This window comes from Bombina bombina, chromosome 7 (genome assembly GCF_027579735.1).
Source record: "Bombina bombina isolate aBomBom1 chromosome 7, aBomBom1.pri, whole genome shotgun sequence".
Classification (NCBI taxonomy): Eukaryota; Metazoa; Chordata; class Amphibia; order Anura; family Bombinatoridae; genus Bombina; species Bombina bombina.
The window spans coordinates 365,558,592-365,630,680 of NC_069505.1; positions in this window are offsets into that span (position 1 = coordinate 365,558,592).

A 72,089-nucleotide genomic window follows, 5' to 3' on the forward strand; every position below is an offset into this window, starting at 1 on the left:
GCGGGCAGAGGAATCTGCATTGAGGTATGTAGCAGTTTTTATTTTCTGAATGGAATTGATGAGAAAATCCTGCCATACCGTTAAAATGACATGTATGTATACACTTCAGTATTCTGGGGATGGTATTTCACCGGAACTACTCTGTTAAAGGTCACTAATCCTTTTTAATAACTATTTATCATGTTAAACGTTTTTGCTGGAATGTAGAATCGTTTACATTGCTGAGGTACTGTGTGAATAAATATTTGGGCATTATTTTCCACTTGGCAGTTTTTTTTTTTTTTTTTTTTTTGCTTTATTTGTGACAGTTTCGTTTCTCTTCACTGCTGTGTGGGAGAGGGAGGGGCCGTTTTGGCGCTCTTTGCTACGCATCAAAAAATACCAGTCAGTTACTTTTATTTTTCCTGCATGATCCGGTTCATCTCTGATAGATCTCAGGGGTCTTCAAACTTCTTTGAAGGGAGGTAAATTCTCTCAGCAGAGCTGTGAGAATTCTTATAGTGACTGTGAATAAAAACGTTGCTTTGTATTTTTTATGTCAAATTTAATTATTGTTATTTTACTAATGGGAACAAACCTTTGCTAAAAGTTTTGTTGTTTTAAAGTTTGATGCTATAACTGTTTTTCAGTTCACTATTTCAACTGTCATTTAATCGTTAACCTCTTTGAGGCACAGTACGTTTTTTTGCTAAAAAAGATTATAACCAAGTTGTAAGTTTTTTGCTAGTGTGTTAAACATGTCTGACTCAGAGGAAGATATCTGTGTCATTTGTTCCAATGCCAAGGTGGAGCCCAATAGAAATTTATGTACTAACTGTATTGATGCTACTTTAAATAAAAGTCAATCTGTACAATGTGAACAAATTTCACCAAACAGCGAGGGGAGAGTTATGCCGACTAACTCGCCTCACGCGGCAGTACCTGCATCTCCCGCCCGGGAGGTGCGTGATATTTTGGCGCCTAGTACATCTGGGCGGCCATTACAGATAACATTACAAGATATGGCTACTGTTATGACTGAAGTTTTGTCTAAATTACCAGAACTAAGAGGCAAGCGTGATCACTCTGGGGTGAGAACAGAGTGCGCTGACAATGCTAGGGCCATGTCTGATACTGCGTCACAGCTCGCAGAGCATGAGGACGGAGAGCTTCATTCTGTGGGTGACGGTTCTGATCCAAACAGATTGGACTCAGATATTTCAAATTTTAAATTTAAATTGGAGAACCTCCGTGTATTACTAGGGGAGGTCTTAGCAGCTCTCAACGATTGTAACACCGTTGCAATACCAGAGAAACTGTGTAGGTTGGATAAATACTTTGCGGTACCGGCGAGTACTGACGTTTTTCCTATACCTAAGAGACTAACTGAAATTGTTACTAAGGAGTGGGATAGACCCGGTGTGCCGTTCTCACCCCCTCCAATATTTAGAAAGATGTTTCCAATAGACGCCACCACTCGGGACTTATGGCAAACGGTCCCCAAGGTGGAGGGAGCAGTTTCTACTTTAGCTAAGCGTACCACTATCCCGGTGGAGGATAGCTGTGCTTTCTCAGATCCAATGGATAAAAAATTAGAGGGTTACCTTAAGAAAATGTTTGTTCAACAAGGTTTTATATTACAACCCCTTGCATGTATCGCGCCGATTACGGCTGCGGCAGCATTTTGGATTGAGTCGCTTGAAGAGAACCTTAGTTCATCTACGCTAGACGACATTACGGACAGGCTTAGAGTCCTTAAACTAGCTAATTCCTTCATTTCGGAGGCCGTAGTACATTTAACCAAACTTACGGCTAAGAACTCAGGATTCGCCATACAGGCACGTAGGGCGCTGTGGCTAAAATCCTGGTCAGCTGATGTTACTTCTAAGTCCAAATTACTTAATATACCTTTCAAGGGGCAGTCTTTATTTGGGCCCGGTTTGAAAGAGATTATCGCTGACATTACAGGAGGTAAGGGCCACGCCCTACCTCAAGACAAAGCCAAAGCTAAGGCTAGACAGTCTAATTTTCGTCCCTTTCGGAACTTTAAAACAGGAGCAGCATCAACCTCCACTGCACCAAAACAGGAAGGAACTGTTGCTCGTTACAGGCAAGGCTGGAAGCCTAACCAGTCCTGGAACAAGAGCAAGCAGGCCAGGAAACCTGCTGCTGCCCCAAAGACAGCATGAACCGAGAGCCCCCGATCCGGGACCGGATCTAGTGGGGGGCAGACTCTCTCTCTTCGCCCAGGCCTGGGCAAGAGATGTTCAGGATCCCTGGGCTCTAGAGATCATATCACAGGGATACCTTCTAGACTTCAAATTATCTCCCCCAAGAGGGAGATTTCATCTGTCAAGGTTGTCAACAAACCAGATAAAGAAAGAAGCGTTTCTACGCTGCGTACAAGATCTGTTATTAATGGGAGTGATCCATCCGGTTCCGCGGTCGGAACAAGGACAAGGGTTCTACTCAAACCTGTTTGTGGTTCCCAAAAAAGAGGGAACTTTCAGGCCAATCTTAGATTTAAAGACTCTAAACAAATTCCTAAGAGTTCCATCGTTCAAAATGGAAACTATTCGGACAATCTTACCCATGATCCAAGAGGGTCAGTACATGACCACAGTGGATTTAAAGGATGCTTACCTTCACATTCCGATCCACAAAGATCATCACCGGTATCTAAGGTTTGCCTTCTTAGACAGGCACTACCAGTTTGTAGCTCTTCCATTCGGGTTGGCTACGGCTCCAAGAATCTTCACAAAGGTTCTGGGTGCCCTTCTAGCGGTACTAAGACCGCGAGGGATTTCGGTAGCTCCGTACCTAGACGACATTCTAATTCAAGCTTCAAGCTTTCAAACTGCCAAGTCTCATACAGAGTTAGTTCTGGCATTTCTAAGGTCGCATGGATGGAAAGTGAACGAAAAGAAGAGTTCTCTCTTTCCTCTCACAAGAGTTCCATTCTTGGGGACTCTTATAGATTCTGTAGAAATGAAGATTTACCTGACAGAAGACAGGTTAACAAGGCTTCAAAATGCATGCCGCGTCCTTCATTCCATTCAACACCCGTCAGTAGCTCAATGCATGGAGGTGATCGGCTTAATGGTAGCGGCAATGGACATAGTACCTTTTGCACGCCTACACCTCAGACCGCTGCAATTATGCATGCTAAGTCAGTGGAATGGGGATTACTCAGATTTGTCCCCTACTCTGAATCTGGATCAAGAGACCAGAAATTCTCTTCTATGGTGGCTTTCTCGGCCACATCTGTCCAGGGGGATGCCATTCAGCAGGCCGGACTGGACAATTGTAACAACAGACGCCAGCCTACTAGGTTGGGGCGCTGTCTGGAATTCTCTGAAGGCTCAGGGACAATGGAATCAGGAGGAGAGTCTCCTACCAATAAACATTCTGGAATTGAGAGCAGTTCTCAATGCCCTTCTGGCTTGGCCCCAGTTAACAACTCGGGGGTTCATCAGGTTTCAGTCGGACAACATCACGACTGTAGCTTACATCAACCATCAGGGAGGGACAAGAAGCTCCCTAGCAATGATGGAAGTATCAAAGATAATTCGCTGGGCAGAGTCTCACTCTTGCCACCTGTCAGCAATCCACATCCCGGGAGTGGAGAACTGGGAGGCGGATTTCTTGAGTCGCCAGACTTTTCATCCGGGGGAGTGGGAACTTCATCCGGAGGTCTTTGCCCAAATACTTCGACGTTGGGGCAAACCAGAGATAGATCTCATGGCGTCTCGCCAGAACGCCAAACTTCCTCGCTACGGGTCCAGATCCAGGGATCCGGGAGCAGTTCTGATAGATGCTTTGACAGCACCTTGGAACTTCAGGATGGCTTATGTGTTTCCACCCTTCCCGCTGCTTCCTCGATTGATTGCCAAAATCAAACAGGAGAGAGCATCAGTAATTCTAATAGCACCTGCATGGCCACGCAGGACTTGGTATGCAGATCTAGTGGACATGTCATCCTGTCCGCCTTGGTCTCTACCTCTAAGACAGGACCTTCTGATACAGGGTCCATTCAAACATCAAAATCTAACTTCTCTGAAGCTGACTGCTTGGAAATTGAACGCTTGATTTTATCAAAACGTGGTTTTTCTGAGTCGGTTATTGATACCCTAATTCAGGCTAGGAAGCCTGTTACCAGAAGGATTTACCATAAAATATGGCGGAAATACCTATACTGGTGCGAATCCAAAGGTTACTCCTGGAGTAAGGTTAGGATCGCTAGGATACTGTCTTTTCTACAAGAAGGTTTAGAAAAGGGTTTATCAGCTAGTTCATTAAAGGGACAGATTTCAGCTCTGTCCATCTTGTTACACAGACGTCTGTCAGAAAACCCAGACGTCCAGTCCTTTTGTCAGGCTTTAGCTAGGATCAAGCCTGTGTTTAAAGCTGTTGCTCCACCATGGAGTTTAAACTTAGTTCTTAACGTTTTACAGGGTGTTCCGTTTGAACCCCTTCATTCCATTGATATAAAAATGTTATCTTGGAAAGTTCTGTTTTTAATGGCTATTTCCTCGGCTCGAAGAGTCTCTGAGTTATCAGCCTTACATTGTGATTCCCCTTATCTGATTTTTCACTCAGACAAGGTAGTTCTGCGTACTAAACCTGGGTTCTTACCTAAGGTAGTCACTAACAGGAACATCAATCAAGAGATTGTTGTCCCATCCTTGTGTCCAAATCCTTCTTCAAAGAAGGAACGTCTTTTACACAATCTGGATGTAGTTCGTGCCCTCAAGTTCTACTTGCAGGCAACTAAAGATTTTCGCCAAACTTCTTCCTTGTTTGTCGTTTACTCTGGACAGAGGAGAGGTCAAAAAGCTTCTGCTACCTCTCTCTCCTTTTGGCTTCGTAGCATAATACGTTTAGCCTATGAGACTGCTGGACAGCAGCCTCCTGAAAGAATTACAGCTCACTCCACTAGAGCTGTGGCTTCCACTTGGGCCTTTAAGAATGAGGCCTCTGTTGAACAGATTTGCAAGGCTGCAACTTGGTCTTCACTTCATACTTTTTCCAAATTTTACAAATTTGACACTTTTGCTTCTTCGGAGGCTATTTTTGGGAGAAAGGTTCTTCAGGCAGTGGTTCCTTCTGTATAATGAGCCTGCCTTTCCCTCCCGTCATCCGTGTACTTTTGCTTTGGTATTGGTATCCCAGAAGTAATGATGACCCGTGGACTGATCACACATAACAGAAGAAAACATAATTTATGCTTACCTGATAAATTCCTTTCTTCTGTTGTGTGATCAGTCCACGGCCCGCCCTGTTTTTAAGGCAGGTAAATATCTTTTAAATTATACTCCAGTCACCACTTCACCCTTGGTTACTCCTTTCTCGTTGATTCTTGGTCGAATGACTGGGACTGACGTAGAGGGGAGGAGCTATATGCAGCTCTGCTGGGTGAATCCTCTTGCATTTCCTGTTGGGGAGGAGTTATATCCCAGAAGTAATGATGACCCGTGGACTGATCACACAACAGAAGAAAGGAATTTATCAGGTAAGCATAAATTATGTTATTTAATAAATAAGTTATGCATTTGTTACATGAAAATGGTCAAAATATTCAGGTTAAGGCTGTTCAATTCTTGGATTGGAAAAGCAATACTGATTCATCCCTAGGGGTAGGTATAGGGGTGTTACCATGCTAAAAATACATTTAACAATCTTGTGATAAGTGGGTTATTGTGGGTGTTTCTAATGGATTGGAATGTATTCAAATTTGAAAACCCTGCAAAAAGCCACAAAAGCCACATATCACAGGATACCTAATGGATTGGAATGGGGCTGGTACTTCAAATGTGCTAAAATAACACTTTTATGTCTCATTTGCTTTTGGAATTTTATGTCCTAATTGATCATTTCCCTATATCAACAAATTGCTCATATACAAAACACACTGACTATGATTAGAAAATAATATTTCTAGATTAATTAAATTAGTTTAACTAAAAAATGTATTATTTGTATCAGGTATTTGTAGAGCGCCAACAGATTCTGCAGCGCTACACTACACAAGAACCCACTCTGGATATGGTCAACCTTTTTTATGATATGATAAGTTATTTAGGGCCAAACTTTTGGTAACTTACTGTTCAATATTAGCTTTATTATATATTGTTAGACTCCCTATTTTTGTTGTTGTTTTACAGATAGAGGCAAATAGTACTGTCACGGATACCAAGCTGCCAAGGCAACCCCCTCATTATTGGATTACTGTGTTTTCACCGACCCCCTTTTATTTGTTGCTACACTGCTTGAACTTATGCCTTGAAAGAGCTGTTCGCTACCCCGCTTACCCCCCCCCCCCCGCCTCATTGAGGTCCGGCCAGAATATCATGGAATTACTCGCTGGCTGGACTCAATTGGGATCCCCGCTGAACTTAAACCTAGGTCTCTCCAGAGGCCCTTTGCCCCAGAGCTCCGCTCTTTTGGGGATTGGTACTTCCTATGAAGGGCAAGGATTGGGGTGATTGCCAGGAGGGAACTCACTTCGGAAAAACACAGGGTTTCTGACCCCCATCTACTACTACTACCACTGGCTGACCCGGTGTACCTTTGATCAGCTACCGTTCCGGCCCCCAGGGATGGATCATGTCGCTTTTTGGACTGAGACTAGCCTATCAGACCCAGACCCCCTCATCTATGTCAATGACACACCCTGACTTCATCTCATCCTTGACTCCATCCTGGTCTGCTGAAGCTTCGCCCCCCAGCCTCCCATTCCCAGATACTGAACAGGAACTGTTGAAAGGTATATAATTGACATCAATTAGTGGTGTATGTATTGTGATTCACTATTTAAATGGATTTAAAACAGTCTGTTTCATTGTTGTAATAAACATTCATTTTTCTATTTATGTATGTTAACATAATTTGTTCAGAGTCCATTACTTTATATCACAGCCCTAGAAGGGGATGTGGTCTAGAACTTAAAGGGACATGATACCCAAATATTGAAGCAATTACAAGTAATGCAGCATAGCTGTAAAAAGCTGCCTATAAAATATCACTTGAACATCTCTATGTAAAATAGAAAGATGTTTTACCTCAAAATTTCCTCAGTAGCCACATCCCATTGTAAAGTGACTTTAAACAGCCAATCAGGATGCTTTCCCTGGGACTTGCAAGGGAGTGTGTGTATGGCATGCAGAGACAGTTATGTTACTTTCCTATTCAGTTTAAGGAAGATTACTATGAAATCTCACAAGATTCAAGTGAAATTCCATGAGACCACAGTAAAGGAAAGCACAATATCAGCACTGATGAAACTGATTGACTGCTGTTTTTTTGCAACATGCAGATGACAGTAGCTGAAGGATAACTGCTCAAAGAGCACTTGATATTTGATAATTTGAGGTAAAATATCTTCCTTTTTTTACAAAGATATATTCAGGCAATGTTTTCGTGTCAGCTTTTTACAGTTTTGCTGCATCCCTTTCAAGTGATGTAACATATGGCTATTGTGTTTTTATTGCTCTTCTTTTGTTGAGGAAACAAAACAGTTTGAAGGGACAGTCAACTCCAAAATTGTTATAGTTTAAAAAGGTAGATACCACCTTTACTACCCAATCCACAGCTTTGCACAACCAACATTGTTATACTTTATAATATTTAAATCTCTAAATTTCTGCCTGTTTGCAAGCCACTACAGAGAGCCTCTTATTACATGCTTTTTTATTAGATTTTCACAACAGGAGACTGCTAGTTCATGTGGGCCATATAGATAACATTGTGCTCACACCCGTGAGTTGTGGATGACACTGCACTTATTGGCTAAAATGCAAGTCAATAGATAATTAAATAAATAGCCATGTGATCAGGGGCTGTCAAAAGAGGCTTAGATACAAGGTAATCACAGAGGTTAAAAGTATGTTAATTTAACCATGTTGGCTGTGCAAAACTGGGGAATGGGTAATAAAGAAATTATCTATCTTTTTAAAGAATAAAAATGTAGGAGTTGACTATCCCTTTAAGGACCAATAACCTAGGCACAGTAAAAACATCTCTAACATAAAAAAATGAATAAGAAGATAAACTTGTTGTAGTCTGAAAGGAAGATGCATTTTGTAAAACATGCAGCTCCTTTCATTACAAAATCCCAGTTCTATAGTATTAGTGCAGGAAATATTTGACTTGACTGCCAGTTATTTATCTTACATCAACTCATTTCTAATGTGAATATTGTCACAAAAGCCACTGTAACTGAGAACAGAACAGGGAAATCACATAATTAGAGAAACAAGATTCAAAGATGACACTTTTGGCATCCTTTCTAATTAAAATGGCTATTGTTCCTGAAACAGTTATGGCTGGGAATACAGATTACGCTAAATCAGACACTGAAAGAAGAACCTGACAAATGCTATACCTACTTCTAGATATGGTACAAGATAATAATACAAATACTATATCTAGCAAGATGTAAGACATATTTTGCGTTAGAAAAACACACAAAAAAAAACCCCAGATAAATCACTAAAACAGGAAAACTAGTTTACAAAAATAAAAAAGTAAGTAAAGGAAAAGCTAAAATAAATTTCCCTAGATGTGAGTCAATTAAAGTAATAGACATAACACAACAGCACATTTTTAAAGTCTGACTTTATAACAGCATAGAGCAGCACCGAGCAATAAAGTGTAACAGTTTAATACTGTGTTAAGTGTGTAAACTCAGAAATAAAGCTGAATTGTTAGCTTTTTTATTTTTGATCATGCTGAAACGACAATGATGAAATGCCTGCTAGGGGCAAGATTACATATACGGCATTGCCTGCAAAAGCCAGCGATGCCGGTTTTTACACGGTTTTGGTATCACATATATGGCGCCGCATATAAATGCTGAGCGTATCTTTCACCTGTTGCCTGCAATTTTTACTCCCATAGGCTAACATAGAACCACGTTGCAAATCGGTATCACATATTCAGTGCAAGGACATTTTACACCATTTTCACTTTGCCACATATAGGCAGGGGCAGCAAGCCTTGCACTGAAAATGTGAGCACCATAACTCCCGTAACTGCCTGAAAATATAAACTAACACCTAATGCATGCGCAATAACTATCTACCTGTCAACCGCCAACCCCCACTGCAATAACTAATAAAGTATATTAACCCCTAATCCTCCATTAACCCACATTGCAATAAAACTATTAACCCCTAATCCGCCATTAACCTACATTGCAATAAACCTAATAAAACTATTAACCCCTAATCCGCCAAACCCACACAACGTAATAATCCTAATAATTCTATTAACCCCTAATCTGCCAAACCCCCACAACGCAAATAACTGATTAAATTACTAAGGATTGGCTTATCCTACCCATATGACACCCGAAACCCGGAAGTATGACGATCACAGAAAAAAACGCTACTCACAAGGAGGATGCCTCTATAGCAGTCCATAGAAGTCACGGAGGGAAACCAAAGCGAACATACAGCCCAAGGAAGTACACCATTGTGTGGTAAGATTACCTATAACCCCTAAAGGACTTCCAGAAAGGAACTAAAAGGCAAGTACCTGCACATCTATACATATATTTTGAAGAAAACGGGGGTATGAACACACACTGAACACGTATTGGGTGGCCCACCTAAAATGTATCTACAAGGATCAATAAGAATACACTGCACTAGTATTACTGCACCTTTACTTGGACTGATCGCATGAGTATATAGCTTGCTTATAGATCAAGGAATCCCATTCTTATGAACATTTAGAACATAACCTGTGCATATCTTAGGGAATTTTATTTTATTTTATTTTGAATACCACCGGTGATTACGTATTTTCATACTTTTGTTTTAATTAAATTTGTACGTTGTATCCTACTGATTGATGTATTACTGCTTTTTAGCGCATCTTTTTGTTTTATTTAAATTAAATTGCTAAGCCCCCTAACCTAACACCCCCTAAATTAACCCCAATTACCTAAATTAAAAAAAATACTAAGTTACAATTAAAATAAAAAAGCTAACATTACTTAAAAATAAAAATCCTAAAATTAAATTAATCTAAGATTACAAAAAATAAAAAAGTCTAACACAGCATAAAATAATTAACCAAATTAGCAAAAATTAAAAAAATAAAACTAATCCCTATGAAAATAAAAAAGCCCTCCAAAATAAACCCCCCATAATCTAATACTAAACTACCAATAGCCCTTAAAAGGGCCATTTGTAGGGCATTGCCCTAAGTTAAACAGCTATTTTACCTTAAAAAATATTAAGCCCCCCTCTAACAGTAAAACCTCCCACCCACCAAACCACCCAAACTAAAAAAAAATAAACTACTCATTGCCCCTAAAGGGGCATTTGTATGGGCATTGCCCTTAAAAGGGCATTCAGCTCTTTTAAGAGTGCCCAATAAATCCCTGATCTAAAAAAAAAATCCTAAATCTAACCCCCAAATAGGTACTCACTGTTCCTGAAGTCCGGCGGAGATGGTCCTGTTCCAGGCGGCGGTGAAGTCTTCTTCCAAGCGTCCGACATCTTCTTCCAAACGGGGACCGTTTCTTCTTCATCCAGGACCAAGCCGGCGCGGAGCAGAGATGAGCATGGAGCAGGACCAGCAACGGTGGAACCATGGAGCATGGTGGATCCTCTTTGTACGATCACCGCTGTACACTGAATAGTGAATTCAAGGTATGTGTTTAAATATGGCGTCCCTTGCATTCCTATTGGCTGATTCGATTCTTCAAATTTAAATCAGCCAATAGGATGAGAGCTACTGAAATCCTATTGGCTGTTCAAAACACTTTCATCTGTTACTTCCCTAATGTAAATTGTTAAGGACTATGGTCACTTGACCAATTTTTCTATTAATTATAATAAGCCAGAAATTCTTAACATATCCATCTCTTCATCTGTGTTAAGTGAGATTACCGTATTTTTGGCTCCATAAGACGCACCTGACCATAAGATGCACCTAGTTTTTAGAGGAGGAAAACAAGAAAAAAAATATTCCGAAGAGAGCTTGTGTGTGATTGAGAGTGTGTGATAAAAATGTGTGTGAGTGTGTTAGAGTGTGTTAGAGTGTGTGTGTGTGAGAGAGAGCTTGTGTGTGATTGAGAGTGTGTGATAAGAGTATGTGTGTGTGAGAGTGTGTTAGTGTATGTGTGAGTGTGTGTGTGAGAGAGAGCTTGTGTGTGATTGAGAGTGTGTGATAAGAGTATGTGTGTGTGAGAGTGTGAGAGAGCTTGTGCGTGATCGAGAGTGTGTGATAAGAGTATGTGTGTGTGAGAGTGTGTTAGTGTATGTGTGAGAGAGAGCTTGTGTGTCTTTGAGAGTGTGTGATATGCCCCATGTAAAAACTAACATTTATGGCACCCTCATCCTTTCCAACTTGGGATTCAGTTGATTACATTATATATTAAAAAAACACAGAAGAAAAATACCAAAGCCTGGTTTTTCTTTTTTTAAACATTTATATAGATGGTAATTCTTGTCAAATTGATACACATAGGAAACACTAAATCAGTACCACAATATATTCAGACATAGCCAGTATATCCTACTAATGTGTACTGAATATTTTGATAAGCACTTTCAAAATGTTTGAACAAACTGAGCTACTAACACAGCCATACATAAAAGACAAACTAAGCACTAAAATGTTATTGATGCTATAAAATAGTGTCATTCTTCAAGACCCCTAAAATAGACACAGTTTCCAAATATCCAGCGCCAAGCTAAAAAAAAACTTGTGTAATAAGACAAGCTAATTCCCCCAGGGACATGACCTGCGTCTATATTGTCCAACAGCTTCTCAACACTCCCCAATCTATATTCCTTTTTCAGACATGACTCGTAGAATTTTTATCCAAAAGGCCCCCAAGATTTATATATTTCTCACCCAGTTTTTTAGCATACCCCCTGACTGGAACCCCAGCCAAGCGGCCACCGTTCACCGCAGCTCCGAGCCTCTCAACACCGACCTCCAGGTCATGTCACCAACACATGTGCGTGCCAGAACTTCCAGGACACTGACGTTATAACTAGTATCCCCACTGAGTTATGGGAAGTGTAGTCCTAGTTTGAGTGACTACTAAGTTGGAGGCGGAGCGTGACATGAGCTCAGCTGAGGAGCACTGACTCTGAGCGGCCTGCAGGCATTATAGCAAATAGGCTATGCATCCGGCTGCCCAATCCGGCCCTGCATTCGCTCCATAAGACGCACAGACATTTCCCCTTACTTTTGAGGGGGGGGAAAGTGCGTCTTATGGAGCGAAAAATACGGTATTTTACTTTCACTTGGGAATAACCATAGCACACTCCTTAACTGACATTCATTTCAACTATATTCTCCTCAGAAATTAGTTACAGTCTGCAGTCTCATCCTGGCTGTCCCATCTTTTTGTGGTTAGGCAGAATTGTTGAAACTAGAATAAATATCCTACTTAAAATGCTATATATTTTTAAGGTGCATCTTTACTTTTACTTAAATTCTTTCTTTTCTCCTTACAAAATATTGTAAATCAAAATATCTGGGAAATTTAAAAAAACAAAAGAGGATTAAAAAGCATTATTTATCTTCATAGGGAAAGAGGAGGGTTGGTGTACCTAATTTGCTCCACTATTATAATGTGGCTAATTTATCTAAAATATTACATTGGAGTTTCCAGTGGAGAGATACGGTATAGTTTAGCCTTGAGGAAGGTATTAGGTATCAATAATCAATAACCCTTTAATGGACAATCTACTCTTCCAGTATCTTCAACAAATTTGTCCCCATTGACTCCACTGTTAGGTAATAAAGCTTTAATTTATCATAATCTTAAAAAGGACTATGTATAGATAGTAAAGTTACCCATGATCACTTCTTTCAAGTAATTACTCCCAAGTCTCTAAACATTCACTGACAAGATTCTTTTTCTCAACCCTTTAACACGTGGTTATCTTATTTTCAATTATGTTGTTTCCTTTTTACTCACCTTAACGAGGGAATATGATTAGACCACAAACTTTCTTTAAAAAGAGTATGGTCTATACCCTGGTTTCTCAACAGCTAGGCCACAGCCCAGTACCGGGCCTTGACAGACCTCCTGGTGGGCCACAATCTGAAATGCCTCAACTGCAAGCTGTGAAAGGCCTGTCACTCCACACATACATACCTGGCAGGCCTGTCAGAGTGCCAGTGCACATGTGCATGTGCACATATAGCATCAGTTTATCGGGAGGACAGTGTGGGAAAAGGAACAGATAGGACTGGACCTGGGCACCACAGTTAAGCTGACACCAATGAATGTATATATTCTCTTCCCCCATTTACACCAATGCATTATAATACAGTATGTATATATATATATATATATATATATATATATATATATATAATACACACAAACACATACACACACACACACACACACAAATAGTCTACTTATATCGCAAGAACAATGGGGTTAAATGTTTCTTTCCACTAAAAATCCTTTATCTCAGTTTATTTAATAGAAACAAGTTGTAAAGCATTTATGAGGTGGTATGTAACTGCCTGGCTGCAATCAAGTTCTTTCTCCATATTGGGGAGTTACTCGAGGAAATGTGAGGAGGAGGGGTCTTTTGATCTTATTTGGTGGGAGTGAGAAGTAAATCAGGCCAGGTGATCACTATTATAGAACTTACCTTAGGGTTCTCTATAGAGTTCATCTCTTTATTATTTCTTTTAAACAACCCACCCTCTAAATCTTGTAAAATATAAGCTAGCCTTATTTAAAATTATGATAAATTGTATTAAGATATGAAACCCAAATTTTTTCTTTCATAATTTCAGCATGAAATTTTAAGCAACTTTCTAATTTACTCCAATTATCAATTTTTCTTTGTTCCCTTGGTATCTTTATTTGAAAGGCAGGAATGTAAGATTAGGAGCCAGCCCATATTTTGTTCAGCACCTGGGTAGCGCTTGCTGATTGGTGACTAAATATAGCTACCAATCAGCAATGCCTACCTAGGGTGCTGAACTAAAAATAATAGAAGTAAATCTAAAATCTGAAAAATGTTATCTGAAACCCAAAAGTATTCTTTTTTATTATGTCCCTTTACGGTCTATTTCTCAACTCTTGTATGCTTATTCTATAACATTTTTGCTGTGAAGAAAAAGCATGTTGTTTCTGCAGACACAATTTCACAGTTTTGAGAACTACAAAAGCAATGATATGTGCTAATACCTTCTAGATAGAAAACAAAGGCCCACAATTATCTGACAAAAACCTTTGGGAAAGCATGATGTGAATGGATCAATAAAATTAATTTACCAAAAAATTAAACATTACAGTCATGAATATACAGCACCTTGCTATATAATTAAATACAAATCTATATTTCAGGATGAATAACCTTTAGATTATAATGTATGTTAAATAGAAACTGTCTTTAGATAAATCTTTCCTCAAAACACATTTTATTTTAAAAAAAATATCCTATTTATCTAAAATTCTGATTTAAATTATAAACAAAAAAACAGATTTAAATAAAACAAATCATTTTTTTAATATTTTTTTTTTATCCACCCTGCATTACAGAAACTAGCTAGTCTTTGTATTCCAATATTTATTGTCCTTCTTGCTGGTTGGTCTGATTCTATTCTATATATCATTGACTATAAATCAGGCTATAATTAATATAATTTCACTAAAAAATGTACAATATTTACAGATCAGATTTTTCATAGGCACATATTAGAGTGGAAATGCAAACATGTTTCTATTAAAAACTAAAATGTGCTCATATGCAATGCACTTGTATTAGCAAAATGCTTCTAGTAAAACTTCTAACCTATAACTATTTAAGTGACCCTACACGGCAAAGGTACAGGTTGAGCATATGTACATATGCTCCATTCTCATCACTGAAACTCTTCACCTGATCAGACAGCTGGCAGTAGCTATAGTTGTGGCTGGTAAAGTTGGTAGGGCAGACACAGAACTAGAAGCATTAGGCGGGAACTTCTTAACAATTTATTCACATTTTATTTTTCACACACACACACACTTATAGAATCTTAGAAATCTCCAAGATCATTCCCTAGATAGTCATATCTCTACCCCTTACATAATTCATCCTATTAAAAGTAAAAGAATAAATAATGGACATAAAGGCATTCCTTCCAAATGTCCCAGATATTGCAGGATTCATCACTAGCGATGCTGTAAAGCTATGTGTTTATTAGAAACGATTAAACATACTGTGAAATATTCTAAATAATCCATAGAATATATCTAAATTTTATACAGTATTTATAATCATTTTTATTCATATTTTTCAATATTTTATATGTAATATTTCAAAAACATGCATTGAAGTTAGCAATTCTTCATGTGCGCTAACCCGACCACGTTAGTCCTAAATAGCGATCCCTAATGCGTGTTACGCATATTTTCATTCCTTTGTTCTTTACTTGCACCTAGATTACGAGTTTTGCGATACGGTTTTAATGCTGACAAAATGGCCATTTCAGCGTTAAAACAGTAACGCAACCATTGCGAGTCTTGTCGGTATATCTATACCGCAAGTATTTTAGCTTGTAACTCAACGTCAATCCCGCACTCAAAAAATGACGTTTTTGCTTTGGATTTCCATAGCGCCGGTATTACAGGTTGTGCGGTGAGGCTAAAATGCTTGCGTTCCAACCTTTACCGACACGATCCATTCCGCTATCTGAAAGCAGTAGTTAGGAGTTTTGCACCACAAAAATGTTTCACAAAACTCATAACTAAACTGTTAAAAAGTACACTAACACCCATAAACTACCTATTAACCCCTATTCCGCCGCCCTCCCGCATCGCAAACACTATTTAAAATGTATTAACCCCTAATCTGCCGCTCCTGACATCACTGCTACTAAATAAAGTTATTAACCGCTAAACCTCTGGCCTCTCACATCACCGCCACTAAATAAACCTATTAACCCCTAAACCGCCATCCATTACATCGCAAAAAAATAAATTAAACTATTAACCCCTAAACCTAACTTTAAATTAAAATTACAATATCCCTATCTTAAAATAAATAAAAATTTACCTGTGAAATTAAAAAAAACTAAGTTTAAACTAACAACTAAAGGGACACTGAACCCAATTTTTTTCTTTTGTGATTCAGATAGAGCATGCAATTTTAAGCAACTTTCTAATTTACTCCTATTATATTTTCTTCATTCTCTTGGTATCTTTATTTGAAATGCAAGAATGTAAGTTTAGATGCCAGCCCATTGTTGGTGAACAACCTTGGTTGTCCTTGCTGATTGGTGGATAAATTCATGCACCAATAAAAAAAAGTGCTGTCAAGAGTTTTAAACCCCCAAAAAAAAGATGCCTTCTTTTTCAAATAAAGATAGCAAGAAAATGAAGACAAATTGATAATAGGAGTAAAGTAGAAAGTTGATTAAAATTGCATCTATCTGAATCACGAAAGAAAAAATTTGGGTTCAGTGTCTCTTTAACTTAACATAACTATTATACTAAAATTAAAATAACTACCAATTAAATAAACTAAATTACACATTGAAAAAACCTAACACTATTAAAAAAAATTAAGTCTAAAATTACAATAAATAAAAAATACTAAATTAGAAAAAATAGTAAACACTAAATTACAAAAAATAACAAATTAAATTATCCAAAATAAAAACAATTACACCTAAACTAATACCCCTATACCCCCCCCCAATAAAAAAAACCCTACAATAAACTCCCAACATCCCTTAAAAGGGACTTTTGTAGGGCATTGCCCTAAAGAAATCAACTCTTTTACCTGTAAAAAAATACAAAGACCCCCCAACAGTAAAAACCCACCACCAAAACCAACCCCCAAAATAAAAAACCTAACTCTAACAAAAGCCTAAGATACCCATTGCCCTAAAAAGGGCATTTGTATGGGCATTGCCCTTAAAAGGGCATTCAGCTCTTTTAAAAAAAAGCCCAAACCCTAATCTAAAAAACAAAACCCACCCAAAAAAAGGTTAAAGTGCCATAAAACAGGTTGAGATCTGTGCATATACTAAAACGGCTAATTAAGTAAAAATAGTTTGCATAAAAAATTGTTTAAAAATTGTTGGGAAGTATTTTTAAATAATTTTCAAAAATAAGCAAAAATACTTAAAATATTCATGCTGTCTGTACACTGTGCTCAACCCCTCTTATCTGTGTTTAGACACAGGCATTGTATTTCAACTGAGTTCAGCTTCTAGGCATGCTCCAGCAGATAATCCCTATTCATTTGTGTATTTTATCAAAACAACAATAAATATAGCTACAGTCATAAAAGGAATTGTGTGGGGGGAGAGCTGTACAATTCAGAAAATTAAAAGAAAGGGTTAATGGTGAGGCACTGCAGTACAAATTTGCAGGTAAAGTAATTAATGTACATATTATATTTTGTCTCTATCTCAGCTTGTTTTATGTCCCTTTAAAAAAAAAAAAACTAACACTAACCCCCGAAGATCCACTTACAGTTCCTTAAGTCCAGACATTTTTGAAATTCAAATCAGCCAATAGGATAAGAGCTACTGAAATCCTATTGGCTGTTCAATAATCAATAGGATGAGAACTACTTAAATTATATTGGCTGATAGCCAATAGAATTTCAGTCTGGACTTCAGATCTTCAGATCTTCGGGGGTTAGTGTTAGGTTTTTTTTTTAACTTTTTTTGGGTGTATTTTTTTTAGATTAGGGTTTGGCCTTTATGTAAAAGAGCTGAATGCCCTGGCCTTTATGTAAAAGAGCTGAATGCCCTTTTAAGGGCAATGTCCTACAAAAGGCTCTTTTAAGGGCTATTGGTAATTTATAGTAGGCTATGGCTTTTTTTTATTTGTGGGGGGGGGGCTTTTTTATTTTTTATATATCTATTAGATTAGGTGTAATTGTTTTTATTTTGGGTAATTTAGTTTGTTATTTTTCGTTGTTTAGTGTTTGTTATGTTTTGTCATTTGGTATTTTTTATTTTTTGTAATTTTAGACTTAAATTTTTTTAATAGTGTTAGGTTTTTTCAATGTGTAATTTAGTTTATTTAATTGGTAGTTATTTTAATTTTTTTTTATTTTTTATTATTTTTTATTGAGGTTATGCAGTGAAAAAACAACATACAGTGACAAGTATGTAACAATTAATGCTCTTAAATAGTTTGTCAAACATTTTCGAATACATAAAAGCAATAAGAATCAAAAACATCAATAAATACAACAATGCATGAGAGCAACTTAGCTTCTTAAACCTCAAATTTTTATGTATATATTAGCAAGACTGGCTGACTAGATAGAAGGCCTCTCATGGACCTATCAGCTATAAGGGAATGGAATAACATATGATAGTCAGATCTGTGGCCTCTGAAGGGCCTAAGAGTAGCATATGGTGCAAATGTAATATGGGGGGAAGGGATTTCAGAGGCGAGAGACGCTTATTAAATGGGGGGGAAGATGGAGGACGGAGCCAAATAGGAGCAACACTTGTGAACAATGGTTAGGTATAAAATCTTATTGTTGTCTGGGGGGCAGATATAGGGCAAGATATCGGTAAGAGTCCCATGGCATTGGTATGCTTAAGATTTATAAACCCTTAAAGGGAGATGAAACCCAAATTTTTTTCTTTCATGATTTAGAAAGAGGATACAATTATAAACAACTTTCTAATTTACTTCTATTATCTATTTTGCTTCATTCTCTTGATATTCTTTGCTGAAATGCATATCTAGATATGCTTAGTAACTGCTGATTGGTAGCTGCATATAGATGCCTCCTGTGATTGGTTCACCGTGTGCATTGCTATTTCTTCATTAAAGAAGTAATAAAATTAAATAGAAGTAAATTGGAATGTTGTTTAAAATTGTGTTCTCTACTGTAATCATGAAAGAAAATGTTTGGGTATAGTGTCCCTTTAAGTAATAGTGCACTATGGGGAAGTTTGGGGCTGACATGTAAATTGATATAAGACTAGGGATATATACTGGAGCTATCTATAGTAGTTTCAACCAAGACCTATCAGTCTATATAGTAAATAGTGTGTTGTACTTAGGCCGTTAGATTAGGTAGACAGTTAATAAACATATATACAGGTAGTAATATCCACATCTCATAGCTAGGGAGAAAGACATCATTGGCATGATAACAGAAAATATGTACACGTGGATGTCTGACTTTGCCCCAATATGACTAGTATTGTCGACATGGGCTAAATGACTAGCTAAATATAAGAATAAAAAAATGAGATATAGGGGGCTTCTAGATGAACCCCTCTCCTGGGGAGATGCCAGCTATAGGTGATGTGGGAAAAAGGAGTAGGGATATGACCCGCAGGCAACAAGTACCGGCGGGAAAGGGAGGAGAGGGGCCCATCAGGAATAAAAAATTTGTTCTATTAGTAAAAACAACATCATAGGGAGCACCACTATCTAGAAAATTTCTAACAATGTATTCTTCATACAAAGTTATGGTGTATAAAATGGGAAACATAAATAGAAATATCATAATAATTGAAGAGTAATACAAACTTTCTCTGTAAGGTCTCAGATGGCCTGATATCGACTAGTCTAAGCTATATATCCCAACTATACCCGTAGCACAACAATAATGGGCTAATTAATAATTATGAGCAGTGCAGTGCTTAGGCCTTAAATTAATGGTGCTTTAGATAGCCAAAGATATAGGCATCATATAAGGTACTGGTGTCATAAACTTAAAATAGTATATCATAGCATGTCGAGAGCAGTGCATCTGGGCACAGAATAAAGATGACAAATATGTGGATGCTATCCTGGTAATGTAGAAGTCTGATAGCCTATGAAATATGTGTATGAAAGTAGCATAGGCAGTCTCTGTAAGGCCCTGGCTGGTAAGATACAAACTAGTCTATGTAGTATATATCACCCATATCCATACAGTAATAATAATGGAGGAATTAATATCTAGGAACAAAACAGTATTTGAACCTTAGGAGCAAGTAGTTTTAGATAGCTAAAGATATAGGCACCATCTAAGATACTAATATAATAATGGGTGCATGTTTCTTCTCCTAATGCCAAAAATGATACAAATATCTTACCCCAACTAGCTAGGGGCAATAGATCTAAGTTAGGGAAGTTAACTATATACAAAAATCCTGTAATAGAACTCCAAGCGAAACAGAGAGCGCCAATGAGCGACAAGTAGCTGTGATACAACAATTTATATAGCTAGTCTAGTAAGAGTGTAGGCTATGAGGAGCTTTTAAGTAGGTTATGAGGCTGCTCCTTTTATAAGATTAATGTAGTTATGTATATACAGGTGGAGCGCATATAATATATAAACATTGCAAAAACACATTATTTCTATGTTAGGAGTCTAGGTATTAAACCACCATAGATAACTTAAACATATAGCATACCCCTGTTCCCATTCAATAATAGTATGTAGTATAAGCTTGATACTGGAACAGGGTAATATGGCTGCAATGTCGGTAATACATATATTCAAATTACTCTTACCCACAGCATTTTATACAGTTGTACGTGTGAAGAGATATTATCCAAGTAGTATGCACTCATGTATATATAATTTATGACTAGCAATGTGTGGTCAACAAAATCCTATCTACAGTCTGCAACAGTAGCCCTCGCTATAGGCTTGGCAGCTGTGTACTTCTCTTTATCTCAAGTAGCTCCCACCAGGCCAGCCATATATCAACAGTGAGTAAGGTGGGTTACAATGAGCCTTGTCCCTATATATCTATGGGGTTGGCATAACCATATCTAATATAAAGTGCAAACAAGTATGTAATAATCATAAACATTGAGCATATATAGGTTAGTATATGATAAACAATAAGCTGGGGTGAATGTCTGTTTGTGTGATGCCTGTCTACATAGAAATACTTTTCTCCAACATAGGTGTGTCCGGTCCACGGCGTCATCCTTACTTGTGGGATATTCTCTTCCCCAACAGGAAATGGCAAAGAGCCCAGCAAAGCTGGTCACATGATCCCTCCTAGGCTCCGCCTTCCCCAGTCATTCTCTTTGCCGTTGTACAGGCAACATCTCCACGGAGATGGCTTAGAGTTTTTTGGTGTTTAAATGTAGTTTTTATTCTTCAATCAAGAGTTTGTTATTTTAAAATAGTGCTGGTATGTACTATTTACTCTGAAACAGAAAAGAGATGAAGATTTCTGTTTGTAAGAGTAAAATGATTTTAGCAACCGTTACTAAAATTGATGGCTGTTTCCACACAGGACTGTTGAGAGGAATTAACTTCAGTTGGGGGAAACAGTGAGCAGACTTTTGCTGCTTGAGGTATGACACATTTCTAACAAGACTTGGTAATGCTGGAAGCTGTCATTTTCCCTATGGGATCCGGTAAGCCATTTTTATTAAATAAGAATAAAGGGCTTCACAAGGGCTTTAAAGACTGGTAGACATTTTTCTGGGCTAAAACGATTGATATATAAGCATTTTTAATACTTCATAGTTTTGAGGAGTTATTTTATTCTTGGGAATTATGTAAAATAACCGGCAGGCACTGTATTGGACACCTTTTTCACTGGGGGCCTTCTCTAATCATAGGCAGAGCCTCATTTTCGCGCCTCTATTGCGCAGTTGTTTTTGGGAAGCAAGACATGCAGATGCATGTGTGAGGAGCTCAGATACATAGAAAAAGCTTACTGAAGGCGTCATTTGGTATCGTATTCCCCTTTGGGCTTGGTTGGGTCTCAGCAAAGCAGATACCGGGGACTGTATAGGGGTTAAATATAAAAACGGCTCCGGTTCCGTTATTTTAAGAGTTAAAGCTTTCAAATTTGGTGTGCAATACTTTTAAGGCTTTAAGACACTGTGGTGAAATTTTGGTGAATTTTGAACAATTCCTTCATACTTTTTCACATTTTCAGTAATAAAGTGTGTTCAGTTTAAAATTTAAAGTGACAGTAACGGTTTTATTTTAAAACGTTTTTTGTACTTTGTTATCAAGTTTATGCCTGTTTAACATGTCTGAACTATCAGATAGACTATGTTCTGTATGTGGGGAAGCCAAGGTTCCTTCTCATTTAAATAGATGTGATTTATGTGACACAAAATTTAGAGAAAATGGGGGCGGGGCTGACTCCTGAAGCGGCAGGACGCATCTGTATTAAGCTCTCAAATATAACATAATTATTTTTGTAATTTACCTATAAAAATAATTGAAGTGGAAACAAATACGCTTGATACACTACTGGCAGATTGAGAGTGGATGTTTAGAACTGCGAACCTGACCTATGCTCTTTGGGAAGCCATTTGCAGCTACCGCTAACTTTAGTGGAGTTCCACGTGGCTAAGGCTACCGCATATATCCCCCCCCAGACTCTGGGTTACAAGGCACAGTGACATCTGTGCAAATCTTATCACTTAACCACTAATTAACTACTCAGCCTGTGCAATGAATCCCCGGACAGCTAGTGGATACGGAATATTGGCAGCTGTGGATGTCTGGGAGCAGAACCTGCAGGGGCTGATAACTCAATACTTCCAAGATCTTGAGAGGGAACTCAAAACGATGCTGCCTCTACTCTACTCCGATCCTAAGCAATCAGCCGATAGTGACCAAGGTGCTATGAAGTTACCCACTGAAGCCGCCATGACGCTCAGAGATAGCCCGAATGTGAAAAACATACCCTTGAGCGCTGATCCACTGCACACCGTAAGCCTGACTGATCCTACAAAAACTACGAGCACTAACCTGCTTGAAGAGGAGTCCTCGCACGTTAAGAAAAGATTACACCCGGATAGAAGAAAACGATCGTCTGTTAGAGGACAGCTGCAGTTCAGAAATGACCACTTTGCTCCCAGAACAGACTTTCCGCAGCGAAACGGAAAACCTGGGCTTCATAGTGAGGACGATGCAAAAGTCCGGCAAATCCAATCCAAGCTGCATAGAGATAACACCGACAGCGGCAGGCATATGGGATCTATGCCGAAAGTTCTCTGCACCAAGATTAAGATGGCCTGTATTACTCTACAAGGCCCAAAATGTGAACTGCACCTGATGGCTGCCTTTGCGAGACCAGGGACGATCCGGGGTAGGCTGAGGTTCAAAACATATAATGCCTCCATTAGACTGCATAGCCTTACAAGACATTTGCTATATATGTGGTTTCTAGTTAATTTTATTGTCTTTGTTCAATCACTTTGTTCTACAGCTGAATGTTTGTTAATTCATCAAAGGATATTACCATATACTAGTAGCTAAGCTATATATTTTTAGTGAAGAGACTAGTGGCAAGAAAACTACTGACTCTCTTTTTTTCTCTATATTGACCACATGTTATTACACTCCTAGTCTAAGACACAAGCATGGTAAAATTGTATTTCTCATAATGCCCCTGAATATGTCTCTACCTGATTATCTAGTTTTAACCTCATATACTGGTTAATTTAAACCTATACTTTACTACATCAGAAATGTTATTATAAAACCTTCCTTGAGTTCAAATAATTACTTTTCCTATATGAAAAGGTCCCAGCTTTAATCTACTACAAGCCCAGGTTGATGTATACGTTGTCATTATTCTGATCTCTTTGGTGGTTATGAGTTTCTAGTCTCTACTATATAGTGTACTTTTTACATGCTGAATAGTATGATGATCACCTCAAAGTTCTATTATCTACTAATTCATTTATACTATTATGTGTGATATATACATCTGGGGTCCAAAAGTGGCCCATTCTGATATTTTATCTTATCCCCTAGAATTCCCCATCCTGACTTAAATTCTACTATGAGGGGTCCAAAAGAGATCTCTACTTATCATTGAGGGAAATCATTATATCTGACTCTACATCATATTTCAAGGGGATACGTCTTGAATAAAAACTTGAGGTTCAAAAAAAAAAAAAGAGTGAATATAACCTTTATTGTTGCTTTCCAGACATGCTACCTCCACAGGAATTCATTTCAGTGTCCACTGTTGTAAGTGATAAATAAGTTGACGGTATGTATATTGATTACTGTGCATGTTTGTTTGTATATCATTCATATAGTACCCATGTTCTGGGCCACTCGGTCTAATATGTTTTCATAGAACCATGCTTAGTCCTCCATTAAATAGATTCGCCCCTCTATGCTAACCAGCTGTGCTAAAACTCTCACTGTTACTGCATCGTCAGCGGCCGAGATGATGTGGTGCATTAAACTTATTCATCCATAGTTGTAGAGAGTTTCAATTTTATTCTTGTGTGTGGCACAGGGGAGAGTTTTACTTGTTAGGATGAGCAGCCTTATAACATCGGCCCTTCCCGTCAGTAAAATAGTTGTACTATATCACATACCCAATTACCTACCTTTATGATTATACTAGAAACGTAGCTCTATGTCAGGATAGCAATATTAATTGCTATGGCCTATTTGTCGCTATAGATTACTGAGGTAAACTCACTTAACCGTGCCCCTTTGTGGTCATTCTCAACCTACCCTAATGACTTTTTGTTCCAGAGAATGCATCTTGGAACTCACCGCTGCCGAACATAATTGTTGGGCTTTCCTGCTATCTTATTAAGGGGGGATAATAAACTCTGGTTACAGGGTTCAATTTGTTCTTAGTGTTATAGGTTAGGACTCCAAGGCTCTCTAGCTGTATATGCCCATGTATTCCTTTCCTTTCCCATGTGGTTCGGAGGCCCAGGAGAGAGTGCCCTCTATCTGGTCTGAAAATTATATAAAAACCCATAAGAAGCTGGAGCAGTTTAAGTTATATCTCCCTTCTGTACGTTCTGTGACTCACTATTTGTTTATACTGATGTTCAATTGTTTGCTGAATAGGGTGTCTTATGATATTTAATATTTCCCTTTATACAAAATGTTTTCATTGCATAGTTAGTCCTTATCTATTGTTCATATTCATGTAGGTCCAAGAGTGGCCTATTTATTATTTTCTTTCCTCCTTAAAGTCCCCCTTCACGTCTATAATGTAGTCCAGGAGGTCCAAGAGAGGCCTCGTTAGTTTTTCCTTGGGGGAAATAATTTAACTTCATATCATGTATTATTATATCTTAGGAGGTATCAGAAAACTGAGGTTCAATGCTCAATTTGTATTTACAACTTCAAGCAATATGTGTGTTAATGGATGATGTTATATGATGACTATCTAACTGTCAACTTTATGTTTGCGTAGTGTTTTGTGTAATTACTTGCTTGTATTATTTTTTTTTTCTTAAAACCTCAATAAAAAAAAAAAAAAAAAAAAAAAAAATTTTTAGAGAAAATGATGCCCAAGATGATTCCTCAAGTGAGGGGAGTAAGCATGGTACTGCATCATCCCCTCCTTCGTCTACGCCAGTCTTGCCCACACAGGAGGCCCCTAGTACATCTAGTGCGCCAATACTCCTTACTATGCAACAATTAACGGCTGTAATGGATAATTCTATCAAAAACATTTTAGCCAAAATGCCCACTTATCAGCGAAAGCGCGACTGCTCTGTTTTAGAAAATATTGAAGAGCATGAGGACGCTGATGATATTGGTTCTGAAGTGCCCCTACACCAGTCTGAGGGGGCCAGGGAGGTTTTGTCTGAGGGAGAAATTTCAGATTCAGGGAAAATTTCTCAACAAGCTGAACCTGATGTGATTACATTCAAATTTAAATTGGAACATCTCCGCGCTCTGCTTAAGGAGGTGTTATCTACTCTGGATGATTGTGAGAATTTGGTCATTCCAGAGAAATTATGTAAGATGGACAAGTTCCTAGAGGTCCCGGGGCCCCCCGAAGCTTTTCCTATACCCAAGCGGGTGGCGGACATTGTAAACAAAGAATGGGAAAGGCCCGGCATACCTTTTGTCCCTCCCCCTATATTTAAGAAATTGTTTCCTATGGTGGACCCCAGAAAGGACTTATGGCAGACAGTCCCCAAGGTCGAGGGGGCGGTTTCTACTCTAAACAAACGCACTACTATCCCTATAGAAGATAGTTGTGCTTTCAAAGATCCTATGGATAAAAAATTAGAGGGTTTGCTTAAAAAGATGTTTGTTCAGCAAGGTTACCTTCTACAACCAATTTCATGCATGGTTCCTGTCACTACAGCAGCGTGTTTCTGGTTCGATGAACTAGAAAAGTCGCTCAATAAAGATTCTTCTTATGAGGAGATTATGGACAGAATTCATGCTCTCAAATTGGCTAACTCTTTTACTTTAGACGCCACTTTGCAATTGGCTAGATTAGCGGCGAAAAATTCAGGGTTTGCTATTGTGGCGCGCAGAGCGCTTTGGCTAAAATCTTGGTCAGCGGATGCGTCTTCCAAGAACAAATTGCTTAACATACCTTTCAAGGGGAAAACGCTGTTTGGCCCTGACTTGAAAGAGATTATTTCTGATATCACTGGGGGTAAGGGCCACGCCCTTCCTCAGGATAGGTCTTTCAAGGCTAAAAATAAACCAAATTTTCGTCCCTTTCGCAGAAACGGACCAGCCCCAAGTGCTACATCCTCTAAGCAAGAGGGTAATACTTCTCAAACCAAGCCAGCCTGGAGGCCAATGCAAGGCTGGAACAAAGGTAAGCAGGCCAAGAAACCTGCCACTGCTACCAAGACAGCATGAGATGTTGGCCCCCGATCCGGGACCGGATCTGGTGGGGGGCAGACTTTCTCTCTTCGCTCAGGCTTGGGCAAGAGATGTTCTGGATCCTTGGGCGCTAGAAATAGTCTCCCAAGGTTATCTTCTGGAATTCAAGGAGCTACCCCCAAGGGGGAGGTTCCACAGGTCTCAATTGTCTTCAGACCACATAAAAAGACAGGCATTCTTACATTGTGTAGAAGACCTGTTAAAAATGGGAGTGATTCATCCTGTTCCATTAGGAGAACAAGGGATGGGATTCTACTCCAATCTGTTCATAGTTCCCAAAAAAGAGGGAACATTCAGACCAATCTTAGATCTCAAGATCCTAAACAAGTTTCTCAAGGTTCCATCGTTCAAAATGGAAACCATTCGGACAATTCTTCCTTCCATCCAGGAAGGTCAATTCATGACCACGGTGGATTTAAAGGATGCGTATCTACATATTCCTATCCACAAGGAACATCATCGGTTCCTAAGGTTCGCCTTTCTGGACAAGCATTACCAGTTTGTGGCACTTCCATTCGGATTAGCCACTGCTCCAAGAATTTTCACAAAGGTACTAGGGTCCCTTCTAGCGGTGCTACGACCAAGGGGCATTGCAGTAGTACCTTACTTGGACGACATACTGATTCAAGCGTCGTCCCTACCACAAGCAAAGGCTCATACGGACATTGTCCTGGCCTTTCTCAGATCTCACGGGTGGAAAGTGAACGTAGAAAAAAGTTCTCTATCTCCGTCAACAAGAGTTCCCTTCTTGGGAACAATAATAGACTCCTTAGAAATGAGGATTTTTCTGACAGAGGCCAGAAAATCAAAACTTCTAAGCTCTTGTCAAGTACTTCATTCTGTTCCTCTTCCTTCCATAGCGCAGTGCATGGAAGTAATAGGTTTGATGGTCGCGGCAATGGACATAGTTCTTTTTGCGCGAATTCATCTGAGACCATTACAACTGTGCATGCTCAGTCAGTGGAATGGGGATTATACAGACTTGTCTCCGACGATACAAGTAGATCAGAGGATCAGAGATTCACTCCGTTGGTGGCTGACCCTGGACAACCTGTCACAGGGGATGAGCTTCCGCAGACCAGAGTGGGTCATTGTCACGACCGACGCCAGTCTGGTGGGCTGGGGCGCGGTCTGGGAACCCCTGAAAGCTCAGGGTCTTTGGTCTCGGGAAGAATCTCTTCTCCCGATAAATATTCTGGAACTGAGAGCGATATTCAATGCTCTCAAGGCTTGGCCTCAGCTAGCAAAGGCCAAATTCATACGGTTTCAATCAGACAACATGACGACTGTTGCGTATATCAACCATCAGGGGGGAACAAGGAGTTCCCTGGCGATGGAAGAAGTGACCAAAATCATTCAATGGGCGGAGACTCACTCCTGCCACTTGTCTGCAATCCACATCCCAGGAGTGGAAAACTGGGAAGCGGATTTTCTGAGTCGTCAGACATTTCATCCGGGGGAGTGGGAACTCCATCCGGAAATCTTTGCTCAAATTACTCAATTGTGGGGCATTCCAGACATGGATCTGATGGCCTCTTGTCAGAACTTCAAGGTTCCTTGCTACGGGTCCAGATCCAGGGATCCCAAGGCGACTCTAGTAGATGCACTAGTAGCACCTTGGACCTTCAACCTAGCTTATGTATTCCCACCGTTTCCTCTCATCCCCAGGCTGGTAGCCAGGATCAATCAGGAGAGGGCATCGGTGATCTTGATAGCTCCTGTGGCCACGCAGGACTTGGTATGCAGACCTGGTGAATATGTCATCGGCTCCACCATGGAAGCTACCTTTGAGACAGGACCTTCTTGTTCAAGGTCCGTTCGAACATCCGAATCTGGCATCACTCCAACTGACTGCTTGGAGATTGAACGCTTGATTTTATCAAAGCGAGGGTTCTCAGATTCTGTCATTGATACTCTTGTTCAGGCCAGAAAGCCTGTAACTAGAAAAATCTACCATAAAATATGGAAAAAATATATCTGTTGGTGTAAATCTAAAGGATTCCCATGGAACAAGATAAAAATTCCTAAGATTCTATCCTTTCTTCAAGAAGGTTTGGAGAAAGGATTATCTGCAAGTTCTTTGAAGGGACAGATTTCTGCTTTATCTGTTTTACTTCACAAAAAGCTGGCGGCTGTGCCAGATGTTCAAGCTTTTGTTCAGGCTCTGGTTAGAATCAAGCCTGTTTACAAACCTTTGACTCCTCCTTGGAGTCTCAATTTAGTTCTTTCAGTTCTTCAGGGGGTTCCGTTTGAACCCTTACATTCCGTAGATATTAAGTTATTATTTTGGAAAGTTTTGTTTTTGGTTGCAATTTCTTCTGCTAGAAGAGTTTCAGAGTTATCTGCTCTGCAGTGTTCTCCTCCTTATCTGGTGTTCCATGCAGATAAGGTGGTTTTGCGTACTAAACCTGGTTTTCTTCTGAAAGTTGTTTCTAACAAAAACATTAACCAGGAGATAGTCGTGAATTCTTTGTGTCCGAATCCAGTTTCAAAGAAGGAACGTTTGTTGCACAATTTGGATGTAGTTCGTGCTCTAAAATTCTATTTAGATGCTACAAAGGATTTCAGACAAACATCTTCCTTGTTTGTTGTTTATTCTGGTAAAAGGAGAGGTCAAAAAGCAACTTCTACCTCTCTCTCTTTTTGGCTTAAAAGCATCATCAGATTGGCTTATGAGACTGCCGGACGGCAGCCTCCTGAAAGAATCACAGCTCATTCCACTAGGGCCGTGGCTTCCACATGGGCCTTCAAGAACGAGGCTTCTGTTGATCAGATATGTAAGGCAGCGACTTGGTCTTCACTGCACACTTTTACCAAATTTTACAAATTTGATACTTTTGCTTCTTCTGAGGCTATTTTTGGGAGAAAGGTTTTGCAAGCCGTGGTGCCTTCCATCTAGGTGACCTGATTTGCTCCCTCCCATCATCCGTGTCCTAAAGCTTTGGTATTGGTTCCCACAAGTAAGGATGACGCCGTGGACCGGACACACCTATGTTGGAGAAAACAGAATTTATGTTTACCTGATAAATTGCTTTCTCCAACGGTGTGTCCGGTCCACGGCCCGCCCTGGTTTTTTAATCAGGTTTGATATTTTATTTTCTTTAACTACAGTCACCACGGTATCATATGATTTCTCCTATGCAAATATTCCTCCTTTACGTCGGTCGAATGACTAGGGAAGGCGGAGCCTAGGAGGGATCATGTGACCAGCTTTGCTGGGCTCTTTGCCATTTCCTGTTGGGGAAGAGAATATCCCACAAGTAAGGATGACGCCGTGGACCGGTCACACCGTTGGAGAAAGCAATTTATCAGGTAAACATAAATTCTGTTTTTATAATGCATGTACATGCAAGCGTTAGGGTTCTGTAAGAAATAGAATTGCTAATAGTATAAAATATACATTATCTTAGAGAACATGAAAGCTGCTCCCTAAGGGAGCACATGTTTTGTATGACCGGGGTAAAGAGCCAGGATATAGAAATAGCTAGTGAGTGATAAGGAGAACTGCAGGGGGGGGGGGGTACTGTATATAAGCACTAAGATAGTGAGAAGACATACTTCTTGCTCAAAAATACAGTTCTGTAATCCTATCTCTAGTATTCCGAGAAAAAGAGTTATGCGTCTGCATCTGTGTGAATAAGCACATGTCTGTGTATCCTATATATAAGTAGTAATGAAAACCGGATCTATCTAACATAACATCTCAAGCCAACACTGCACTAGACAAGTCGTGTATTCAGCATATTAGAGATCATTTGCATAAAAATATTAAGATCATATAAACCATGTAACCCCCGTAATGATGAAGGGTAACTGTGTTAATGACTGAAAAGGTCCACTCAATGTCTCATCAACTGTGGTATAAAAAAAAAAGTTACAACTGATATAATATCTTTGTCAAATGTGAGGCAATCCACCTGGGTCAAAGGGGCTCCTTGGATAACTAGCAAGCGCAGTAGAGATCAGCCTTTCAGTTCTCCGTAACAGACCAGGGCCTGCCATCCTAGGAAGATCGCTGTCGCAACCACTTCGTTGTAGAGTAGCAGGAAGATGTATGTGAGCCAGCAACAGCGTCATCCTAGCTGTTCTCAATGCCTTTTGTGATGCCTGCATCTCCACTACATTGTTTAGTCTAGCACAACGAAAAAACCACTGAGAGAGTCAGATCAGGTCTGGAGCAATGCACTGGTCAGCAGGCAGTAAGATCTTTACCTCAGTACAAAGAGTAGTTGCGCACCAGAGAAACCGGTGCATTAGGCTCAGAGGTCGATGAGAGATTATAGGTACTGGGGAGTTAGCCTCACGCTGTCGAGGACCAGTAGAATTGCGGGCTCCATGGTCAGCCTCCATGGTAAGAGGGGTAGTAGCGGTCTCTGTCTGGAGCGTAGGTTCTGGTAAAATTCCATCCAGAGGTATTTGTTGGTCAGCCGGTTCATGAGGAGCTGACTTCAGTAGTGTCGATAGCTCATGAAAGTTTTCCTCCATCTGCCATGCTAATTGTTCTAGTGAGAATCGGACCGTTTTGCAGGAGTCCTCTGTAGGTGAGGGTATCTTCTTTTCCATTGTGGCCAACTTATGGGGCAAATCAGTGTGGAGACAAACTGGGTTCCTCTTTTCTTTTCTTTCAAACTATTACTGAGCTTTTAGGTATGGCGGCTGCTCTCTGTACCCTCGTGGTAGCTTTGTTGCGTGTGCTTCTGGGCAGTCTTCCTCCTACCCGCTGTAGAATCTGAATTATAGTTCGGTTGGTGAGATTGGCTAGCGGGGGTCACTATTAGAGGGTTCAGGTTATATATACAATTATTAATAATCCCCAATAACAACATTTAGAGCCGGAGCTCTTGTAGTATGCAACTTGTCAGCTTGGCAGTTAGCTCCGCCCCCCCGTAGTTATTTTAATTTTAGTATAATAGTTTTGTTAAGGTAAAGGGAAGATAGAGCATGCAATTTTAAGCAACTTTCTAATTTACTCCTATTATCAATTTTTTTTCATTTTTTTGCTATCTTTATTTGAAAAAGAAGGCATCTAAGTTTTTTGGTTCAGTACTCTGGACGGCACTTTTTTATTGGTGGATGAATTTATCCACCAATCAGCAAGGACAACCCAGGTTGTTCACCAAAAATGGTCCGGCATCTAAACTTAAATTCTTGCATTTCAAATAAAGATACCAAGAGAATAAAGAACATGTGATAATAGGAGTAAATTAGAAAGTTCCTTAAAATTGCATGCTCTATCTGAATCACGAAAGTGTACCTTTAATTATTATTTTTTTTTTTTTTTAAATATTTTATTGGTGAAGTACATACTTTCATACATGAAAAACATAATATTCATCCTTATACATGATTATAAATGTAACAAATAAAAAATCATCTCTTATGAAATTAAACATGACAGAAAAGAAATAGTCTTTTTGTCTACAGTCATATTCTGTCTTCTCGTACTTCACAAATTTTCTCCGTAATTTTTTATGGGGAAAAAGAAAAACAAATGACCAAAACCAAGAAAGGGGACAAAACAGATAAGAAGAGAGAGAGAAAAAAAAAAAAAAAAAAAAAATTATGTTGAAAAATACTGCGTTCCAAACCCCTACTACTACTCCCCTGGAACCCCCTCTCTGCCCTTCTAACAATAATCTACTTCCTCGATTTAATTCTCAATCCACTGTTGTGGAAGGATCTCTCCCACAATCAGTGACAGGAACGCTGTGGAATTTGTTAGAGGGGCAATGAATTGTTTTTGTGCTGCCAAAGGCCATTTTTGAATTAATCTTAACCATTTCGCAAAATATCTTTTAAGATATTTCTCTGCTAATAAATTTTTATCATATAGTTCTATCCTCATTTGCAATCTAATTGCACTTACGAATTCGGCTATTCCCGGAGCACTTACTAACTTCCATTTCTTAACCACTAACATACGCGCCGCTAAGATGGCTATATTGATCAATTGTTGATCCCCGGGACATGTCTGATCATGGCACAAAAAGAATATCTTTCTGGGCGTAAGTTCGCAGTTTTGCTGCAAATGCCTATTCAACCAGAAATTAATTTTCCCCCAGAATTGTTTAATTTTAGGGCATGACCATAGGCAGTGCAACATATCTGCCTTATCAGCACAACATTTAAAGCATCCAAGTCTCGATTCATTACATACCCATTTATTCATTCTTTCTGGCGTTAGATAAAAATTATTTAATAATTTCATATGAGCTTCCCTCCAACCTATCTTAGTTGTAGTTGCCTCGCATAGACTTATACTTTTCTTTATATCTGATTCTTGTAAATTAGTGAAATATCTATGAAAGGTCTCTTTAATTCTGGATAGATGATTTTCCCCCAATTTAGAGTACAAGGCCTCATACCAAAAAGTGACTGATCTAACCCCAGCTTTATGTAGTTTGAGGCCTGATTCTATCTCATGTAGGTTCCAATCTTGTGTGCCTGAACATGCTAATGATGTTATAAAGCTTCTAGCCTGTAGATAAGCAAAAAAATTATTTGCAGGTAGATTGTGTTTATCTGCTATCACACTATACAATTGAATTGTATTATTGTCTGATCTAAGAAGCTGCGAAAAGTATATTATACCTTTAGTATGCCATTCTTTAAATATCGCATTATAGATACCTGGGGTAAATGCTGGGGTCCCGATAATAGGTAAAAATCGGGATTTCTGAAAGTCTTCTCCCATCTTCCTACAGTATTTCTGCCAGGCTAATATAATGTTTGAAAATGTGATTAATTGTTTAATATTAGAAGGTAGTTTGGCATATACATGATGCAGAACTGATTTTAAACTAAAAGGTGCAATTAACTCAGACTCAATGTCATAATATGTGACATACTGTGCTTCCGTCAACCAGTCTACACCATATTTAGCCAACGTAACCCAATTTATAATATCTTAGATTTGGTAGCGCCATACCACCATACTTTTTAGGTATAGACAGTTTCTCAATTGACAAGCGTGGTTTCTTTTTGCCCCAAATAAATGATGCACATGCACGATTATATAAAACTATATCTCTTTTGAGAATAACCAGGGGTAGATTTTGTAATAGAAATAAAATCCTAGGGAACAGGATTGCCCTAATCAACATAATTTTTCCTGAGAGAGAGAGATAAAGTATATTCCACTTTTGGAATTCAGCCTCTAGGTTAGCAAACATCTTGGTATAGTTAAGGCCATACCAGTCCCCTGGATCTCTTCCTAAAAATATCCCAAGATAATTTATCTTATCCACCTCCCTAAAAGGGTGAAGATTATAGCTATATCTGTTTTTGTTGATCCATAAGATCTCAGACTTCTGGGCATTGATCTTATATCCAGTGAACTTACTGAACTGCATAATTATCTCCATACTTTTTGGAATATTTATGCTAGAGTTTTTAATGAAAAGCATGATGTCGTCTGCGTATAATGATATAACTATATTCTGCTTACCCAACATAATACCCTCCATTTCTTCCCTAAGAAGCACAGCCAGTGGTTCCAGCGCGATGTTGAAAAGTAGGGGAGATAGTGGGCACCCCTGCCTAGTTCCTCTCTGCAGTGTTATATATGGCGAAAGTTCCCCATTAACTAGCAGTTGTGACCTGGGATCCTTATATGTTAGTTTGATTGTATCCACAAAGTTACCCTGGAATCCAAAATGAGCAAGAGAAGTAAGCATGTGATCCCATATTATGGAATCAAACGCCTTCTCTGCGTCTATTGTTATCAAGGCCAAATCTGATAGAGAGTGTGCACCTGTTCTGTGAATTTTATTATAATAATAATCAAGTAATGTGAGGACTCTACGCATGTTTTTTGCTGGATTCCTGGCAGGCATAAAACCTGTCTGGTCTGGACTAATTAAATCTCCAATTACCTTTTTGAGTCTATTGGCTATGATGGCCATGAGTATTTTATAATCTTGGTTAAGAAGGGATATGGGTCTGTATGAGCCCATATCCTCTGGGGGTTTCCCTTTCTTATATATTAACGAAATTATTGAATCAGTAAAATACAATGATTGCTTGTCATGCTGTATATAATAATTATTGAATAAGCTGCTTAGCGTTTCTGCCAGTTCTGATTTCAATATTTTATAACATTCTGCAGAGAGTCCGTCCGGGCCTGGGGCTTTCCCTACTTTAGTCTTTTCTATGGCCGTAACTATATCTGCTGTGGTTATTTCTGAATTTAGTTTATCCAATGCCTCTTTAGTGATATTCGGTAATTTAACTTTCTTCCAAAAAGTATGTTTTGCCATCTTATCTATTTTCCCTGAGAATATATGGTCTGATAATACTTAAAAAACGCGTCTCTAATATCTGAGGCTTTTGTATAGATCTTAGTTTTATCTTTTATTAAAGAGATCATATTCCTGTTTTTCCTAAATTTTCTAATTTTGACCAGATGTTTAGCAGAGATTCCTTGAAACCCCTGGAAATAGCTTCTGGATTTAATATCTTCCAATGCCCATTTGTTGTTTAGAAAAGCCTCTCGCTCTGCTTTGGCCTGTGTATACTTATTCCATGTATTATTGCAGGGGTTATTTATATAGTTTCTATATGTGTTTCGCAGCTGGTTGGCTAATTGGGACTCTCTAGCTAGCTGTTTCCTCTTCAATTTTACCATATAGTTCTTTATATCACCTCTCAGGACCGCTTTGCCTGCTTCCCAGAATATCTCTATCTTATGTCTGTATGTATTATTTAAATTTTGATAATCTCTCCATCTCCCTTTTAACCAGTTACAGAAGTGGATGTTATTTATCATATATCCAGGGAAGCTAAATGTATTCGCGTTCGTCCCTTCCTGAGCGTTCAATTTAAAGTTAATACTAACAATTGCATGATCTGATAACGTGAAGTCATGTATTTGGGAAGTAATATCTATCTTCAATAAATGCTCCTCTATTAAAAAGAGGTCGATTCTAGAAAAGTTCCTATGTGATTTCGATTCACAGGAATATTCTCGCATATCTGGGTGTTGCATTCTCCAGATATCTTTTATTTTTAATGCTGTGCAAAATTCTCTAAAAAATGTTGCCTCCTTTTTGTGTTTTGAGGAGCTCTTTTGTCGGAACCTGTCTATTTCCGGATGTAACACCATATTGAAATCACCTGCTAATATTATATTCTGCCCTAGATAAGGGATTAATTTCTGCTTAATATTACCCCAAAATTCCCTGTCAAATTCGTTAGGCCCATAGACGTTACAAATTGTCCATATTTTGTGCGATATTTCAATTTGAACAATTAAAAATCTGCCGAGTGTATCAACTTCTTTACTAATTATTTTATATGTAATCCTTTTGCTGAATATAATTGCGACTCCCCGCTTCCTATGTGTACATGGTGTGGCTAATATTTCGTTCATCCAATTCGCTCTGAGTTTCGCTATCTCATCTTCCTTCAAATGTAGTTCTTGTAGAAGTATTATATCTGGATCTAATTTCTTAATCGATTTTAAAATGCCTTTACGCTTTGCTGGAGATGTTACACCTCCAACATTCCAAGAAATAAAATTTAAATTTCTGCTCATCTAGATGTTGTGTCTGTATTACTACTTGGGCTTACCCACCTCTGGAGGGGTGCCAGGGGGTAGAGGGAGGGAGAGAAGAAGAAGAAAGAAGAGAGAGAGAAAGGAGAAAAAAAAAAAAAAAAGGAGAAAAGGAAAAAAAAAAAGGGGAAATAACCACAACATATAACACATAAACCTGCAACCAATCACTATCGAAGCTAATTGTATCTATGCAACCTAACAGTTTTGCTTCACTGTCACTCATTACATACCTCGTTACCAACTTAATCTTAAATGTACAGATAGATTTACCTAGTTACACCTTAATATTTTTTGTTTTACAGTATGTCTTGGCCTCATCTGGGGTATTTAACAGATTTTGCCCTTCTTTCTCTTCTATGACTATTCTTGCGGGATACCTTAGGCTGGCCTTTATACCTGCTTTGATAAGGGGCCGAGCAATATGGTGACATTTCTCTTCTCCTAACCGTCGGTGTCGGTGGAGAAGTCCTGAAATAGTAATATTTGTGTACCTTCAATGGTGAGTGACTTAATCTTTCGGTATTGCTGCATGACCCTAATTTTGTCTTGGAAACACAGATATCTGATGACTATCATTCTGGGGCGTTTTTTAATTATCTGTCTCCGGCCTGATTGGGCCAACCCTATGTGCTCTTTCTACCACCAGTTTATCTCCCTGTATTTCCATACCTAATAGCCTGGGCAACATGGTGGAGGCAAACTGTATCAAATCACTAAATTCGCTATTTTCTGGCAGGCCCCACAACTCTCACATTGTTTCGACGCGATCTGTCTTCAAGATCGTCAACTTTATTTTGCAGAGATTTAATGGAATCTGTAAGTTTTTGATTGCTTGCTTCCAGCTCAGTATATAAATCTTCTAACTCTGATATTCGGGTCTCTGCCTCGGTCAGCCTGTTGGAAAACTGCCTGATTTCCACCGTCAACCCTATCAAATCCTTTTTCAGTGATTCAAGTTGTGGTACAATCAGTTCTGCTAACTGATTATTCGTAATCTGTATATCTGAGTTGGCGGTGGCCATCATGGACGTCTCCACCAGACTGTCCGCTACTGCATCGTTTATTGGCTTGTTGCCTCTCTTATCTCTCTTGACGGGCATAATTGGGGATCTTTGTTTCATGTTAGTCATAATCTTTCCATTAAGTGTCGTGAATAAAAATTACGATAAATGGTGAATAATATGTGTGTCTATGTACATGTATACATAAACCCACAATGCAAAAAAAAAAAAAAAAGAAAAAAGTATGTGCAAACAAAAGTGAAAAAAAATAAAAAAAAAAAAAAAAAAAAGAATTAAATTAAGATTGTGTGACCTCTATCCTGGGGTGCAAAAACTACACGACTTCTCCCTGTCAAATCTATACACTTACAAAATCTTGTGTATATACACGTGTATATGAAAAAAGAAACAGAAGAAGGAAAAAAAACAAAACAAAAAAAACAAGGTGCTATACTAGAATAAGGGAATCTTATGTCTTTCACTCCCCCACGGCCTCTTGGGCTTATTTTATACTTGTGTACTTATATCGTCAGGTTGTTATATTGTTCTTCAAAAAAGAAAAAGAAACAAAAAAAAGAGAAGAAAAGCAAACAAACACAAACCTCAACAGTTCTGCTGTGTAGTAGCGTTCTCAGATAAAAATCAGTAGTTATCTACCTGCACCTGCCGCTAAGACTTGGTATAACAGCTAGTGTAGACAGCCCCACATGTATACAATGGCAGCAACATAAAGCAGAAATATATAAGCAACAGAAAATTATGTAACAATAGAGTAACAAAGTCAAACAAAAAAAAATAGCAAAATCAAGTTCCTTTGCCTCGCTTCGTACACAGTAAGCAAATATTCTGAACTCAGATTTTGCTAATTTGCTTCTTGATTCTGCAAAGAGGTGCTCTCTTTCTCAAAATATCTTGTTGCCTCTTACTATAAACCAGGAGACAGACCGACAGTGGTCATAGCTTAGTTAGTTAATGTCTCATAATATATTTGACAGAATAGTCCTTAGACCCTTTATTTTAATGACAGATAGAGTTGGATCTTCTGTCTCCTTCAGATGCTATGTACTGATTGCATCTGCACGCTTTACCCACTGAAGCAAACATAAATGTACCAACAGCCAAACAAACAGGCTAACAGGATAAGAGGCCTTCTAAATGTTAAAAAGTGATTGATTGGCCTTCTTTAACTTCTTTGAACATTCCAGCCGTATAGTCAGTGAGCCCTTGGCATATAATCCACTTGACACTACTTCCACTGTATCCTTTAATAGATATGTAACAAACTTTTCTAAACTTGGCAGAATATAACAAAAAAGTACTTCCCGGAAGTAAGGAAAGCTTTGTAAGAACGATTATCTTTTGAAAAACCTTGCTATATACAAGCCTCCTCACCAGTCAGTTGAACTCCTGACCTTCATATATGCCGGTACTTGTGTGCAAACAGTTAATGATAAATGCATCCATAAGTCACATGCAGAGATATTGTGCCTTTGATATCTTAATACATCTAATGTCTCCTTATGTCTCCTTCTGCTTCTCAGCTTGCAAGAGGCTTGCAAAACACAGTACTAGCTTTATATGCCGTATTATGGTAGTATTATGCTTGCGGTTTCTGCCTGCCTCAGGGCTTGCGACTCAAAAGTTAATTCCTTCGCCCTCACCAGGACGCCGATCCAATCGAGACACCTCCCGTTCGCGCCAACTTCCTGTGGGGCCGTGGTGGAGAAGTAGAGTCAGCCCTTGCCACACTTGCCGCACTTATCCGGGTTGCGTTTTCATAGGAACAAGGACGAACCGGCACCCTTCCTTCTCTGCTGCTGCTCCACATCAGCTGATGGAGATCCGCCCACCGGCTTTTCCTCTGCCGACAAGGAGTGAATGGCTGCGGTCAGTACCACCTGACCTTGGCGGTTTGTAGCGACTTCCGTTATGCTCCGTAAACCTTTGTCTCCCCAGGGCGCCCGCAATCAGAGCTGCCAACGGGGGACCAGGAGCTGGGGTGATGAAAATTCACTGCTGCTTGGTGCGCAGAGCTCAGGAGCGCGCGTGTGTCCTCTCACGCTCCTCCCCGGAAGTCCCAAAAGTACCTTTAATTATTAGTTTAAACTTAGGTTCTTTTTAATTTCACAGGTAAGTTTTTTTATTTATTTTAAGATAGGGATATTGTAATTTTAATTTAAAGTTAGGGGGTTGTTAGGTTTATGTGTTAATAGTAATTTAGTTTTTTTTGTGATGTGGGTGGCGGTGTCGGGGAGCGGCGGAATAGTGGTTAATAGCTTTATTATAGTGTTGTCGATGTTGGGGTGTGGGGGAATAGGGGTTAATAACTTTTATTAGTGACGGATCGTATCGGCGCCGGATGTCTTCAAGGATGGACTCCACCCGCGATAAAGATAGAAGACGCCGCCTGGATGAAGATAGAAAACACCGGCCTGGATGGATGAAGACATCGCCGCCTGGATGACCGGACTTCAGAAACTGTAAGTGGATCTCAGGGGTTAGTGTTGTTTTTTTTGTTTTTTTTTTAACTTTTTTTGGGTGGATTTTTTTTTAGGTTAGGGTTTTGGGCTTTATGTAAAAGAGCTTGAATGCCCTTTTCAGGGCAATGTAAAAGAGCTGAATGCCCTTTTAAGGGCAACGCCCATACAAATGCCCTTTTCAGGGCAATGGGTATCTTAGGTTTTTGTTAGAGTTAGGATTTTTATTTTGGGGGTTGGTTGGGTGGTTGTGTTTTACTGTTGGGGGGTCTTTGTATTTTTTTTACAGGTAAAAGAGCTGATTTCTTTCGGGCAATGCCCTACAAAAGGATATTTTAAGGGCTATTGGTAGTTTATTGTAGGCTAGGGTTTTTTTTATTGGGGGGGGGGGGCTTTTATTTTATAGGGCTATTAGATTAGGTGTAATTGTTTTTATTTTGGATAATTTTGTTTGTTATTTTTCGTAATTTAGTATTTTTAATTTTTGTAATTTTTTACTTAAATTTTTTTAGTAGTGTTAGTTTTTTTTTTTAAAGTGTAATTTAGTTTATTTAATTGGTAGTTATTTTAATTTTAGTATAAATAGTTATGTTAGGCTAATTGTTAGCTTAAACTTAGGTTTTTTTAATTCACATGTAAGTTTTTATTATTTAAGATAGGGATATTGTAACTTTAATTAAAAGTCCGGGGGTTGTTAGGTTTAGGGGTTAATAGTTTCGTTTTTTGCGATGTGGGGGTCTGGCGGTTTAGGGGTTAATAGGTTTATTTAGTGGCAGTGATGTTGGAGGCCAGAGGTTTGGGGGTTAATAACTTTATTTAGTGTCGGGGAGTGTCGGAATAGGGGTTAATAGCTTTGTTATAGTGTCCGGCGATGTTGGGGTGCAGGGGAATTAGGGGTTAATAACTTTATTATAGTGGCGGCGATGTCGGGAGTGACAGATTAGGGGTTAATAATTTATTATGGTGTCAGCAGATTAGGGGTGTTTAGACTAGGGGTTTATGTTAGGTGTTAGGTTTAAACATAACTTTTTTCCCCCATAGACATCAATGGGGTTGCGTTACAGAGCTTTTCATTCCGTGCTTCAGGTTTTAGTTTTTTTTCTAACACTCTCTCCCCATTGATGTCTATGGGGAAAGCGTGCACGAGCATAACCACCTATATATCTATAGGAATATATATATATATATATATATATCTATATATAAAATATGTATTTACAATAAAATGTACATATACAGTAAAACACATAGGCCTAGATTTGGAGTTTTGGCGTTAGCCGTGAAAACCAGCGTTAGAGGGCTCCTAACGCTGGTTTTAGGCTACCTCCGGTATTTGGAGTCACTCAAAATAGGGTCTAACGCTCACTTTTCAGCCGCGACTTTTCCATACCGCAAATCCCCTTACGTAAATTGCGTATCCTATCTTTTCAATGGGATCTTTCTAACTCCGGTATTTAGAGTCGTGTCTGAAGTGAGCGTTAGACATCTAACGACAAAACTCCAGCCGCAGGAAAAAAGTCCAGTAGTTAAGAGCTTTCTGGGCTAATGCCGGTTTATAAAGCTCTTAACTACTGTGCTCTAAAGTACACTAACACCCATAAACTACCTATGTACCCCTAAACCGAGGTCCCCCCCACATCGCCGGCCACTCGATTAAAATTTTTTTAACCCCTAATCTGCCGACCGCCACCTACGTTATACTTATGTACCCCTAATTCTGCTGCCCCTAACACACGCCGACCCCTATATTATATTTATTAACCCCTAACCTGCCCCCCCCCACAACGTCGCCTACACTACCTACACTTATTAACCCCTAATCTGCCGACCGCAAAGCGCCGCCCACCTACGTTATCCTTATGTACCCCTAATCTGCTGCCCCCTAACACCGCCGACCCCCTATATTATATTTATTAACCCCTAATCTGCCCCCCACAATGTCGCCTCCACCTGCCTACACTTATTAACCCCTAATCTGCCGACCCGGAGCTCACCACTATTCTAATAAATGTATTAACCCCTAAAGCTAAGTCTAACCCTAACACTAACACCCCCCTAAGTTAAATATAATTTTAATCTAATGAAATTAATTAACTCTTATTAAATAAATTATTCCTATTTAAAGATAAATACTTACCTGTAAAATAAATCCCTAATATAGCTACAATATAAATTATAATTACATTGTAGCTATTTTAGGATTAATATTTATTTGACAGGCAACTTTGTAATTATTTTAACCAGGTACAATAGCTATTAAATAGTTAAGAACTATTTAATAGCTACCTAGTTAAAATAATTACAAAAATTACCTGTAAAATAAATCCTAACCTAAGTTACAATTAAACCTAACACTATACTATCATTAAATTAATTAAATAAAATACCTACAATTACCTACAATTAAACCTAACACTACACTATCAATAAATAAAATTAAATACAATTCCTACAAATAACTACAATGAAATAAACTAACTAAAGTACAAAAAATAAAAAAGAACTAAGTACAAAAAATAAAAAAATATTTACAAACATAAGAAAAATATTACAACAATTTTAAAACTAATTACACCTACTCTAAGCCCCTAATAAAATAACAAAGCCCCCCAAAATAAAAAAATGCCCTACCCTATTCTAAATTACTAAAGTTCAAAGCTCTTTTACCTTACCAGCCCTGAACAGGGCCCTTTGCGGGGCATGACCCCAAGAAGTTCAGCTCTTTTGCCTGTAAAAAAAAAACATACAATACCCCCCCCCAACATTACAACCCACCACCCACATACCCCTAATCTAACCCAAACCCCCCTTAAATAAACCTAACACTAAGCCCCCTGAAGATCTTCCTACCTTATCTTCACCATACCAGGTTCACCGATCCGTCCTGAAGAGCCCCTCTGATGTCCTGATCCAAGCCCAAGCGGGGGCTGAAGAGGTCCATGATCTGGCTGAAGTCTTCATCCAAGCGGGAGCTGAAGAGGTCCATGATCCCGGATGAAGAGGTCCATGATCCGGAACAGCCAATAGAATGCGAGCTCAATCTGAATTGGCTGATTGGATCAGCCAATCGGATTGAACTTGATTCTGATTGGGCTGATTCCATCAGCCAATCAGAATATTCCTACCTTAATTCCGATTGGCTGATAGAATCCTATCAGCCAATTGGAATTCGAGGGACGCCATCTTGAATGAGGTCCCTTAAAGGAACCGTCATTCGGCTAGTAGGCGTCGGGAGAAGAGGATGTTCCGCGTCAGAGGTCTGCAAGATGGATCCGGAAGAAAGAAGATTGAAGATGCCGTTGATAGAAGACTTCATCCGGATCATGGACCTCTTCAGCTCCCCGCTTGAGATGAAGACTTCATCCGGATCATGGACCTCTTCAGCTCCCGCTTGGATGAAGACTTCAGCCGGATCATGGGACCTCTTCAGCCCCCCGCTTGGGCTTGGATCAGGACATCGGAGGAGCTCTTCAGACGGATCGGTGAACCTGGTATGGTGAAGATAAGGGTAGGAAGATCTTCAGGGGCTTAGTGTTAGGTTTATTTAAGGGGGGTTTGTGTTAGATTAGGGGTATGTGGGTGGTGGGGTTGTAATGTTGGGGGGGGGGTATTGTATGTTTGTTTTTTTTTTACAGACAAAAGAGCTGAACTTCTTGGGGCATGCCCCCGCAAAGGGCCTGTTCAGGGCTGGTAAGGTAAAAGAGCTTTGAACTTTAGTAATTTAGAATAGGGTAGGGCATTTTTTATTTTGGGGGGGCTTTGTTATTTTATTAGGGGGCTTAGAGTAGGTGTAATTAGTTTAAAATTGTTGTAATATTTTTCTTATGTTTTGTAAATATTTTTTTTATTTTTTGTAACTTAGTTCTTTTTTATTTTTTGTACTTTAGTTAGTTTATTTCATTGTAGTTATTTGTAGGGAATTGTATTTAATTTATTTATTGATAGTGTAGTGTTAGGTTTTAATTGTAGGTAATTGTAGGTATTGTATTTAATTAATTTAATGATAGTATAAGTGTTAGGTTTAATTGTAACTTAGGTTAGGATTTATTTTACAGGTAATTTTGTAATTATTTTAACTAGGTAGCTATTAAATAGTTCTTAACTATTTAATAGCTATTGTACCTGGTTAAAATAATTACAAAGTTGCCTGTCAAATAAATATTAATCCTAAAATAGCTATAATATAATTATAATTTATATTGTAGCTATATTAGGATTTATTTTACAGGTAAGTATTTAGCTTTAAATAGGAATAATTTATTTAATAAGAGATAATTAATTTCGTTAGATGTAAATTATATTTAACTTAGGGGGGTGTTAGTGTTAGGGTTAGACTTAGCTTTAGGGGTTAATACATTTATTAGAATAGCGGTGAGCTCCAGTCGGCAGCTTAGGGGTTAATAATTGAAGTTAGGTGTTGGCGATGTTAGGGAGGGCAGATTAGGGGTTAATACTATTTATTATAGGGTTAGTGAGGCGGGGATTAGGGGTTAATAACTTTATTATAGTAGCGCTCAGGGTCCGGTCGGCAGGATTAGGGGTTAATAAGTGTAGGCAGGGTGGAGGCGACGTTGTGGGGAGCAGATTAGGGGTTAATAAATATAATATAGGGGTCGCCGATGTTAGGGCAGCAGATTAGGGGTACATAGGGATAATGTAAGTAGCGGCGGCGGTTTACGGAGCGGCAGATTAGGGGTTAATAATAATATACAGGGGTCCAGCGATAGCGGGGGCGGCAGAATAGGGGTTAATAAGTGTAAGGTTAGGGGTGTTTAGACTCGGGGTACATGTTAGGGTGTTAGGTGCAGACGTAGGACGTGTTTCCGCATAGCAAACAATGGGGCTGCGTTAGGAGCTGAACGCGGCTTTTTTGCAGGTGTTAGGTTTTTTTTCAGCTCATACAGCCCCATTGTTTCCTATGGGAGAATCGTGCGACGAGCACTTTTTGAGGCTGGCCGCGTTGCGTAAGCAACTCTGGTATCGAGAGTTGAAGCTGCGTTTAAAATGCTCGTACGCACCTTTTTTGGAGCCTAACGCAGCCTTTATGTGGACTCTCAATACCAGAGTTATTTTTATGGAGCGGCCAGAAAAAAGCCGGCATTAGCTACGCGGGTCTTTACCGACAAAACTCCAAATCTAAGCCCATAAATACTTAAATACATATGTACAATACATTTTTAGATGTATAAAATGCATATATGATTGCGCTCAAGCAAATTTGTTTACTTTCAACTCGTAACACAAGCGCTAATTCTCTGTTGCAAGCAGAAATGCGGAAAAAAAACAACAACATATTGCTTGCCACTAACAATCTAGCCCTAAAATGGCTAATTTTCACTGTAAGAAGGTGATATTAATGTTATTATGAGACATACTTTCAGAATGACATTACATAGTATTTAACTTTTTCAGCATTAATCTACAGTATGTATATTTTGTCTCAAGAGCACAAGAGTGAAGTCATTCTGTTAGCATGTGAATGCACATATATATAAATCCCATGGGGCCAATTTTATGTAGCTGTGAATGCAGCTGTTTTCCGTGGAAACATAAGTTAAGAAGCAGCGGTCTTAAGACCGCTGCTCGTTAAGTCATCCGCCACCTGTGAGGCAGCAGACAGCAATGATGACACTACCTGCTAGCGGGCCGATTGTGCAATGATTACGCTGTCGGCATTATTTATCGATGTTGGGCGAACATGATCCGCTACAGTGGATCATGTCCCGCCCGCATCTTCAGAAATCGGCCCCCAAATCTCTGATCCCTTTTAAATTCTCCTATTTTGTTAAACTCTATCAGATGGAAACAAGAGAATGATTAGTGCAATATTTTCATTAATATTAAAATGAATGCTAGAATATAAAGACTACATAACAATTTTAGTCTTGCAATTTGTTTTTTGTGTGTAAGTTTTATATTTGATTACCTTACAAAGAAAAATTATTCTGTATGTAGGTTATAAATTATACTTACCTTTCACTTCTCCAAAGCCGGATCGCCGATCCCCCCCACCTGCTTCTTCCTGCTGTACTTACAGAGCAATGCCGATACCGCTTCCTCCAATCACAGCAGGGCATCACAAGATTGACGCACTGGTAGAAGCCAAGATTGGAGGAAGCCGGTTTCGTCATCTCTGATGTAAGTACAGAGGAACTGAGACAGGGGATCGACGATCCGGCTTTGGAGAAGTAAAAGGTTTTATCTACAAATACCGTGCAATGTAAATGTTCATCAATGAAAGTGCCCCTGTTTTTAATAGTATTTTTAAAAACTGGGCACTAATTGCTGAAAGTTTACATTCACTTTAATTGTGTGACTTATGACTTGTTATACCAGCTACATGGTATTGTAAATGCATCATTTATGTTTATTTTTAGATTTAAAATAACTACTTTTGATAATTTAAACTACCGCCAAACATGTCAATTTAAACAGGCTGAGTCTGCCGAAACAACAAGCAATAAGGATGTTCTCAGAGCTACTCATCTAATTATACAGTTTTAAAATAAAACCTTGTTTCAATCAATATATTTTACATTTCAATTATATTTTCAGAGATTTAACCTTTCTAAAAAGGTGAAGATACTTCATTCACTCTGAGTGGGTATATTCCAATTCAAATATAGGTTGAGAGTAAGCGCTAAAAGCTTAAAAGGCAGTGTTCCTAAATAACTTAAAAAATACTTATAAAATAATTATTTAATACATAAGACATAAATAACAATACTAAAAACAATGTAAAAGTGATTATGCACATGGATCCATGACTATAGCTTTAAAATTTATACATAGAATATAAAAATACAGGCTCAAGGTGAGTACAAAATAATAATAGAAGATAGACAAGGCGTGGAGATATCCTGGGTGGATATTTAGGAATGATAAATCAAATCTAATTCAAAAGCACATTAAAAATCTAATAATGTAAAAATAAAATGTCAATAGATCAAAAGTCAAATATAGTGTAGCCTCCAAAGGTGTCATGAAGATGTGCTGGGTGTTAGAGATGAGTGCATCAATAAAAAAATGTAAATCCAAAAACCAATACACTCAGTGGTGTTCAAGTGAAACAATGAAAAAGAGATTCTTTCAGATGCAAAACACAAGAAAAAATGTATAATATAAATGTGGACCACATATAAGAATGGTGAAAAAAGGTGGAGAAAAAAGATAAAAAAAAAAGGAAAAATACGGCTGCAGTAGGCTGTCCAGAAGAGTGTACAGAAGCTAGATATCCATAATAGCAGACAAAATTAAAAATAAAAATAAAAATGAAAAACCTGTGGGAAAAAAAGAGAGAAAACAATAGTGCAAAAATGTTTGTACACAGTAAAAGACAATTGAAAATAAGCTCACCAGTAAGTCAACCGCGTTTCGGCCTGGGTTAGGCCTTTCTAAGGGACTATACTGTAATATGGTGTCTTGGAGCTTATATAAGGTTGTTTGGAGAGTCATTGGAGTTAATTTTGGCGCCAAAAATTATGATATGCCCTTTCATCGTTAATCCCAATCTCTTTCCCAGCATCTCTGGGAAAACATCTAGTTGTGGAAATATGTCATAACTTTCTCATATAGCTAGTTCTATAGTTTGGACCTAACGGTATAAAAATGTATCTTATGTCGGATATTTGTCCGCACTAAGATCTGTGTAAGTCTATTATGTAAAAATTGAGATATGCAATTTGTAGAATCGCTGTTTATTTATGTTTTATGTTATAACTTCCAGGTTATTCAGGGCCTCTAGTGAGTTCAGGCCATACTTCGTCACTTCCGGTTTAACCCAAGTGTGTTTATATGTGTATCCCCTATTTTGGTTCCGGGCCTTTTTATGTTTACACACCTTCTCTTTTGACTTCCGGTTGTAGCGTTACGTTGTGTGTCGCCTGTTTATATATTGGACCTATCGGTATATGTATATTGCTTATGTCAGAGATTTGACCGCTCTTAGATCTGCTTCTAAAACATTATAAAATGTGTTAATCGCCATATGTTTATGCCTTACGTTATACTTCCGGGTTGGTCAGGGCCTCTAATGAGTTCACTCTGTACTTCATCACTTCATCGTTTGCTAATAACCGGGTTTATATGTTTGTGTATCCCCCATTTTGGTTCCGGGGCCTTTAAAGGTTATACACCTTCTCTTATAACTTCCGGTTTAGCCATATCCGGATGTGACGATACGTCTTGTGTAATCTGATGTTGATAATGTATGTTAGGGTGTGTGTCATTGCATGAGCAGCATATCAGGGCATTTCTAATTTGACGATAGCCAGATGTTTTGCAGTTTGGGATATTCTTGTGTCAACAAGTGTCCACATTGCAAGCTAATAATTATCTTCTTTTGGAATGTAGATAAACCACCATGTTCTAGAGGCTGTACTCATATGTGTCTATGTGAATTGTGATCACTTGTATTTATATGCAAATAAAACAAATAAATATAAAGATGGGTAAAAAAAGTTAATGAAAATGTGTATATTTTTTATGTCAAAGGTATCTCATATCTTAATGTCCAACAAGTGGCGAATTACATAACATATTTGAAGATGCTCACATTTCTTTCTATGGTAGCTATTGGTGTTAGGTCAAAGGGGAATTACTAATATAACATGATATAACTCTTAAATTTAAAATGCAGTGGCTTCTAAATATATGTGGGACAACCTGGCAAAGGCAGTTTATAAGTCTAACTGTTTGTGCATTAGTTCGCAATCAATGTTCAGAAACATAGGATGATAGGAACTCAATGGTCTAATCAAGTGAGCGTAAGATCTGTATAGGTATAGATATATAGAAAGAGGTCTGTATATAGAATCATGCTCGTTCGTACATGAAGAAAATCAGTTTTGTACTGTATCGAAGCCTATGCTCATAATGTTCTAAGTATCCTAGGTCTTTCATAGACCATAATATCAGAGTGGTCATGTTGTTGTTACATATCAAGGTTTCTATTTCTGAAGGTCCCTATGCTAAAGAACTGTTTGGATTCTGAAATGTGTAGTCCAGACAGTGTGCTTAATTTATGAATCACATAGCAATTAAAATAATATTAAAATACAAAGAAAATAAAAAATAGTAATACACAATGAATAGCATTGTATTTGGTCCTCTGTCTTAAACCATTATATTTAAACCATTATATGTATTCCTCTATCATAAAAGGATGGACGACAGGCCATTCAATAATCAATATCGCTTCAGACCATACAATTACAGATATTCACAGTATAAACCAAGACAATAGAAGGGTATCCCCCCCACCCAGGAGGAATGATGAAAGGAGAATATCATTCTCAGACCAGAGAGGAGACAACCCGAATTCCGAGAGAAGGAACCATTTTCTACACTTACCATAACGAACATAACCATTATACACATAACGGGTTATAGGAGATCTAGTTGGAGGGGACACCCTCAATACAATCATGATTTGCCTAAAAACACACAAAGGAGGGACAACCAACAACAACACTCCGAGATGGAATCAGATCATTACAAACAGATGACACAGCCTCAAAAGAGAGAGACCACTCAGGAGAACAATCAAATCATTGATCAAGTTTTTTTAGGGGAAAGTCCCCCAACCACCCAGGGAGAAAGAAAAAAAACAAACCAACACTAAAGAGAAAGAACATCGACATGGAGGAACCAACAAGTTCTGTACACAAAATAAGACCTCTAGGAGGAACTAGAGGGAGCATCAAATTAAAGAAGAAAAAAGATTGATGTACAACCGCTAGCAATGTCCAATGTCAGAAATGACACTTGAGTCAGATAATGAGAAGACAACTAAAGGTATATTTAACCTGAGTTCAATAACACTGACAAACAAAGAGAAATCAGTACTTTCTTATGCATTAAGCTTTGCCCCCGTCCAAAGAGATGGACAAATTTCAAATCTTCATCAGCGTTAAAGAACTAGTCAGGAAACTGACTTTGAAAAGACATTTCCTGACATCTCCTATTGGAGAACTATTCAAACACAACCAAGACGCAATGTGGAAGACCAATTAACACACACTGATCTCAAACAAAGATCCACATTTTATCCTACCACCAGTAAAGGTAGCACCATCGAAACGTTTGAAATGGAACTTGTGTCAAGATATTAAAAATCTAGCTTAACTAAGTCAAAAAAGATAAAACATAATCTGACAAGATCACAAATGGAGACCGTCAGAAGTTTGGAGAGAAACCATAATCTGACTATCAAGCCAGCAGACAAAAGCTGGTGGCATAGTTATTATGGACAGATCAAGATCTGACGAGGAATGTAGAAGGATTCTTAATGATGAAAAGACATACAAGAAGCTCTGTAACAACCCAGTGGCTAGATTTAAGAAGGAACTAGATCTCCTTGCAGGAGCAAGGACACAAGGAATACTGAACGAGGAAGGAATATTATTACATTAGGGTAACGTACCCAATCAACCCGGTATTCTATCAATTACCCAAGATCCATAAGTCTTTGGATAACCCACCGGGAAGGCCATTATATCTGGGAAAGGGTCTCTTACAAGCAATTTGTCAGAGTATGTAGACAAAATGTTACAAAAATATGTAATCAAATTGCCATCTTATTTGAAAGACTCAACCCAGATTTTGGCCATATTAGATTCACGAACATGGTGAGAACAACTATATAATGGCCACGTGCGACGTCACCTCGCTCTACACAAGTATCCCACACCAACTTGGAATAGAGGCTGTTAATTCATTTCTAAACAAAGACCCCGAAGTACCGAGATGAGCAACGTCTATTTATACTAGTATAAAACTACATACTAAACCACAATTATTTTTGCAATGATAACAAGTTTATAAGCAACTATGTGGTACAGCAATGGGGACCAGGTTTTGCGCGAGCTATGCGAACCTGTACATGGGCCAATGGGGACGAGAACATTTTTTGGGACTCATGCCCAGCCAGCGTGGAACTGGTCCTATACACAAAGGTATATAGATGACATCTTTATCATCTGGAGTGGCACATTGGAAGATCTAATACATACCATCAATGTAATGAATCTCAATGTGATGAACTTAAAATTCACATATGAATACAGCTATGAGAGAGTAGATTTCCTTGATCTAAGAATCGAATAAAGGATGGAGCTGTAGAGACATCAACCTTCTTCAAGGAGGTTTACTGCAATAACTACATCCACAACAAGAGCTGTCACCATCCGACCTGGAAGTCGAACATACCTAAGGGGCAACTCCCTAAGAGTCAGAAAAAATTGCTCAAATCCAAACCAATGGAATAAACAGGCAGATATATTGAAACAACGTTTTCTGGAAAGAGGGTACCAAAAAAGACACTCTGGAAGAGAGAATTGACGAAATAAATAAAGTCGATAGAAAGAGCCTTATCAGTTATAAAACAAAACCGGCGAACAATTGGGATGACAACATGATCAATGTACCTATGATAACAGAATACTGTGCAAACAGACATATCATAGAGAGGATCATAAGAAAATACTGGACAACACTGAAAGAGGATGATATCATTGGAGAAAAGTTAATCTCCCAACCCAAATTCATCTACAGAAGAACAAATAATTTAAAAAGTATCCTAGCTCCTAGTATCCCGAAAAATAAAACAAAGAACATCACAGATTACCAAGGAAATACTATTAAAGGTTTCTTTACGTGCCCAAGCTGCAAAGCTTGCAAGAATGGATGTAAGACTAGTATATTCTCATCACATCACAAGAAAGATGAATATAAGATCAAAGACCTTATCAGGTGTCATAAGAATGTAATATACTTAATATCTTGTCCATGTGGTCTTCAGTACATAGGGCAAACATCGAGGGCCCTCAACGACAGAATTAAGGAACATATTCTGTGCATAGAGAAAGGCAATACAGATACCCCACTGTACAAACATTTTGCGACCACACACAAAGGGAATATTAAGGAATTTAGATATTTTGGCATACAAAAAGTCAAGAAGAACTGGAGGGGAGGCAACCATGAGCCAGAGATTATTATATAATGAATCCAGGTGGATCTTTATGCTTGATTGTCTCTATCCTAAAGGTCTAAATCACAAGGAGACTTTAATCCACACACTGTACAAATTTTTATATCTAACTTATTTGTCTGTTGAACGATACAATCTACTTGTGCTAATCTAGTCATATTTTGGAAACTGAACGATCCATGATCCCCCAAAAACAGAGATGAATATCCAACACTACGATATGATAATATTGACTGGACCAAAATAAACCAGTCTTATAGTAGTTTTTAAAAATTTTAATTTTTTTAACCTTTACTAATGGATTAATCGACCCTTGTTATTCACCTGGGCTGACACCTCCCCCTATCCATCATTTTATGATAGAGGAATAAATATAATGGTTTAAGACAGAGGACCAAATACAATGCCTTTTTGAATGCTATTCATTGTGTCTTACCATTTTTTCTTTTTTTCTTTTTCCTTTGTATTTTAATACTCTATTTTAATTGCTATGTGATTAATAAATTAAGCACACTGTCTGGGCTACACATTTCAGAATCCAATACAGTTCTTTAGCATAGGGACTTCATAAAATAGAACCTTGATATGTGAACAACAACATTGACACTCTGATATTATGTCTATGAAAGACTAGGATACTTAGAACATTATGAGCATAGGCTCAATACAGTACAAAACTGATCTCTTCATGTACGAAAGACCACTGATCTCTAAATATCTATACCTATACAGATCTTACAATCACTTGATTAGACCATTGAGTTCCTATCATGGCATCCCTATGTTTCTGAACACTTGATTGCCGAACTAATGGCACAAACAGTTAGACTTATAAACTGCCTTTGCAGTTGTCCCACATACTATTTAGAAGCCACTGCCATTTTAACATAAGAGTTACTATCAAGTTTATATTAGTAATTCCCCTTTGACTAACACAATAGCTACCATAGAAAGAAATGTGAGCATCTTCAAATATGTTATGTAATTCGCCACTTGTTGGACATTAAGATATGAGATACCTTTGACATAAAAATATACACATTTTCATTAACTTTTTTTTTACCCATCTTTATATTTATTTGTTTTATTCACATATAAATACAAGTGATCACAATTCACATAGACACATATGAGTACAGCCTCTAGAAACATGGTGGTTTATCATACATTCCAAAAGAAGATAAATTATTAGCTTGCAATGTGGACACTTGTTGACACAAGAATATCCAAACTGCAAAACATCTGGCTATCGTCAAATTAGAAATGCCCTGATATGCTGCTCATGCAATGACACACACCCTAACATACAATTATCAACATCAGATTACACAAGACGTAATGTCACATCCGGATATGGCCTAAACCGGAAGTTATAAGAGAAGGTGTATAACCCTTTAAAGGCCCCCGGAAACAAAATTGGGGATACACACACTATAAACCCGGTTATAGCAAACCGGAAGTGACGAAGTACAGAGTGAACCTCATTAGAGGCCCTGACCAACCCGGAAGTATTACATAAGGCATAAACATATGGCGATTAACAAATTAGCAGATCTAAAACGGACAAATCTCTGACATAAGCAATATACATATACCAATAGGTCCCAATATATAAACAGGCGACAGACAACGTAACGCTACAACCGGAAGTCATCAAGAGAAGGTGTGTTAACATAAAAAGGCTCCGGAACCAAAATAGGGGATACACATATAGACACAATTGGTTTTAAACCGGAAGTGACAAAGTACAGCCTGAACTCACTAGAGGCCCCTGAATAACCTGGAAGTATAAAAAGAGAGAGAGATGCACTCAGCTGAGACAGAACAAAAGCTGGAAGAGTATGCACCCTGAAGTGGCACCCAAAATGAACAGGCACGGACGTTTTTCCAGCTTTTGTTCGTGTCTCAGCTGAGTGCATCTCTCTCTCTTTTTATAAACTGGAAGTATAACATAAAACATAAATAACAGTGATCTTACCAATTGCATATCTCAGTTTTACATAATAGACTTACACAGATCTTAGGCGGACACAAATATCCAACATAAGAACATTTTTATATTGTTAGGTCCAAAACTATAGAACTAGCTATATGAGAAGTTTTAACATATCTCCACAACTAGATGTTTTCCCCAAAGATGCATTGGGATTAACAGGAAAGGGCGTATCATACTTTTTGGCGCCAAAATTACTCCCAATGACTCTCCAAACAACCCTATATAAGCTCCCAGACACCATATTACAGTATAGTCTTGAGAAAGCCTAACCAGGTCCGAAACGCGTTGACATACTGGTGAGCTTATTTTCAATTGTCTTTTACTGTGTACAAACAGTTTTGCACTATTGTTTTCTCTCTTTTTTTCCACAGGTTTTTTTTATTTTTATTTTTGACTGCTATTATGGATATCTAGCTTCTGTACACTCTTCTGGGACAGCTACTGCAGCCATATTTTTCCTTTTTTTTTTCTTTTATCTTTTTTCTCCCATTTTTTTCACATTCTTATATGTGGTCCACATTTATATTATACATTTTTTCTTGTTTTTGCATCTGAAGAATCTCTTTTTTCATTGTTTCACCTTGAACACCACTGATTGTATTGGTTTTTGGATTTACATTTTTTATTGATGCACTCATCTCTAACACCCAGCACATCTTCATGACACCTTTGGAGGCTACACTATATTTGACTTTTGATCTATTGACATTTTATTTTTACTTTTTATTTGGATTTTGACTTACTTATTTGATCACTATTTTTTTTATCCACTTCACAGCGTTCATCTCTGTTGAGAACATTATTAGATTTTGTATGTGTTTTTTGAATTAGATTTAATTTATCATTCCCCTAAATATCCACCCAGGATATCTCCACGCCTTGTCTATCTTCTATTATTATTTTGTACCTCGCCTTGAGCCTGTATTTTTATATTCTATGTATAATTTTAAAGCTATAGTCATGGATCCCATGTGCATAATCATTTCACATTGTTTTTTAGTATTGTTATTTATGTCTTATGTATTGATAATTATTTTATAAGTATTTTCTAAGTTATTTAGGACACTGCCTTTTAAAGCTTTAAGCGCTTACTCCTCACATATATTTGTATTTCTTCCTCTGTTAGCCTGTTAGGAGACTATCTTGTGAGTAAGCATAAGGTCTATTTGTCTACTAGTGCTCAGTTCATCCTAAGTTCTACTTTAATTCCAATTCAACAAAACATGTTTTTTTGTGTGTGTTCTAAGTGCATCTCTCTTCTTATATGAATGCTAACATATGTAACGTTAATTGTACTTGTTTTGTTTTACTGAAAATGTAAAACTAAATATTTAACAAGGCATGCAAAGTTTGTGTTTATTTTCAATTTCAATCATAGATATAATGTTCTCCTTGACATTAGTTCTATCATTATGATGTTACTATTATTATTATGTTACTATATATATGTGTGTGTGTGTGTAAAGTTTCATCTTACTATACCAGATGTCTGAAATGTTATACTTAGATCAATGCTGAAGACTTGAACAATCAATATTCCATCATTAACTTTACTATTTCAAATGTGATTATTATTTTTTTTATTTCAGACTAGCATTAGTTTGCAGAAAGCGAATGTCAAATGTTTGGAACCATTAGCATTTGTTTTGAACAATTAATTCTGCCAACATTTGTTACATTCAATTAATGTCCTGAAAACATTTTCATCCAACTATTCTATGTCTCTAATGAACATTTAATTACATTTCATTGAAACATTTCCTAAAACAAAAACATTCTAAGGGAAATGATCTGTTCTGATACATGGCAAATCTCAGTTTTTGCATGAATTTGGGAATTCTTGTAATTTTGGCCAACGGTTTGACAATTTGCTTTAAGTAAGTTTAAACTGAAGTGTTTACTCACTTTAATGTGACTTATAAAGTCAACATTACAGTTTAATTATTCAAATAGTGTGTACACAACTAAAAAAAACACTTTAATTATTCAAATAGAGTGTACAATTTAAAAAAATCTTATTTATTTCTGTTATTATATTTGTCTCTTTCTTCATGTCTATATATTTATGGAAACTAAATAAAAGGGTATTTAATGAATACAGATATGAGGAAAATATAGCTGGTGTTTATTAGCTGGGTCTAAAATTGCATCTATATTATTTAAGCAAAAAAAATATATATAATTACTAGTAACAACATAGGGCCATATAATGAGTGGACCTCTAACGTTTGCATGTGAAGAGGTTTATCGCTAGTGCTTGCGCTCGTTGGGTTTAGTGATGATATTACAAGTTAAAAGTAAACAAGATTGCTTAAGCACAATCGCGATTTTATGTTACGATGAAAAAACATAGTCATGCAATATTAATTTTTGAATAAAATTTTATACTGTGTATTTACTGTAAATATTTTGCATTCCCAATTTTCTGCATATAGCAGAATATGTTTTATTTATTTATAAATAGATAATTCTATATATATATGTATATTTCTATACTTATATATAATTATTATTATTATATATATATATATATATATATATATATATATATATATATATATAATTATATCTAATGATCTCTGATGAAGTGCATGTGAGCATGCGGGAAATGCGTCAGATCTAATCCTTGCACACTGTGACTGTGTCTCTCACTGATTTGCTCAAATAAACCAACATAGGCAAGAGCTTTGGAGTTCCTCGTTTTCTTTCCTATTATTATATATATATATATATATATATATATATCTATATATATATATATATATATATATTATCTCACAAAAGTGAGATATTTACATTTTTGTAAATATTTTATTATATCTTTTCATGTGACAACACTGAAGAAATTACACTTTTGCTACAATGTAAAGTAGTGAGTGTACAGCCTGTATAACAGTGTAAAATTTGTTGTCCTCTCAAAATAACTCCACACACAGCCATTAGTATCTAAACCATTGGCAACAAAAGTGAGTACACCCCTAAGTGGAAATGTCCAAATTGGGTCCAAAGTTGTCAATATTTTGTGTGGCACATTATTTTCCAGCACTGCCCTTAAACCTCTGGGCATGGAGTTCGTCTTCCACTCCTCCATGACGACATCACAGAGCTGGTGGATGTTAGAGACCTTCCGCTGCCACACCTTCCGTTTAAGGTCTGGAGACATGCTTGGCCAGTCCATCACCTTTACCCTCAGCTTCTTTAGCAAGGCAGTGGTCATCTTGGAGGTGTGTTTGGAGTCGTTATTATGTTGGAATACTGCCCTTCGGCCCAGTCTCTGAAGGGAGTCGATCATGCTCTGCTTCAGTATGCTCACAGTACAAGTTGGCATTCATGGTTCCCTCAATGAACTGTAGCTCCCCCAGTGCCAGCAGCACTCATGCGGGCCCAGACCATGACACTCCCACCACCATGCTTGACTGTAGGCAAGACACACTTGTCAATGTACGCCTCACCTGGTTGCTGCCGCACACACAATAAGTTAATCTTGGTATCATCGGACCACAGGACATGGTATTCAGCAATCCCATGTCCTTAGTCTGTTTGTCTTCAGCAAACTGTTTGCGGGCTTTCTTGTGCATTATCTTTAGAAGAGGCTTTCTTCTCGAGACAACAGCCATGCAGACCATTTTGATGCAGTGTGTGGCATATGGTCTGAGCACTGACAGGCTGACCCCCCCACCCTTCAACCTCTGCAGCAATGCTGGCAGCACTCATACGTCTATTTCCAAAGACAACCTCTGGATATGACGCTGAACACATGCACTCAACTTCTTTGGTCGACCATGGCGAGACCTGTTCTAAGTGGATACATGTCCTGTGAAACTGCTGAATGGTCTTGCCCACCATGCTGCAGCTCAGTTTCAGGGTTTGTAATCTTCTCATAGCCTAGGCATCTTTATGTAGAGCAACAATTCTTCTTTTCAGATCCTCAGAGTTCTTGGCCATGAGGTGCCATGTTGAACTTCCAGTGACCAGTATGAGAGAGTGTGAAAGTGATAACACCAAATTTAACACACCTGCTCCCCATTCACACCTGAGACCTTGTAACACTAACGAGTCACATGACACCGGTGAGGGACAATGGCTAATTGGGCCAAATTAGGACATTTCCACTTAGGGGTGTCATGTTGGGTTAGCGCACATTAGAATATGTTTACTTTCATCCTCTTATATGAACGCAACCCAATGCCTGCCAAAAGCTTACTTTTAGCACAGTTATTGCTTAAATTACATGACAGTTTTTTACATTTAATTATATCCTGTCTCAAGCTGTCCCATTTTAAAGATGCAAATATTCCAAAATTCAAACTGTTCGGAAATCAAAACCTTTTCTGGCCTAGTTTGGATAAAGGCTTTTCTACCTGTATTTTTTTTTTTTTTACCGCATATGTTTCCCAGGGAGTTTGCAGGGACTATTTAAAATCTTATCTACAGACCTCAGTAATTTGTTACCTCCTCTTCCTTTTCCTTGCTTTGTTATACTTATTAATAACATATATATATTTGTAAAATGTTTTACCAGGAAAAAAATACATTGAGATTTCTCTTGTTTTCAAGTATGTCCTTTGATTTGCCAGCAATATACATTACATATTGTACAAATAGTTACGTTTACATAGTAATACACAGACCAAGGTAGGTCTTTTTATTATTTACAGTCTTCACAGCATTGACTTTTTTAAAAAGATAGAGAGTCATGTTGGGTTAGTGCACATGAGAATATGTTTACTTTCATCGTATAATATGAGCGCAACCCGATGGGCGCCAAAAGCTTACTTTTAGCGCAGTTAACGTTCAAGTGGGAGCATTAATTAGCTCTTCACTTATCTGGCCCACAATAGGCTCCATTTGTTGAGCAGCGGATGCTGCTTTGGACCCTTGCGGGGCAATCACTTCTTATCTTCACATGGCAGTCATTGTTTGGGGTGATTAACAGGCCCTGGTCATGTGAGAGCAGTGGAATGAGATATACAAGAATATCCTTGTGCAATAGTAAATGTGGGCCGAGGACAAGTGACATCTACTGCCTGCTCGCCCAAAAGATGAGCAGACAGGTTCACCATCTGGGTACCTTAATTTCGCATCTAATAATAAATGGGGCCCAACAAATATTGGGATTTAAATTAAAAGGCTTTGTGGGTGTAGACAATGTCTAAAGTGGGCATGAGTGTGGCCTAAATTATTTCACTGTCAGCTGACCATTTAATGATGTAGTCTTCAGGCTTTAAAAGAAGGTATGACATTAACTAATGTCAGGCCATGAGAGGATTTACCACCATATGTAGAAGCTGGAAACTACTTTCTACCACAAGCTATCGCAGTGATTAGTTCCGTATACAGAGTCCCTCTCTATATATAGCATACAGACTTGTATTGTTTAATGGTACTTTAAAATAATACAGTAAAACATTGCACATACTTTTTGTCTGGAGTTTTTATATACGTAGTACATAGAACTATCATATTGTCCTAGACCACCAGTGGATGTCTTTGAATATAGCTCATTAATTTAATATTTGAATCTTACTGGAACCTTTTTGTTAAAAAAAAAAATTACCCACTATGACGGACATTTTACAATATAAACAATTATGCTTTTTTATTATGGCTGTTTAGATAGTTTAAAAGGGACACCAAACCCAAATGTTTTCTTTTGTGATTCAGATAGTGCATACAATTTTAAGCAATTCTCTAATTTACTCCTATTATCAAATTTTCTTCATTCTCTTGGTATCTTTATTTGAAATGCAAGAATGTGAGTTTAGATTCGGCCCATTTATGGTGAACAAATTCACCCACCAATAAACAAGAGCTGGTCCATGGTTCTGAAACAAAAAAAAATAGCTTAGATGCCTTCTTTTTCAAATAAATATAGCAAGAGAACGAAAAAAAATTGATAATAGGAGAAAATTAAAAAGTTGCTTAAAATTGCATTCTCTATCTGAATAAAATTTGGATTCAGTGTCCCTTTAAGCTAACACTACAGTCTAAACAATTTCACCAATCAAAATCACATTTTATAAAGTTTGATCTTATAATCTTATAATAATATAAATATTTTATATTTTTAAGTTAAACCTTTTAGCAAGAATGTGTGAGAATCTATGTTTGCATCACTAGTGTGTTGGGGGAAAGGATGGTAGCACATTTAGAGAATCTTTTAAACTAGGCAAAGGGGGGGGAGGGTCAGTTAGAACATAATAGAACAGAGAGATCAGTCTGTGAATATGTCACACCTATAGTATCTCAAGGAAGGGATGACTTAAGAAACGTCACATTAGAAGATATGGAGGAAAGCACACCAAGTAGCAGCAAAAAGTACATAAAAATTAAATGTATGACAACAAATGCAAGAAGCATGACGAGTAAAATGGGGGAGCTGGAGCTCATAGTTGCAGAAGAGGGCTATGACATTATCAGTATGGGGCCCATTTATCAAGCTCCGTATGGAGCTTGAAGCCCCTTGTTTCTAGTGAACCTTCAGGCTCACCAGAAACACCAGTTATGAAGCAGCGGTCTGAAGACCGCTGCTCCATAACCTGTCTGCCTGCTCTGAGGAGGCGGACAGACATCACCGCAATTCAACCTGATCGAATATGATCGGTTGATTGACACCTCCTGCTGGCTCGAATCTTCAGGGGGCGGCGTTGCACCAGCAGCTCACAAGAGATGCTGGTGCAATGCTAATTGCGGAGAGCGTATTGCTCTCTGCATTCAGCGAGGTCTGTCGGACATGATTCGCACTGTCGGATCAGATCCGAACGACCTTTGTTAAATAGGCCCCTATAACTGAAAATCGGTGGGATGATTCACATGACTGGGCAATTAGAGGGGTATACTTTATTTAAGAGGGACAGGAATAATAAAAGGGGTGGAGGAATCTGCATGTATATTAAACCTAACCTTAAACCTACAATATGGGAAGATATTTATGATACAGGTGACAATGTAGAGACCCTGTGGGTTGAAATAAAGAGTGGGGGGGGGGGAATCCTAAGAAAATATTATTTGGAATATGCTACAAGCCCCCCAACATTATGTGACCTGGGGGAAACTCAACAACGTATGCAAATAGGTAAGGCTGCTAATAACAGTGCTGTAATTATGGGAGATTTTAACTACCCTTATATAAACTGGGCCAACAAAACTAATAATTCAGTTAAGGGGGATAGATTTTTAAATGTTCTCAGGGATAACTTCTTGTCACAATTAATAGAGGAGCCGACTAGAAGTAAAGCTATATTGGCTTTAGTGCTATCAAACAATACAGATATAATATCAAACATAGAAGCCAAAGAACATTTGGGTAACAGGGATCATTACATGGATGGTCACATTTGAAATCTATTTTCATAAGCAGTGTCTTAAAGGTTTTAGTAAGACCTTTAATTTTAAGAAAGCAAAATTAAACGCTTTAAGGAAATCATTAAATAACATAGATTGGGACAAAGTATTCCCTAATAAAAATACAGAGGATAAATGGATAACATTTAAAACTTTGTTAAATAAATAAATATATCAACAAATACTATATAATTATAAAAATAAAAAATCCAAGCCAATGGGGCTAAATAAAAATGTGTTAAGAGAAATTAGGAAAAACGTAGGGTATTTAAAATATACAAAGAAAATAGTACAGACTCAACATACCATATTTATAAGGAATGTAACAATGCATGCAAAAAAGCAATCAAACTAGCCAAAATTTAAAATGAAAATTAATTGCAAAGGATTCTAAGTCTAACCCTAAAAGGTTCTTTAAGTACATAAAAAGCAAAAATCTAAGATGGACAATCGAGGTACATTAAATGCGTGGAGGGTAGTATGATTAATAGTGACAGGGAGAAGGCTGAGGTACTAAACCAGTTATTTTCTTCAGTATACACAAAAGAGGAATCAATGGGGGATACTTTGGAACAAACTAGAACATGCCAGCACATATCATTAACTGGGTTATGTATAGAGGATATCAGGAAAAAAACCTGGATAATATTAAGGTAAATAAAACTCCAGGCCCAGATGGAATTCACCCAATGGTGTTAAGGGAATTTAACACTGTTATAGACAAACCTCTACTCTTAATTTTTCAAGACTCATTATCCTCAGACATGGTCCCCAATGATTGGCGTAAAGCTGATATGGTGCCACTCTTCAAAAAGGGAAGCAGGGATCCTCAAGGAAGCTATAGACCAGTTAGTCTAACATCAATAATGGGGAAGATATTTGAAGGGATTATAAGGGATTATATTGATGATCATATTTGTGTAAACAAGATTATGAGTTAAAATGAGCATGGTTTTATGAGAAATAGATCATGTCAAACTAATCTAATTAGATTCTATGAGGAAGTAAGTAAAAAATATAGATAAAGGGGAATCAGTTGATGTGATATACTTAGATTTTGCAAAGGCGTTTGGTACAGTGCCACATGAGATATTAATGCACAAAATTAAGGGTCCGGGAATATCTGAAAATGTTAGCTCATGGATAAATAACTGAATAAAAGATAGGGAGCAACGAGTAGTAGTGAATGGATCATACTCAGATTGGACTAAGGTAATCAGTGGAGTCCCCCAGGTATCAGTGCTGGGCCCTGTACTTTTTAATATTTTTATAAATGACTTGGAGCAAGGATTAAATAGTGACATCTCTATTTTTGCAGATGATACTAAGTTAAGTAAGGTCATTAGGTCAGAGCAGGATGAACTTTCGTTACAAAGGGATCTGAAAAAATTAGAAGTATGGGCAGGTAAATGGAAAATGATATTTAATACGGGAAAATACAAGGTTCTACATTTCGGAAGTAAAAATAAGCAGTCAATTTATTTTTGAAATGGGATAAGACTTGGCCAAACAGAGGAGGAAAGGGATTTGGAAGTAGTAATAGATAACAAGCTAAAGATGGGTGCACAATGCAGGGCAGTGGCTTTCATAGGCTAATAAGATACTAGCATGTATTAAAAGAGGCATTGATTCAAGGGAGGAAAGCATAGTTCTGTCACTATATAAATGCCTGGTAATACCTCACCTTGAGTATGGAGTGCAGTTCTGGGGACCGATCGCAAAAAAAAGATACTGCAGAACTAGAAAAAGTTCAGAGAAGGGTCACAAAGCTAATAAGGGGAATGGAGAATTTAAGCTATGAGGAGAGGCTAGCCAATCTGGGTCTGTTTTCTTTAGAAAAAAGGCGCTTGAGAGGTGACATGATTGCTTTATATAAATATATTCAAGGCCCATATAAAGAGATGGCATAAGCTCTGTTTATTCCAAGAAAATTGTTTGTGACAAGAGGTCACAATTTAAGGTTGGAGGAAAGAAGATTTAATCTCCCTGCAATGGAAACGTTTTTTTCTCCAACATTGGTGTGTCCGGTCCACGGCGTCATCCATTACTTGTGGGAAATATTCTCCCCCACAGGGAAAGGCAAGGAGAGCACACAGCAAGAGCTGTCCATATAGCTCCCCCTCTGGCTCCGCCCCCCAGTCATTCTCCTTGCCGCTCTGAACAAGTAGCATCTCCACGGGGATGGTGAGGAGTTTGTGGTGTTAGTTGTAGTTTTTTATTCTTCTATCAAGAGTTTGTTATTTTAAAATAGTGCTGGCTTGTACTATTACTCTACAACAGAAAAGTGATGAAGATTTATGTTTAAGAGGGCTATGATTTTAGCACAAGTAACTAAAATCCATTTCTGTTACCATGCAGGACTGTTGAAACCAGAGAACTTCAGTTGGGGGTAACAGTTTGTAGACTTATCTGCTTCAGGTATGACTAGTCTCCTTCTAACAACACAGGCTAATGCTAGATGACAGTCATTTTTCCCCTCAGGGAAAACGGTAAGCCATTTTTCTTTCACCTCAGCAAAAAAGATAACAGGCTTCCCCTTTTGATTTTTATGCTGGTAGACACTGTCAGGGGCCCAAATCGATTGTTTTTTATTACAATATGATGGCAATTGAAATGTTTTATAAGCTCATATACACTTGGGGATGTTTTTTATTGATCTGGCTTGCTTTAGACACCTAAATCTAGTCAGGAAGGCCCCTTCACTCTAGTGTACTGAGGGAGGAGGCCTCATTTCTTCTGTAGTGTGATCAGTCCACGGGTCATCATTACTTCTGGGATATTACTCCTCCCCAACAGGAAGTGCAAGAGGATTCACCCATCAGAGCTGCATATAGCTCCTCCCCTCTACGTCACTCCCAGTCATTCTCTTGCACCCAACGACTAGATAGGATGTGTGAGAGGACTATGGTGATTATACTTAGTTTTATATCTTCAATCAAAAGTTTGTTATTTTAAAATAGCACCGGAGTGTGTTATTACCTCTCTGGCAGAGTTTGAAGAAGAATCTACCAGAGTTTTACTATGATTTTAGCCGGAGTAGTTAAGATCATATTGCTGTTTCTCGGCCATCTGAGGAGAGGTAAACTTCAGATCAGGGGACAGCGGGCAGATGAATCTGCATAGAGGTATGTAGCAGCTTTTATTTTTCTGAAAATGGAATTGATGAGAAAATCCTGCCATACCGATATAATGTCATGTATGTATACTTTACACTTCAGTATTCTGGGAATGGTACTTCACTGGAATTACACTGTAAGAAAGTACATAAGACTTTTTAATAACTAAGAAATTATGTTTAACGTTTTTGCTGGAATGTAAAATCGTTTTCATTTGCTGAGGTACTGAGTGAATAAATGTTTGGGCACTATTTTTCCACTTGGCAGTTGTTGTGAGGGGGAGGGGCCGTTTTTTGGCGCTTTTGCTTCGCATCAGAAATTTCAGTCAGCAGCTCATTGTATTTCCTGCATGATCCGGTTCATCTCTACAGAACTCAGGGGTCTTCAAAACTTGTTTTGAGGGAGGTAATTTCTCTCAGCAGAGCTGTGAGATTATAGTTGACTGAGATAAAAAACGTTTATTCTGTAATTATTTTTTTTTTCTGCTTTCAGAATTAGTTGTCTTTTGCTAATGGGATCAAACCTTTGCTAAAGTTGTGTTGTTTACAAGGATTGAGGCTATAACTGTTTCAATTTATTAATTTTCAACTGTCATAAATCTTCTGTGCTTCTTAAAGGCACAGTACGTTTTTAATAATATTCTAATAGAATTGTATTCCAAGTTGCAAGTTTATTTGCTAGTGTGTTAAACATGTCTGATTCAGAGGAAGATACCTGTGTCATTTGTTGCAATGCCAAAGTGGAGCCCAATAGAAATTTATGTACTAACTGTATTGATGCTACTTTAAATAAAAGTCAATCTGTACAAATTGAACAAATTTCACCAAACAACGAGGGGAGAGTTATGCCGACTAACTCGCCTCACGTGTCAGTACCTGCATCTCCCGCTCGGGAGGTGTGCGATATGGTGGCGCCCAGTACAGCTGGGCGGCCATTACAGATAACTTTACAAGATATGGCCACTGTTATGACTGAAGTTTTGGCTAAATTACCAGAACTAAGAGGCAAGCGTGATCACTCTGGGGTGAGAACAGAGTGCGCTGATAATATTAGGGCCATGTCAGACACTGCGTCACAGGTGGCAGAACATGAGGACGGAGAACTTCATTCTGTGGGTGACGGTTCTGATCCAAACAGACTGGATTCAGATATTTCAAATTTTAAATTTAAGCTGGAAAACCTCCGTATATTACTAGGGGAGGTGTTAGCGGCTCTGAATGATTGTAACACAGTTGCAATACCAGAGAAAATGTGTAGGTTGGATAAATATTTTGCAGGTGGTACCGGCGAGTACTGATGTTTTTCCTATACCTAAGAGACTTACTGAAATTGTTACTAAGGAGTGGGATAGACCCGGTGTGCCGTTCTCACCCCCCTCCGATATTTAGAAAAATGTTTCCAATAGACGCCACCACACGGGACTTATGGCAAACGGTCCCTAAGGTGGAGGGAGCAGTTTCTACTTTAGCTAAGCATACCACTATCCCGGTGGAGGATAGCTGTGCTTTTTCAGATCCAATGGATAAAAAATTAGAGGGTTACCTTAAGAAATGTTTGTTCAACAAGGTTTTATATTGCAACCCCTTGCATGCATTGCGCCAGTCACGGCCGCAGCGGCATTCTGGATTGAGTCTCTGGAAGAGAACATTAGTTCAGCTACTCTGGACGACATTACGGACAGGCTTAGAGTCCTTAAACTAGCTAATTCATTCATTTCGGAGGCCGTAGTACATTTAACTAAACTTACGGCTAAGAATTCAGGATTCGCCATTCAGGCACGCAGGGCGCTGTGGCTAAAATCCTGGTCAGCTGATGTTACTTCTAAGTCTAAATTGCTTAATATAGCTTTTAAAGGGCAGTCCTTATTTGGGCCTGGTTTAAAAGAAATTATCGCTGACATTACAGGAGGTAAAGGCCACGCCCTGCCTCAAGACAGGGCCAAACCTAAGGCCAAACAGTCTAATTTTCGTTCCTTTCGGAATTTCAAAGCAGGAGCAGCATCAACTTCCTCTGCCCCAAAGCAAGAAGGATCTGTTGCTCGCTACAGCCAAAACTGGAGACCTAACCAGTCTTGGAACAAGGGCAAGCAGGCCAGGAAACCCGCTGCTGCCCCTAAAACAGCATGAATTGAGGGCCCCCGATCCGGGATCGGATCTAGTGGGGGGCAGACTTTCTCTCTTCGCCCAGGCTTGGGCAAGAGATGTCCAGGATCCCTGGGCGCTAGAGATAATATCTCAGGGATACCTTCTGGACTTCAAATACTCTCCTCCAAGAGAGAGATTTCATCTGTCAAGGTTGTCAACAATCCAGACAAAGAAAGAGGCGTTTCTACGCTGCGTACAAGAGCTCTTGTTAATGGGAGTAATCCATCCAGTTCCACGGTCGGAACAGGGACAAGGGTTTTACTCAAATCTGTTTGTGGTTCCCAAAAAAGAGGGAACTTTCAGACCAATTCTGGACTTAAAGATCCTAAACAAATTCCTAAGAGTTCCATCGTTCAAGATGGAGACTATTCGGACAATTTTACCTATGATCCAAGAGGGTCAGTACATGACCACTGTAGATTTAAAAGATGCTTACCTTCACATACCGATTCACAAAGATCATTACCGGTACCTAAGGTTTGCCTTCCTAGACAGGCATTACCAGTTTGTGGCTCTTCCATTCGGATTGGCTACAGCTCCAAGAATCTTCACAAAGGTTCTGGGTGCTCTTCTGGCGGTTCTAGCTCCATACCTAGACGACATTCTGATACAAGCTTCAAGCTTTCAAACTGCCAAGTTTCATACAGAGTTAGTACTGGCATTTCTAAGGTCACATGGATGGAAGGTGAACGAAAAGAAAAGTTCACTCGTTCCACTCACAAGAGTTCCCTTCCTGGGGACTCTTATAGATTCTGTAGAAATGAAGATTTACCTGACAGAGGACAGGCTAACAAGACTTCAAAGTGCTTGCCGCACCCTTCATTCCATTCAACACCCGTCAGTGACTCAATGCATGGAGGTAATCGGCTTAATGGTAGTGGCAATGGACATAGTACCCTTTGCACGCTTACACCTCAGACCACTGCAACTGTGCATGCTAAGTCAGTGGAATGGGGATTACTCAGACTTGTCCCCTTCTCTGAATCTGGATCAAGAGACCAGAAATTCTCTTCTATGGTGGTTTTCTCGGCCACATCTGTCCAGGGGGATGCCTTTCAGCAGACCAGACTGGACAATTGTAACAACAGACGCCAGCCTTCTAGGTTGGGGTGCCGTCTGGAATTCTCTGAAGGCTCAGGGACAATGGAGTCAGGAGGAGAGTCTCCTGCCAATAAACATTCTGGAATTGAGAGCAGTTCTCAATGCACTCCTGGTTGGCCCCAGTTGACAACTCGGGGGTTCATCAGGTTTCAGTCGGACAACATCACGACTGTAGCTTACATCAACCATCAGGGAGGGACAAGAAGCTCCCTAGCAATGATGGAAGTATCAAAGATAATTCGCTGGTCAGAGTCTCACTCTTGCCACCTGTCAGCAATCCACATCCCGGGAGTGGAGAACTGGGAGGCGGATTTCTTAAGTCGTCAGACTTTTCATCCGGGGGAGTGGGAACTTCACCCGGAGGTCTTTGCCCAAATACTTCGACGTTGGGGCAAACCAGAGATAGATCTCATGGCGTCTCGACAGAACGCCAAGCTTCCTCGTTACGGGTCCAGATCCAGGGATCCAGGAGCAGTCCTGATAGATGCCCTGACGGCACCTTGGGATTTCAGGATGGCTTACGTGTTTCCACCCTTCCCGATGCTTCCTCGATTGATTGCCAGAATCAAACAGGAGAGAGCATCAGTGATTCTAATAGCACCTGCATGGCCACGCAGGACTTGGTATGCAGACCTAGTGGACATGTCATCCTGTCCACCTTGGTCTCTACCTCTGAAACAGGACCTTCTGATACAGGGTCCTTTCAAACATCAAAATCTAACTTCTCTGAAGCTGACTGCTTGGAAATTGAACGCTTGATTTTATCAAGACGTGGGTTTTCTGAGTCAGTTATTGATACCTTAATACAGGCTAGGAAGCCTGTTACCAGAAGGATTTACCATAAGATATGGCATAAATACCTATATTGGTGTGAATCCAAAGGTTACTCTTGGAGTAAGGTTAGGATTCCTAGGATATTGTCTTTTCTACAAGAAGGTTTAGAAAAGGGTTTATCTGCTAGTTCATTAAAGGGACAGATCTCAGCTCTGTCCATTCTGTTACACAAACGTCTGTCAGAAGTTCCTGACGTCCAGGGTTTTTGTCAGGCTTTGGCCAGGATTAAGCCTGTGTTTAAAACGGTTGCTCCACCATGGAGTTTAAACCTTGTTCTTAATGTTTTACAGGGCGTTCCGTTTGAACCCCTTCATTCCATTGATATAAAGTTGTTATCTTGGAAAGTTCTATTTTTAATGGCTTTTCCTCGGCTCGAAGAGTCTCTGAATTATCAGCCTTACATTGTGATTCTCCTTATTTGATTTTTCATTCGGATAAGGTAGTTCTGCGTACTAAACCTGGGTTCTTACCTAAGGTAGTCACTAACAGGAATATCAATCAAGAGATTGTTGTTCCTTCTTTGTGCCCAAATCCTTCTTCGAAGAAGGAACGTCTACTGCACAACCTGGACGTAGTCCGTGCTCTAAAATTTTACTTACAGGCAACTAAGGAATTTCGACAAACGTCTTCTCTGTTTGTCGTTTACTCTGGTCAGAGGAGAGGTCAAAAGGCTTCTGCTACCTCTCTTTCTTTTTGGCTTCGTAGCATAATTCGTTTAGCTTATGAGACTGCTGGACAGCAGCCTCCTAAAAGAATTACAGCTCATTCTACTAGAGCTGTGGCTTCCACTTGGGACTTCAAGAATGAGGCCTCTGTTGAGCAGATTTGCAAGGCTGCAACTTGGTCTTCGCTTCATACTTTTTCCAAATTTTACAAATTTGACACTTTTGCTTCCTCGGAGGCTATTTTTGGGAGAAAGGTTCTTCAGGCAGTGGTTCCTTCTGTATAAAGAGCCTGCCTATCCCTCCCGTCATCCGTGTACTTTTGCTTTGGTATTGGTATCCCAGAAGTAATGATGACCCGTGGACTGATCACACTTAACAGAAGAAAACATAATTTATGCTTACCTGATAAATTCCTTTCTTCTGTAGTGTGATCAGTCCACGGCCCGCCCTGTTTTTAAGGCAGGTAAATATTTTTTAAGTTATACTCCAGTCACCACTTCACCCTTGGCTTCTCCTTTCTCGTTGGTCCTTGGTCGAATGACTGGGAGTGACGTAGAGGGGAGGAGCTATATGCAGCTCTGATGGGTGAATCCTCTTGCACTTCCTGTTGGGGAGGAGTAATATCCCAGAAGTAATGATGACCCGTGGACTGATCACACTACAGAAGAAAGGAATTTATCAGGTAAGCATAAATTATGTTTTTGGCACTTCAGTTAATTTCAAGGCAGTGCATGCAGTTCCATGTGAGACGGATATTGCCTTCATAGTTTTTTGAACATTCAGAAATAGAGTGTGTCATTTTATTATTTAAAGAGACAGTAACGTTTTTGTTTAAAATAATTTTTATTGCTAAAGGAGGTATTAGCTACTCTGGATGTCTGTGATTCTATGGTAGTACCAGAGAAGTTGTGCAAATTGGACAAATTTTTAGAGGTCCCAGTGCACGACGACGCTTTTCCAATACCCAAAAGGGTAGCGAACATAGTGGAAAAGGAGTGGGAGAAGCCAGGTGTACCCTTTGCCCCACCTCCTATATTTAAGAAAATGTTTCCCATAGTAGACCCTAGAAGGGACGCATGGCAGACGGTCCCGAAGGTTGAGGGAGCTGTTTCAACACTAGCGAAGCGCACCACTATTCCTATAGAGGACAGCTGCGCTTTCAAAGATCCTATGGATAAAAAATTGGAAGGATTGCTTAAAAAGATTTTTGTTCAGCAAGGGTTCATCCTTCAACCAGCTACGTGTGTTATTATTGTCACTTCAGCTGCGTCCTTTTGGTTCGAGGAACTAGAAAGGTTGCTCCAGAAAGAGACTTCCTATGAAGAAGTCATGGACAGAATTCACACATTAAAATTAGCTAATTCCTTTATATTGGATGCCGCCTTTCAAATAACGAAATTGGCGGCGAAAAACTCAGGTTTTGCTATAGTAGCGCGGAGGGCGCTTTGGCTAAAATCTTGGTCGGCAGATGTGTCGTCCAAGACTAAGTTACTGAATATTCCTTTCAAGGGTAAGACCCTTTTTGGGCCGGAATTGAAGGAAATTATTTCAGACATCACTGGGGGTAAGGGCCATGCCCTCCCACAGGATAGGCCTTTTAAGGCTAAGAACAAGTCTAATTTTCGTTCCTTTCGCAATTTCAGGAACGGACCGGCTAATAACTCCACTGCCGCTAGACAAGAAGGTAACGCGGCCCGGCCCAGCCCAAACCCGCTTGGAAGCCCATGCAAGGCTGGAACAAGGGTAAACAGACCAAGAAACCTGCTGCTGCTACCAAGACAGCATGAAGGGGTAGCCCCCGATCAGGGACCGGATCTGGTAGGGGGCAGACTATCTCTCTTCGCTCAGGCTTGGGCAAGAGATGTTCCGGATCCCTGGGCACTAGAGATAGTCTCCAAGGGATACCTGCTAGAGTTCAAGGGACTTCCTCCAAGGGGAAGGTTCCACCTGTCTCACTTATCTTCAGACCAGATAAAGAAACAGGCATTTTTACATTGTGTAAGAGACCTATCAAAGATGGGAGTGATAAACCCAGTCCCCTCCGGGGAACAAGGTCTAGGTTTTTACTCAAACCTGTTTGTGGTTCCCAAAAAAGAGGGAACTTTCAGGCCAATTCTGGATTTAAAGATATTAAACAAGTTCCTCAGAGTTCCATCCGTCAAAATGGAAACCATTCGGACAATCTTGCCAACAATCCAGCAGGGTCAATATTTCACTACCGTGGATCTAAAGGATGCGTATCTGCATATTCCAATCCACAAAACTCATCATCAGTTCCTGAGGTTCACCTTTCTGGACAAACATTACCAGTTTGTGGCTCTTCCATTCGGTTTAGCCACCGCTCCCAGAATTTTCACAAAGGTGCTAGGGTCCCTTCTAGCGGTCCTAAGGCCGAGGGGTATCGCTGTAGCACCTTATCTAGACGACATCCTAATCCAAGCGTCGTCTCTTTCCAAAGCAAGGGCCCACACAGACATTGTGTTGGCTTTTCTCAGATCTCACGGGTGGAAGGTGAACATAGAAAAGAGTTCACTGTCACCGTCCACAAGGGTTCCTTTTCTGGGAACAATAATAGATTCTGTGGAAATGAAGATCTTCCTGACAGAAGTCAGAAAGCTAAAGCTTCTAAACGTTTGTCGAGTTCTTCATTCTATTCCTCAACCCTCCATAGCTCAGTGCATGGAAGTAATAGGACTAATGGTCGCAGCAATGGACGTGGTTCCTTTTGCTCGAATTCATCTAAGACCATTACAGCTGTGCATGCTCAATCAGTGGAATGGGGACTATACAGACTTGTCTCCCCAAATTCAAGTAGACCAGGTAACCAGGGACTCACTTCTCTGGTGGTTGACCCAGGATCACCTGTCTCAGGGAATGAGTTTCCGCAGACCGGAGTGGGTCATCGCCACAACCGACGCCAGCCTCTTGGGGTGGGGCGCGGTCTAGGACTCCCTGAAAGCTCAGGGCCTATGGTCTCGGGAAGAGTCGCTTCTCCCGATAAACATTTTGGAACTAAGAGCAATATTCTATGCGCTCCTGGCTTGGCCTCAGCTAGCAGAAGCCAGGTTCATAAGATTTCAGTCGGACAACATAACGACTGTTGCGTACATCAATCATCAGGGGGGAACAAAGAGTTCCCTAGCGATGAAGGAAGTAACCAAGATTATCCAATGGGCAGAGAATCACTCCTGCCATCTATCTGCTATTCACATCCCAGGAGTAGACAACTGGGAAGTGGACTATTTGAGTCGTCAGACTTTCCATCCGGGGGAGTGGGAACTCCACCCGGAGGTCTTTGCTCAGTTAACCCAATTATTGGG